Source organism: Cotesia glomerata, linkage group LG7 (assembly GCF_020080835.1).
Source record: "Cotesia glomerata isolate CgM1 linkage group LG7, MPM_Cglom_v2.3, whole genome shotgun sequence".
Classification (NCBI taxonomy): Eukaryota; Metazoa; Arthropoda; class Insecta; order Hymenoptera; family Braconidae; genus Cotesia; species Cotesia glomerata.
In genome coordinates this window covers 18645587-18717675 of record NC_058164.1, presented here as the reverse complement: position 1 = coordinate 18717675, position 72089 = coordinate 18645587, and the positions used below count along the sequence as shown (strand labels likewise).

General features: G+C 33.3%; 1 protein-coding gene across 1 annotated transcript; it reads left to right on the top strand.

Moving 5' to 3' along the window:
• Positions 1–52226: 52226 nt before the first annotated feature.
• Positions 52227–53025, top strand: LOC123269718. The gene is made up of 3 exons (XM_044735553.1): positions 52227–52256; positions 52324–52928; positions 52984–53025. The coding sequence occupies exons 2-3, from the start codon at positions 52389–52391 to the stop codon at positions 53023–53025; spliced, it is 582 nt and encodes a 193-aa protein (XP_044591488.1). The 5' UTR covers positions 52227–52256; positions 52324–52388.
• The last annotated feature ends 19064 nt before the right edge of the window (positions 53026–72089 follow it).

Sequence of the window (72089 nt, the reverse complement as noted above, 5' to 3'; positions counted from 1 at the left end):
AGCGCGCGTCGCGACTGACGCGCATACGTTTAATATTGGACATTTGAAAATTTCATAGTCACAATTTTAAATTTAAACCGAGTACACGTGACTAAATGTGAAACTTTTTTATAAATTTTTATTGTCGACTGAGCAACAGAAATTTTACTATGGAACTATAATGAAAAGTTTTAAGCACACTAAGAGTTTTTGTTCTGTCAGTTTACGAAAATTTTTTATATATGTTTATGTAACAGTTGCATGGTCAAATTTACTATGGTTCCTAGTAAATATTGATTGGTACAATATGATATTCTTAAATTTTTATGGTAATATTTTGAATTGAGTCATTAAGGTTCAGTCTTATTATGTATGCATAGTAAATTTCTACAGAAATTTCTCACCGTGTATACATCTGGACCTGATTGGGTCCCGAAGAGGCACGCCCAATTAGGAAATCCCTATAAGGGCCTAATTAGCCCCCAATCGGACAATCCTAACGTAAAAATAAAAATTTTTATTCAGTTTTTCCCGATAGGGCCCCGCGTGGGACCTAAATGGGAAATTCCAATGCAAAAATGAGTAGTTTCATTCAGTTTTTCCCAATAGGGCCCTGTGTGGGACCTAAATGGGAAATGCCAACGTAAAAAAAAAAAATACAATTTATAAATTTTCTCCAGTGGGATCTGTGTGGGATCTAAGAGGGATAACCCAACGAAAAATAATAATAAAATTGCTGTTTTCCCGAGTAGGATCGGTGTGGGACCGAAGAGGATTTTCCCAACGTAATGTAAATAAGGCATCGATGGGTTTTCCTAACTGGGCTCGTAGTAGGATCCAATTGGGATAACCTAACCTGAGAGTAGATGCATGAAGAAATAATCTTTAAATTTAGACAATCGTTTATTTATATAAAAAATCAATCACCCAAAGATCTGTGAGCTTATATTATTAGCATATATTCATTGTAAATTAATTAGAAATAAAAATAAAAATTAGCCGATAAGTATAAAAAAGAATTAGGAAAAAAAATCATCTAACATTGTTAAATAAAAACTACAAAATTGAGCTTCATCAAATTTTACATAACTTTATATTTTGAAAAATTTAATTTTACGAGATTAAAAATACATTGTAAAAAATCAGGATGAAATCGCAGTAAATCTTAATCCAAATTAAAATTTAATCCCATTACTCAGAGTTTTGGAGTAAAGTAATTAAACAATTCGCGTGTAGAGTGAATCCGAAGTTTTTTTAGCGGTGTTATTCTAGATTAATTGGGATCAATTCCAGATTAAATTCAAGTACTCCACAGAAAAAAAAAGGTTCACTTGAGCCAAGAAAATATTTTTCTTCCTAATTATTTTCTTAAGCGAAAAAAAAAATTTTAACCCACTGCTAGAGAATTTTTAATTTTATCCATTAAAATAACATTAAAAAATGATTGTTTATACGTTTTTCCTTCCAGTCACCCAGAAAAAAATTTTCTTAGGAATTTTGATTCATGGGATTTTGTTATAGGTATAATATCCTACAAAAAAGTTCATTGCGTCGAGTTTGTAACTCCAACGGGTTCAACGAAAAATTTCATTTAAGCTGAATTTTCATAAAAATAGCAGTAAATCGCGTTTATTTGCTAAACTATTGAAGATAGAAAGAAAATGTAAATAACAAATTTGTAGGGGAGTTTATGCCCTACAATTTTGTACAGACATATATTTTTCCGTAGCTCTTATAGTTTAGCTATTAAAGCTACTTAAAACTTAAAATTAACGAAAAAATCTATTTTTTTCAATAATAACTAATTTATGATGAAATCTAAGTTGAAAAATTTGTTTGTCATTGTATTTTTTGAAAATTCATAATTGCAAAAATTTTTCAAATCAGTAATTTCATAACGATTACTACTTTTTGGAGTTCAAAACATATAAAAAATTTTTATACGATTTTCACAGATAGATTATTCATGTTAGACTTTGTATTTATGTATAACTCATTCATTATCATTTTTTCTATCAACTTTTTCAGTAATACGTATTGTTTATGCTTGTGATCCATACTATAATTATGTTTAGAAAAAAACCTCTTTAGATTAGATAACGATATGTTATTTATTGAAATATTTTTTCAAACCATTTTTTAGAAAACTTAATTAATTATCAAAAAAATATTTCAATAGTTTTCAATTGTATTCTATGTCGCTGGATAAGCTGCTGCAAAAGCGCTTTTAGTGCAACTGAAAATCTTTCGCCTGTGATATTCTACAACACGTAATAAATATTGCTTCTGTTCTTCATTTTTTGTCAAGCTGTTATTATATTCTTGAATCAATGCCACTCCTCTTTCAGCATTATCATTAACCACACTCACTTCATTTAATATTTTTTTGCAGCTTATATAGTCTTCATCTGATTTCCAAACTTCTGGATCTTTATTTAAAAAACTATGAGATAACTCAAATTGATCAAATAACACTACATAATTTTTATTGACGAAGTCACTGATATTTGCTGTTAATAGGTCATTGAGATTTTCCGCGATAAATCTTCTTAGATTTTCAGAAGTGCTTTCTTTAGTTATAAAAGTATGAACCATTTTTCTCTTATCTTTATTTAATACATTGTCATCGAAAAGGGCTGAGGCAGCGAGCTCCTTCGATAAATACCATAAGTGTCTTGAAAATTTGAGGTTTGCATCATTTGAAATTTTTTTATCTACTTTTTTGTATGATATTAACGTCTGTAAAAATATTAAGTCGTTATATGGTGCTTTTATTACCAGAGAAGCATTAAATCAGACAGTGACATAAAATTGAACCACAAATAAACAGGGGTCATTCCATGTCAAATCATCGACAAATAGTTGGAATCGACACCTTTCGATTCGGACAAATTTTGGTCATTAGTTTTCTTTTATCATATAACGAAGTTCTGCCAAAGGAAAAAAAATAAAAAAATTTTTTTTCAAAAGATATGCAAATTTAAAATTCCGCAATTTTTTTAGTTTTTCAATTTTGTTTTTGTAATATCTCAAACGCTATTATAGATACAGGAATGGCCTTTCGTTTGTTTGAAAGGGGACACTGAGGGTCATTGAAAAAAAAATATTTTGGAGGAAAATTTAAAAAAATGCCAAATTTGTCAAATTTTGAATTTTTGAAAATCGTTAAAAATGACGATCGATCGAAGTTAAAATTTTGGCTCAATTTTCTTTGTATAATACATTGTACTAATCTTCAAAGATCCTGAAATTTCTAGAAAGGTATTTTTTTTTTTTAAATATGAATTTTTGAATTTCAAAAAAAAATTTTTTTTCGTTTTTTTTCAACTTCTAAACAAAGTAAAGTTATGCAGATATGTACATAGTATTGTCATTTTGAGGATTAAAAAATTAAATCCATGACCCGGAAATATTAAATAATAAATTAATTTCAACTTTTTTTTATTTTTTTGGACATGATCTTAAAGTCATCCTTAACGCATGAAATAATTTGTTATTTGTCCTTTTTTTACTTTATTCCAAGTTTTTGACACCACTTATCGTCCTATCAACATGGAAATAATTTGAAATCTGAGATTGAGAAACATTAATGTGCAGAAATTTGTATGTAAGCAAGTAATTTTTGATGTTGATAATGAGAAATAAATTAGGTGTGCAAAGATTTCATAGATACAATTGGAAGAAAACTACTGGCAAACTAACGAAACCGCACATATTGTGCATAACTTTGAAGTCTGACATACATAATCTATCTGTGAAAATCACATAAAAATTTTTTAGCTTTCCGTTAAACAAAATTGAAAATTTTTTTAAATTCGGGAAGTTATTGGTTTTACCCCATTTTGCGAAAATCGAGTTTTCATCAGATCTCGACGTTTTAAGGTTACAGGAAGCTTCCCTGACTATTCCCGCGACGGTGTCCGTGCGGCTGTATGTATTATGTGTGTGTGTTTGTGTGTGTGTGTGTGTGTGTGTGTGTGTGTGTGTGTGTGTGTGTGTGTGTGTGTGTGTGTGTGTGTGTGTGTGTGTGTGTAAACCTCTTATAACTTTTGAACGGCTCGACCGATCGGATCGAAATAGGTGGCAATCCAAAGAGTATTATTGCCATTAAATTTCGCGAAAATTTGAATCGATTCGGTTTGCTAGATTTTGAGGAATCTCAAAAATAAAATTTTCAAAAAATCGTTTTTTTTAGAATAACTCTGAACGGCTCCGCCGATCATTTCCAAAAACTAATCTGCTCGTAAAAATAGTCAGGAAAGCTTCTTAGGGCTTCAAAACGTCGAGATCTGTTGAAACCTCGATTTTTGCAAAACGGGGTAAAACCAATAACTTCCCGATTTTTCGAAAATCATTGATTTTCTTAGCGGGAAGTTGAATATCGAACGACGCATTCAAAAGTTATAGTAGTGTAATAAATACATTTTGAGCTTGAAAAGCTCAAAATGTGGAAACGGTGCTTTGCGCTTGAAAAGCTTAATTATTAAAAAAAAAAAAAAAATACATTTTAAGGCGCTTCAAATTCAAACTTAGCGGGGAATTCTAGGATTGGCTTACGCAGTCAACCGATTTCCAGATTTTTTAGTTTGGTTTTCTATATAAAGCGCGTTTGTTAGTTTTTTTAAACTATTATTTATTTTCTACTTTTTAGTTTGGTTTATTTATAAAAGCGTGTTTTTTAGTTTTTTAAACTATTATTAATCCACAGATTCGGTAGAATCTGGCGCCAAGTTCCGTTCAAATCTGCTGTAAACGGAGCGCCAGACTACCGACTGTGTTTACTGTAAGCAGAACGGTATTTTGAGGTTGCAAAATTTTATTTAATTCTACGGTACTTTTTTTTCCTAAATTGTATATTATAACAGTAATTCATACTTTATTTGACTGTTATTAATTAATTATATTCACTTATAACAATTAATCTACTTGAAATTATTAAATTTAATCAGCACAAACTATAGCAACGCAAAAATTTCGATCCTGACTTTTTTTTCGATAGGCAAAGTGATCTGCCACAGACTAAATAATTCGAGAATGCATAGTAATCCTTCATTAGATGGGAAACTACAGTTAAAAATAGATATTTCACAGCTTGCATCTACGCCCGCCAGGGTGCGCTGGAATTATTTTTACATAAACTGTAGTTTCAAGGGGATAGTTTGCTATAAAAAATGCAACCAACGCGAGATTTAATTAAGTTGGTACCAATTGTAAATTTTTATTATAATTACAAAAAATACTAAAATCCGAACAAAAACAGTTTCACTGTAAAAAAAAATCGCGCCAAGTCCACGTTCATAAGACTATTAAAAAAAAAAAATTTGTTTTTCTTTACAAAAATATATAAAATAATAAAATTAAAAATCAAGTAACCGATATGATTGTTTATGATTTTCGGAAATTAAAAATTTTGTTATAAATTTAAAAATTAAGAAAAAAATTTTGGAACGTACTTGGTGTGCGTCATTGTGTATTTCAATTTTTTTAAATTTTGCAACCGCGCACACTAAATACGTTCCAAACTTTTTTTCTTAATTTTTAAATTTCTAACAAAATTTTTTTTAATTTCCGAAAATCATAAACAATCATATCGGTTACTTGGATTTTTTAATTTTATTATTTTATATATTTTTGTAAAGAAAAAAACAAATTTTTTTTTCTTAATAGTCTTATGAACGTGGACTTGGCGCGATTTTTTTACAGTGAAACTGTTTTTGTTCGGATTTTAATTTACTGTTAGCTCCGTGATTACTATCAGTAACTGTAATTATGACTATTGCCTTGACTATTGTGCCGATCCGAATGCTCAAATCAGAAATATACGCATGTCCAAGACCACCCGCTTACCCTATCTCTCTTGCTCTCACGCGAAAGATGCGTGAAAAAATCATTTAATCCTGACGATTCTAATTAGGATAATGGAATAATCTCATCAAATTAGTGTATTGGCATCGGTCTTCGATAAGTCTACGAAGTTCAAATGAAATCTAACCGTTTAAAGTGGGTCAAAATCAAGTCCAAAGGAGTCGGTTACAAACATACAAGCATACATGTGAAGCTAATATAAAGCGTGTAAAATAAAAATAAAAAAAAGAAACCAAAAGCATAAACTATAACTTGAAAAAGAACTACCTTAAATCCATTAACTTAATCGTTATTCTGACGAAACGTCATATAGGAATCTTTGGATAGTCATTTTGAGAATATTTTTTTCTTCGTGGATGTAAATCAAAATAGCTTACTGATAAACGATTTTTAAAATGAAAAATATAATTTGATAATAATCATGACATGCCACGCGCCGTCAATCTTTTTTTTTCCTCTGAATGGTCCTACAGTAAGATTGAACTTTAAATCAAGTTACCAAAATCGTTTGTATCGAGATACCGTATATGGACAAATGACCACTGAGACTGGCTGGTGTACACTTATTCCAAATATTTGGGTCAACGATAATAACGAAGGATCCAATTTTATTGACACCTGCCACCAACTTCTCGATTTCCCTTATACATATAAAAAAATTACTGGTTTATATCTGTGATAATATTTTTATTTCGACTGATATCTAAAATGATTCCATAAAGTTAACGTATAAATAATGTAATGATCATTTTCAATTCAAACTGTTATTAGTAACATCGTGATTATATTTTTTAAGTTATTAAATATTTAATGATAAAATAATTTCGAAAAATCTTTAATTATTTCACTACGACAATATAAATTATAAAATGTATGGTATAATGTTAAAGCATTTTGGCATCATCTCTATACTGTTGATTGAAGATCAAAATTCTCGAATTTTTCAAAAATTCATAAAAAGTTTTTAAGTCACCATGATTACATTATGAGATTTTTTTCTGATTTATTCAATTTTGTATGCTTAGTGAGAAAAAAAATTGTATATAAAAACAAGATAATTTTTAGGTCTAAAATTTAACAAAATATTAGTGAAAAAAATTTTAACTTCCCGCTGAGAAAATTTAAAATTTTCAAAATTTGGGAAGTTATTGGTTTTACCCCGTTTTCCGAAAATCGAGTTTTCAACGGATGTTGACATATTGAGGTCTTAGGAAGCTTCCCCGAATATTTCCGCGATGATGTCCGTACAAATTAATTTTAATATGGACTATGACAATTATTATTTAAAACCAATAGGGGGTAGTGTGCGCTAATTAGCGCCCCCCCCCTATTTTATCCTATCTTCCTAATAGGCTAAAAATGTCAGCCTATCAGATAAAATTATAATTTGAAAATTAAAAACTTCATGAGTGACCAATGACAAGCTCACTGGGGGTCTATCGACACCCTCACGAGGCCAGACCTGAAGAAACTTATCGTTGATTAACACCTAAAAAGTGGGAATGTTCCACTCCTCACGAAAAAAATTTATAAATTGGACTATAAAATAATATGGGCATGAAATGTATCATTGTTGTATTTGTCATCTCGATAAGATCAAAACTTAAAACAGCGAATTTTCAGATTCTGTCAATTTGAAAATACCGATAAATTATAGGGATGACATACAATAATCATCATTATCATATACCAGTCATCGGATGGTAGTCAATAATCATCACATCATCATCATATACCAGTCATCGGATGTATTGGCGCTCAAATATAATGTCGTGAATTTAACGTCTAGAATATAATGTCGCGGATATATTGAACCTTATGGTAAGTTACCCTTCCTAAAAAATAGAAACCAAATTGCTCCGCTTTCCACCAACCCAGCCCACCGTTTTTGTCATCAAAAAACAATCAAGAGACTTGATACGAAAATCGACGCGTTAGCCGACTACAGTAAAGTCAGAAATAATGTACATGGTGAGATCATAAAACTAAAATCGTACCATCAAGGTAAGCAAAGCGACACTGTGGAAAGAAATCTGCAACGATCTGAACCAGGACATCTGGGGCAAAGCCTATCAGTTTTTTGTCAAAAAGCTTGCAAAGACCACACCAGAGGCAATTATAGGCATATTTGCATACAATCTGCATTAGCCAAGGTGTTTGAAAAATTGATCCTTCCTCAAATCACGTCGTTCTTCTCTAATATCTTAACTAGCAAACAATATGGGTTTGTTGGTGGGAGATCTACTACGTCTAACTTTTTTACTTTACATCAATCATTTACTGAATACCTTAAATGTTGGCCATACAGATCATGCCTGTATACAGGCTTCAGCAAATCCTTTGATCGGGTTCACAATGACATTCTTTATAGTAAACTGAATGAACATAGTATATGGGGTAATGCACTAAGCTGGCTTCTATTCTACCTAACTGGCAGACAACACCAGGTTTGAGTAGATGAACATCTATCTGCCTAATACAATGCGACATCTGGAGTACCGCAAGACTCTCATTTAGGTCCCATACTATTCAACATCATTGTCAATGATATCGGAGTCGACTTTAATTCAAATTTTCTGCTTTATGCAGATGATCTGAAAATTTTCAGAGTAATAACAAACGATTCTGACATCCAAGGACTTCAACAAGACATCGATGAGCTATCAGCATAGTGCTGTAGAAATAAACTGGACCTAAACATAAAAAAGTGTACGATTGTCGCGTTCGCGTACCAGAGTACTAACTGACTATTAACTCGATTGCGTTACAATTCAAGAAGGAGAGATTATCGGGGAACTGGGTGTCATAATAGACAATAAGCTAACGTTTACTCAACACATTGACAAAATTGCTCTTCACGCTTTAAAGGTATTGGGTTTCATTACCAGGTCTAGTAAGGATTTTACAAATCTCAACTCGTTGCTAAGACTCTATCTATCTGTTGTCTTACCGATTCTGGAATATGGTACCGTAATTTGGTCCCCGTACACTGACATTGCGATAAAACGTTTTGAAAAAATACAGAAAAAGCTCTGCAAAACCTTAGCCTATCGACATGGGCCATTTGGCCACCTTAACTCAATGGAAAATATTTGCAGCCACTTTAATATCAACAGTCTTTATGATCGTCGCAAGATAGCTGATCTAGTCTTTTACTACATATTAGTTAATGGGATAACTGACACTCCTGATTTTAGTAGCTGTTTTGAATTAGCACCCACGGGTCTACCACTAAGGCGAAACCGCTTGCTTAAGACAACAATGTCCAACAAGAATAATGTAGTCAATGGTCCACACAACCGGATCGCTAACTTGGTAAACTCGCTGCATAACGAAGTAGATTTATACGGCGGAACTATAAATACATTCATACCTGCGAACAAACAACGATTGTTACAGCTTCATTAAAGCAATTTACAACCACATACTTTGATTAATGTATCTTTTTTTTCGTATGTATATATATATATATATATATATATATATATATATATATAAAATTTATAATATTATTATATTGTTGTATATTGCCGATTGGCATTTGAACTTTAAATAAATGAATAACCATGGATTTATTTTTCAAGGGGTATAAAAAGGTAAACAAATACCAGCAAGATTTAAGATGCAACAGTTGATGATAAGATAATTTGACAAGGAAGCCTTCACATTTAGATATTAATTTAGTTTAAGGATAAAACTATGCCAATGAGATAAAAATAAATATCTCTTCGGTATTGCTTTTTTCTCATTCTCATCGTGTACGCTCCTTCGAATTCGGCGCATTCATTGTTAAAAATGTAAAGAAGTCCATTCGGCTCCCGTACATACCGGAAAGTAGCGCCACACAAACCCATTTTAAACAAACGTACCCTGATGATAGCCACCTTAATGGTACGCTTACTCTAAGTTGATGCCCTACTTATTAACCCTTCAGTACTTTGTTTACTTATAATATTTAAATAAATATTAATTTAATTTCATAAAACTCTAATCTCTCTAGTTGATTCACATAGCCGCGTGCATAAATTTTAAGTTGACAAGGCCAAAATAAACTCTACATAACCGCTAAAATACATTTTTATTTATAATTGAAGTTAATTCCAATAGATGGCGATAGTTTGTGACCGTTTCGTCATAACACTATTGGTCACAAAACCGTTTTGTGACGGTAAAAAATCTGTAAAATTACTCGTCACGTGACCAGTGTACATCTATACTTGAAGTTAAAAGTAATTTTTACCAATACAGCATTTTGTGGAAATTTATCAAACTGCATCCACCAGTAGATCATTTACCAGTCGTTCTCGGTAACTTATCGACAAACTATCTCCAAGAGACACATGCGCTTAGTTATCGGCTCACATATGAAATAAATACTAGACGGCGCTAGACCACTGGTTAAATTTCAAATAAAATCACGAAATTAAGGGAAAGTTTCAAAGAAAAAAAATGAAATCAACAACAAAATATATGACGTCACTTTTTTCTTTAGTAACAATCATTATTTGTTGGATATAAGTTATTATAAATTATTATTAATAGAAAAATAATACAAATATAATTAAAAATATAAATATTTTGCATTCACTTTTTTTAACTTCCCGCTAAGAAAATTGAAAATTGTCGAAAATCGAAAAGTTATTGGTTTTACCGCGTTTTTCGAAAATCGAGTTCTCATCAGATCTCGACGTATGTCTGTATGTATGTGTGTCTATGTGTGTGTGTACATATATATATATACACGGAGAAAAATTAATTATAGTATTTACTATACGAAAATATTAACTCCTACTATCTGAAATGGTAATTAAATTAATTAGTCACAAAGTAATAGGTGTTATCATTGACAATTGTACTAGTTACTATTAATAATGCTAACGATTACTATCGAAAATTATAATTGTAATTATTAAAAATTATAACTGCTATAATCGAAGATGGTAACTGTAACCATCTCAAATTGTAAAAATTCTGAAAGAAAAAATAATATAAATTAATTTAATTTAATTCTTTATTTGCATCCATATTTTAGTTATGAACATTTTTTTTTTTTAAATTTTAAAACCAGTAATAACACAATCGTTTAAATCTATATATGATTAAAATTTCCAAATATTAGAGCTGTTATTGATTATTTTGAATGATTGACTATAATTATCAAAATAGCAATTATCCAAGATTTGGGTTACTAAAAAAGTCTTATTATTATCAATTGTTAATATTTTTTCACAAGATAAAATAATGAAACATCATTTGATGTATTCCAATTTAATGAAACTAAATCTAAACGTTAATTAGCCTGCTGAACCGACCAAATTTGAAATAAAAAACGAAAAACCCAAAAAAATTGCAATAAATCATGAAAAATTGAAGTTATAGAGATAAAAATTTTTTGGGACTCAGATTGAGTATGATTTTCATGTATTTTGTTCCACTTAATTTGAATCTGAAGTTTTCTTGCCCCGTTAACGTTTTAAAATTAAAAAAAATCTCAATAAACCAAAAAAATCGGGAAAATCGCAGCTATAAATATGAGAAAAAATCTATAAAACATGATTAAATATTTTTCTTGTGTTTTTTCACGCATAAAATATAAATTAAGATTCTGAAAATATAAAAAATTTTAATATCTATAAAAAATGACGTATAACTAGAATAAAGAGAACGATTTTCTCGAATTTCAAACTGTTCTTCATTGAAATCAAACTCTTTTGTTCTCAAACGATCTACGCCGTAAATTTTTCTTCCATTTGTTATTCTCTTTTGTATTTCATGCGTGAAAAAATACAAGAATAGTATTTAATCGTGTTTTACAGGTTTTTTTTTTCAAATTTGTAACTGCAATTTTTCCAATTTTTTTGGTTTTTTGAGATTATTTTAATTTTTAAACGTTAACGGGGCACTGGGCTAATTAACGTTTAGATTTAGATTCAGTAAATTAAAATACAAAAGAATCATACTTGATCCGGGTCCGCAAGAATTTTTTCATCGCCGTGACTGCAGTTTTATGCAATTTTTTGGGGTTTTTTGCATTATGCTCAAAATTGGAGGGTTACCGGGTCAAACGGACTTGAAATTCGGATTCAGTGGGTCAATATTCATTTCGATAGGTAGGTGCAATCCAAAGTACATACTACTTTTTTTTGTGTGCCGGAGTTATGTATGATCATATATTTTGGATATATTCTATGTAACAACTATATTTATTAGAATATTTGTCAGACAATTAAAAATTTTAAAAATTTAGGCATTATAACGATATTAAAATATTTGATTATAAAAATATACAATGTTATAATTTTTTTTATCAACTGTTGTTTTATTAAAAAGTATAAAAATTACGATAAAATAGTGTCATTTATTGTTTTCTTGTAATTAATGAAATTTATCTCAAAGGCAATTTATTGAAAGGGTTCAGCTATCAATCTATCTTATAGAAAATTGAATTCTTTACAAAAAAGGTCCTTTGCAATTTAGGTGTCAGATCAATAGTTTAGGAGAAAAAATAAAAAAACCACGACTTTTGAGCAAAAATCGAATGTACAATTTTTTACTGGCGAGGTAACTCATAAATTGGAAATAAGCTGTCAGAGCTTTTAAAGAGGAAGGATTCCTCTACAACTTCTGCCCATGGTCAAATGAATATCATGAAATGTCGCTATGCTATAGATAATTTAAGCAAAAAAAATTATTTTAACGGGTTAATTATATGGGAAAACTTTAAATTCATCCAGCGAGTATTTAAAATTGAAATTAAGAACTATCCCTTGGTGAGAATTTTTTTTTTCTATGTTCAGAACAATATTTCGTCAATGGGTGAGAAAAAAATAGTCGTCTCAAATGAAGCACCCTAATATATATATATATATATATATATATATATATATATATATATATATATATATATATATTAGGGTGTGCCAAAATGTAACTCCCGTGGAGAACCTTTTAAAATTGGAATTTTGAGTTCCGCTTTTGACAGGGGCTGTGTTTGGGCATTTCCTAAGATATTTTGGTGTGAGACAATGTATTTGATTTTCATAGAATTTTCTAACAAAAGCTTAGTTTGGGTATTTACGGTGAAAATTCAAAATTTGGCCGGAAGTGCCCAATTAAATCTCCTGTTAAGAATCCTATAAATAATCAAATGAATTCTCTCAATCCGAAATATCTCAGGAAATGCCCAAACACAGCTGCTGTTAAAAGTGTAACTCAAAATTCCAATTTTAAAAGGTTCTCCACGGAAGTTACATTTGGGCACACCCTAGTATACATATATATATATATATATATATATATATATATATATATATATATATATATATATATATATATATATATATATATATATTAGGGTGTTTCAAAAAAGACGAATTTTTTTTTTCTTTTGGTGTCTAAAAATTGATAGTATACCTAAAAACAAAAATTTTGGCGCCCATGTGAGCTCTTAATATCAATAGTAAGATTTGCCTGTATCCATTTCTTTATTTTCCATTTAAATAACACGGGAAAAATTTTTTTTAATTTTTTAATTTTTATTACTTTGGAACGGTTCATCGTAACAACAATCTGAAAAATGATATTTATAGGAAATTTTACGCTCTACAAAAAACGTCTAAAGACCAAAGTTCCTCAGATTAACGGCTTCAAAGATATCCGCGGTCAAAGATAACACTAATAAAAAATTTATAATATTTTCCAATAAAACTACAAAAAAAATATCATATGCTATATTTTTATTATTTTTTATGTTAAATTACTTCAATTCCGTTAACCTGAGACTGTAAACTTTTTTTTTTTACTAATTAATTCAATACTTAACTCACGAAATGCACTAATATATAAATATAAACGTTAAAAATATCTTATAAATGATTTTTGGTCTCTTTTATAAAAAAATTAATTTTTTTTTTACTAAATATTAAGAAATTTAATTGAACAATTAATTCTTTATAACAAAAAACTATATTTACAACTTGTTACAACAATTTTTCAACTTGAAAATATTACAGTTTTATAAAATTACTTTTATTGCAATTAGGATATTGTTTTCTATGTTCTGTCACTACTTGCAACAAATATTGAAGCTGTTCTTCATCTTTCGTTAAGCATCGATTATACTGCTCTATCAATGCCACGCCGCGTTCTGCTACATCATTCACAACTTGAAGTTTCCCGAAATACTCCAAGTTTTCTAAGAAATTCGGATTCTGAGGCCACAAAGTAACATCCTCATCAATGAACTCATACGACAAATCAAACGATTCAAATATATTAATCGATCTCATAGACATAAATTGACTAAGATCTTTATTTAATAATGACTCTAAATTTTTCTTATCTATTATAAAGCGATTTGTTGTAGTTTCATTGGCTTTACAGTTTTAAGAGCATGAACTATTCTTTTTTGTTCCAACTGAAACATTTTTATCAAAGAGATAAAACAGACAGCTCGTTGTTTAAATACCACAAGTGATCGGCTAATTTTTGTGAGCATGTCTGTGAAAGACTATTATTAAATCTTTCATATGAAATTAATTCTTTAATCAAAGTTAAATCATTATTAGGTGCTGTTATAGCACACGGCGCAGTGAACCAAGCTTTTAAATAGAATATTATGATAAATAAACAAAGTTCTCGTAATCCATCTATTTCCGATTTAGTAAGATGAAATTCATTTCTGAATAAAAAAATGTTTTAAACTATATATTGCTTTAGCCATCCACCTTGCATGATGGACCGCTCCAGGATGCTTAAATGTAATATTTGTGGTAGTAGTACCCAAAAATATTAATGATAATTCCAGAAGTTCACGGTAATCGTCTCGACAATGATCCATCTACAAAAAGTTATAAGTCAAAATGAAATTGATTATATCGCAATTTCAAAGTTGAGAAGACTAATTATTATTAACTGATGTGAGGTAAAAGTTGTAAAATATTTTACAAACGCAATTTTAATCGTTAAAGATGATTAAAAGTATAACAGTCATGTGAAACTGATTTTCAATATTTTTAATCACGACGGCAAGTTAATTAATCAGAGTAAAATTGATAATTGAGGAGCTTATTTTCAAAAGGGTATCTTTTGATTTTTGATTAATCGAGACAAAAAACTAGTTATCTTCAATTATAAATATTTGTATTGAACTTTTTTTAATTTAGCTATAAAGTGCAATCGGTTATGAAGCTGCAATTCGATTTTCATTTATAAATGTTCATAATTCTCAAAGTAATTAGTATTTAAAAGTTCAGAAAACTGGTATTTTAAAATATGAAAAGATACCCTTTTGAAAATCAGCTCCTCAATTATACTGAACTTTATACATTTTCTTTTCCACTTTAACATCAGTTAATAATTCTTCAGCGCTGGATTAAAAATTTTACTTCTATTTGATTATTAACGAATTTCAAAATCTCATCTTTGATTGGTGTTATTACTTCCAAAACTTTTTTGTCACAAATACCAGCCGTAAAGTTTGATTGGTCAATTTCATCCCACTTCTTTTAAATCTCTGATAAATTGGAACGTTTGGGCCAGACGAAGCAGGCCAGTATACTTCAAATGCACTTCGAAGAACAATTTCAAAAATATGGTGTCGGCATGGCAAGTACAACAGTTTTCTACTAAGAGCCTTTTCTACTAATACACACGCACCATTTCTGTTGAGAGCGTTGAGAGCAAAGCAACTAAATGAAGTTAGTACCGAACAACCAGGCTTACCAACACAGAGCTTATCAGCTACAACACTCAAATTAAATGAGTATAATACTCTGTACCGACAGAGCTAAATAAAGCTCTGTTGATATTTTTCAAATAAAAAACATTTGATCAAGTTTTATAGTAGATTTAATTGATTTAACGTATTTACAGAATTTTCATATTATTTTGAATAATATGCAATGATGAGTGTTTGGTGAGTTTGTGTAATAAGGAACTTTACATTTTCCTCTTAGAAAAATTTATAAATTTTATAAAATATAAAATAAATTTGTTATAAGAAAGACCAAAAAATCATTTATGTGACATTTTTAACGTTTATATTTATATATTAGTGCATTTCGTGAGTTAAGTATTGAATTAATTAGTAAAAAAAAAAAGTTTACAGTCTCAGGTTAACGGAATTAAAGTAATTTAACATAAAAAATAATAAAAATATAGCATGTGATATTTTTTTTGTAATTTTATTGGAAAATATTTGAAATTTTTTATTAGTGTTATCTTTGACCGCGGATATCTTTGAAGCCGTTAATCTGAAGAACTTTGGTTTTCAAACGTTTTTTGTAGAGCGTAAAATTTCCTACTAATATCATTTTTCAGATTGTTGTTACGATGAACCGTTCCAAAGTAATAAAAATTAAAAAATTAAAAAAAATTTTTTCCGTGTTATTTAAATGGAAAATAAAGAAATGGATACAGGCAAATCTTACTATTGATATTAAGAGCTCACATGGGCGCCAAAATTTTTGTTTTTAGGTATACTATCAATTTTTAGACACCAAAAGAAAAAAAAAAAATTCGTCTTTTTTTGAAACACCCTAATATATATATTAGGGTGGTCGTTAAAAATTAAATTTTTTCCGACGCCCAAAAAAATCCTTCCTTTTGATAACAAACTACGGGAAAAATTTTGCTTTTTGATTTTAAAGAAAAAGAACACGTGCCTCCAGTCAATTGAAGTTCTTTTTTCGATAAAATCATAGTTTTTTTAAATATTTGTCACAGTATTTGAATTTGGACAAAAAATAATCAAAACAGGCTTGTAGGAAATTAAATTTTCTACAAAATAGTTTCTTTCGGTTTTAGATGAAGTTCATATCCATCGAGATAATCTTATTAGTAACTTTTAAACTCTATTAAGTCAGTCGTTTTAGCACTAAAAACTTTATTTTTCTGAAAACATAAACAATTTTTTCTTGCATATTCTATAAACTCACAGTAAGAAGGTCCTTTCCAATTCCTATCTCAATACCTTCCTCTCAATTATCCTGTTAGGTGAATGTGGAACGCTTTACGTAATAATTACCGTAACTCCCATTCTTTCCAGCTTCAGAGCATTATTTAATTTTAAAAATGTGGAACGTAAGATGAACGATGTGGCTTAATGTATATAGAATAAGCAAAAAAGAAATTTGGTATAGACCGGGTAACTCAAATGGTAAAGTAGCTGACATGTCTTCGGAAGGTTCTGGGTTCGAATCCCAGTCCGAGCTATCCAAATCTTTTCTTGCATATTCTATAAGCTCTTATTAAGAAGGTTCTTTCCAATTCTTTCTCAATCCTTTCCTCTCAACTATCCTGTTACGTGAATGTGGAACGCTTAACGTTATAATTACCGTAACTTCTATTCTTTCCCGCTTCACAGCATTATCTTATTTTTAAAAATAATTTTAAAAATGTGGAACGCCTCACGATTTTGCGTGGGAGAATAGCTGACATGTCTTCAGAAGATTCTGGGTTCGAGTCCCAGTCCGAGCTATCTGAATTTTTTCTCGCATATTCTATGAACTTAGGTTAAGAAGGTCTTTTCCAATTCCTGTCTCAATCCCTTCCTCCCAATTATCCTGTTACGTGAATATGGAACGCTTCACGTAATAATTATCTTAACTCCTCTTCTTTCCCGCTTTACAGCATTATTTGATCTTAATTTATAGATTTAGACCAATTTAATAGTCTAGACCTTACAGAAAGGCGCTCTACCCTCCCAAATGGAAATATGAACAAGATTAGTTGTAGATAACTTACCGATAGAGATTTCATTTTAACCCGTCAGAACTCACGTGAATTTTAGTGTCTCACTTGCACTACAGCGCCGCTCTATAAGTCGGATGTTGTTGTGTGAGCAAAATGCTTATAACGTGAGTGCTGACGGGTTAAAAATCATTAAATTGAAAATCATTTACCTATGTCAAAATATGAAGAAAATATCTAAAATCGAGAATTCTTCATATTTCCGGAAATATAAAGTTTTTAGTGCAAAAATGACTGACTTAATAGAGTTTATAAGTAAACTAATAAGATTATCTCGATGTATATGAACTTTATCTAAAACCGAAAGAAACCTTTTGTAGAAAATTTAATTTCCTACAAGCCTGTTTTGATGACTTTTTGCCCAAATTTAAAAACTGTGACAAATATTTTAAAAAACTATCATTTTATTGAAAAATGAACTTCAATTGACCGGAGGCACGTGTTCTTTTTGTTTAAAATCGAAAAGCAAAATTTTTCGCATAGTTTTTCGTCAAAAGGAAGGATTTTTTGGGCGTCGGAAAAAATTTAAATTTTAACGACCACCCTAATATATATATACACAGTAAAAAATTTTCCGTCATTGCGTCAAAAAAGTCTTGTGTTAAAAATTTTTGTGTCAAATATTTGACATATCTTTGTGTCATTTTAACATAACCAACTTGTGTCATTTATTTTTAACACAAAAAAGTGTTATTCCTCACCCTGATTAAAATTATTGATTGTGTAACAGGGAAAATCGAACTTCCCGGGGTCATTATCGACCCCGATAATTGACGCACGGTAGGTAAGGGTTTTCCCTTACTTTTCGATTTTTGACAAGAGTTTCGACTTGTCACCGGGCGTGCTAATCAAGATTCCCCACTACTGTTCCCGGAAAATGAAGCGGGGCGTAACAATAGGAAAGTTCGAGAGCCTGAGCTGAGGGTTATAAAAGAGCGAGCACGAAAAACATCGAGGCTTTTTCCCTTCTGGAAGCCAGTGGCCTTTTGCCTTTTGTGAATCAGTGACCTTGTTGAGATTAGATAAGTCAAGAGAGTGCAGTTTTGAACGCCGACGATAGAAAGCAACTACTGAGGAGTTTATTACGGTATTTGGAATTGGACAAGTCCTGACCGGAAGCTAACATAGTGGTTTGAGACGACAAGACGTCAAGCGGCGGAGCCAGCCAAGTTGGACCGGGGTATCAGTCGTCGTTGGATAAAACAATAATTGAGTCTCTAGGTATTTTCGATTAATTTAGGCCAAAATTGATTATTAATTTAATTAAGAGGCTGAAATAATTTAAATTAATTTCTCGAGCGGTCATTTTTATATTAGCAAGTTTTGTACTTTAGAGATTCATGCGCCAAGGTCATTTAGCTAGTTTTGTTATTGGATATTTATTTTAAAAGAATGAGATTAATAGTTTATTTGTGAATTTACTGTAGATAATTTAATCAGTAATTTATTATAGGCCTGCTGGCTATAATAAATTAATTTAGTTAATAATTTTCGGGATATAAAGAAAAGTAAATTTGAATAAGAAATGAAAATGCGTAATTAAGTCAGTGAAGGTCATTCTAGAATGTATGTAGTTAAGAGTTGTATTGAGACGCTTAGGATTCGAATAGTTGATGTTTAGAATTTTGTCTAGGAAGATTAAATTTAGTAAATCCTGTAATGAGTTCAGTAGAATTTATTAATTGAAAATATTAGTAGAAAATTTAGTAAGTGAACTAGTACAGAAATTTAGTGATTATGTAATGTAGTAAGATTTATTTGCAGTAAACAAGTGTTGACGTAAAATTTAGTAGATTACGATAGTATTGTAAAGTTTTGGAAAAATTAAATTTAGGCCGGTGGATAAATGTAATTGAATTGTTTAAGTTAGAAAAGTGCTAAATCAATTATTAAATAATTGATTGAATTAAGGATAATTTATTAGATAAATTCGATAAGAAAATTTGGTGAATTTGGTAAATTTAGTTAATCTGGAGATTAAATTTATTTAAGGAAAATTGGTTAAAATTTTATTTAAGAAAATTTGAGAAATGAAGTTAACGTTCGGTGGATGATTTTATATGGAATTGAATAAGATTATATGGTATTCCGTCAGGTAGACGAGGTTGTTTATGTGAAATTAGTTCAGATAATTGAATAATTAAGAAGTTTTTATTGGGTAAAACATGTTGTTTGTTATTCCGTCAGTTGGACGAGGGTTTAAGAAATTAAGAATCTAGATGCGTAATGGTCTATGATTAAATTTAGAAATGAGGAATCTAGATGCGTAATGGTCTATGATTGAATTAGGAAATTAAGGATAGATGCGTAATGGTCTATGTAGAGTTAAGAAATTAAGAAGATAGATGCGTAATGATCTATAGTTGAAAGAATTTAAGGATATTTAGTTATAAGTTTTGGCAAGTGCCTGCGTAGGTGAGAGGTCCTCACAATTAAGTAATTGATAGGTTAATTTTAAGGGTAATATTATTAAGGAATTTTGTTAAAATAAAATTGTTTATATTGAATAAATAATTAAATTGTTAATAATTGTTTCTCAGTATTAATTTTTCAGCCTTTCTCAACTTCTCACGACCCGATCTTTCCTTCTCATGCTCCCCGGTTTCTGGGACACCGAGTATAAAATCCCAGTGGCGCCCTTTTCAAAGAGGAAAGGGGTGACCAATTGGACAGGGCTAACCACCCCGTTACATTGGCGCCCAACAATTTAACAACCCTTGAGAAGTTTGGGAAGGGTTAAAAATTTGCTGAGAAAAATTTGATTTGAAGAAAAATAAGTTAGTTGAAAAATTCGTACACAGAGAATGGGAAATTAGAAAATTTTTGTCGTAAATAAGAAATAAGTAGTTGGAAAAATTTTTATAGGAAAGGATTTAGAAAATTTTAGTTGAGAATAAAATAGGATAGAAAAGACCGAATATAAGTGAGGGATTAAGAAAAGATAAATTGGTAAAAGTGAAAACTGAAAATAAAGTTAGAGATTAAAGTTCTTGAAATAAATTTTGTTTACAAGTAATGAGTCATTTAGCTAAATATTTTAAGTGGACTAAAGTAAAATAATTTAATCTCTTCATAAGTCTCTTTAAAAATTAATTTTAGTAAAATTTTAGTTTCAAGGTAGAAATTTTATCTCTACTCAAAATAATTTGGGGATTATTTTCAAATACAAAATTTTACCTAGATTTATTATAAAATCTACTTAAATTAATAAGTAGTCTTTCACAATTTTATTAATCCCTATTATTATATTTCATTAGATTGAAAAGAGACATCAGATAAGAATGACTTATTCAAACATGGCAAACACACAGTTAGATGGACGTAGAATGTCTGCAGGCCATGTGCAAGGCCGGATTAATTCCATGGCTAACCCGGGCTCGACAGACATATTTCTATCAATACCAACGTTGTCAACAGCTACAACTACGACTTCAACAGTCACAACTACGATGAGTAGCAGAGTCTCCGATAACTCAACAGTTCAGCGTTCCTCACAGGCCAACAATGAGTTACTCCAACAGAGTACTCCGGCTGGAGGCGCTTTCCAAAACAGGAACCAATACTTTGCACCACCAGGGGACCGTCGTTCAGAGGAAATTAATTTACCCCTGAGATGCAAAGAACTTTTAACCGTTTAGACCAAGCGACAGAAACAGTACGTCGAATGAGTACTGAACAGAGGACTATAAATCAAGAAAATTCTCTAGCCATTACTCGTCTGTCGCAGATATTGGAGGATGTGGTTCATTCTCAACGTGATTTGATGAACAGAATTGGCAGCCGTGACAATTCCGTATGGTCAAATTCTCCAGTTGATTTCAACATTACTGACTGTCAACTACGGGGTACAACCCTAGCCCCTCCGGGTCAAGGTTTGGCAGGGGGGGATGGAACAGCTCATCCGTCGGGTCCGAGAAATCAACCGGAGAATAACAGAGACAGGACTGAGGCTGAGCAAAATATTCCTCTATCAGAAAGGATCAATTTCCTCAATCACCGACTGAATCAGCTTCACCTTTCCCAGAATCAACAACAGACAGGTGCACGAGGTGACTCTTCGTTTCATAACCGAGATAGTTTTGGACGAAGGTCAGGCCACGACTCCCAAGGCCAATACACAGGGCCGGGGATGGCTCTACCTCCGTTCCAAAGTCCATACCAAAATTTGAACAGAGGCACCAGGTACTTTATGCACGAAAGAAGGCGCAAAGATATTTTATCAAGTCTGAAGCTTGGTAACCTGATCTTTCCACAAGATAGAATGTCTGTCGAAGAATTTCTGCATGCGGTCGAGAGCAGAGCACACCGTGAAGGCTGGACAGAAGACGAAGTCCTGGGTTCCATGGGGTACATACTCCGAGGAACACCAGCACGCTGGTTTGATAACAACTACCAGCGCTGGGGTTCTTATACTCAATTCAAGATGGAATTCCGCAAGGCTTTTGGTAGTGCAATGACAGATTACCAAATAATTCACGATATTGGTAAACTGAGGATGAAACCCGGGGAAAATTTCACGGAGTTTGTGTTAAAGGTTCAGCAAAAATATTTGACCATGATGAGTCCTCCATCCATAGAGGATCAAGTGACAAATATTAGAAACTATCTAACTGATGAACTGCGAACTCTGGTTTTCTCTAGGCCGGTATACTCATACGAAGACCTTTTGAACGCTCTGCATGAAGCCTCGAGGTGCATCGAAGAAGCTGGACAGTCTTGTCAGACTCAAGAAACAGTAAAGCCCCAGGAGAAGACAAAGGTTGGGGTGATTGGGCCTACAGTCGAAAAAGGGAGCTGCCAGGAAGAAGAGTTGGAACTATCAGGCTACAGAACTCCAACCACATCGTACGATAATAAGTATGGGGTTCAGGTGAGAACAAACCAGAACCATTATCGGCAGCCTCATAGATTTCAGACTCCAAGAATTCCCAGGCCGTGTTACAACTGTGGTGTTCCTGGACACTCCTTTGTGGGTTGCGAAAACCCTAGACAAGATGTCTGTAACAATTGTCTCAAAAGTGGTCACACTCGACAAAACTGTCCGCTGTTGACAATCGATAACCGTAGGAAAAGCTCTTTGGATAGTGTAAACTCTAGTGAGCAGTGTAATGATCCCAGAACTGAAAATGAACGGAAAACCCACTTACACCTGTCCCTAGTTCCCCGTCGGTTCAGTTCGTTCAAGGAGCAGCAATGGGGTCTAGTGAGGGTTCGATAAATGTTGAGACATCTGGCTGCTCAGAGCTAAGACAGGCTTTTAAGCTACCTTGCTCTGATTCAGGCCCATCAACATCATCTGCGGCATAGTCTATGGACACAGTTAACTTCAATCAACGCATCTCTTTGGCCAGAAGATCAACCAGCAATTATAAAACAGGGCAGTAGGCTATTTGATGATCCTAGTTGTACTATAATTAACACTGATAGTAAGACTTATACTAATTGTACTCTATTTTCTTTAGCAGGGAATCAGGAGAGCAATGAACCTGTAATTTTGATGGAAAATGAACTGGACCTAGGTTTTGAAGTTGAGAATGACAAGACCCATCTGTGGTCCCAGAACACAGGCCCTGGAGGCTGGTCCTCGAATCAAGAGGCCCCTAATAACACACTGGAAACGTCATCTAGGGCAGCTTTCATTCCTAGAATGCTCTAGAGTGAATCTTCGTCAACGAAGGTCAACTCCAAGCTAGCTGAAAGAAAGGTTTTCATCTCAGGAACAGGTCCAAGGCCTCCAATAGTTACGGCTAAGATCCCTGTGTCCTTGTGGATATTTGGAGTCACTCTGAATGGTATCTTGGACACTGGTAGTAAGAGATCATATATTAACAGCAAGATATATGATGATTTAAAAGAACTTGCTTCGGGTGAACTTAGGACGGACGAAACTAAGGAACAAGTTGCGGGGAACAATATCTAAGTGTTCTTGATAACCTCAGTCACCCAATAGTTTTGGGTATGGACTTCGCTCTCCAGTTTGAGGTCATAATAGACGGCAAGAACAAAACCTGGCACTTCAATGGAAGTCGAGAACTACATCCGTTCGAGTCGGTTTATTTTGAAGAAAGACACCCAGATTCCGGTGTAACCACGACGGAGCAAGACCAAGACTCCCAGGAATATTTCAGACGTGAGTCGAAAAAAGTTCAGGGACTTATCAATCCAGGGACTCACGAATATTATTGGAGATGAGATAATATTGAAACCCGAGGCTATTCCGGTAAGGGGTGTCAGGCCTTTTTGTTGTAAACGCCCGGGTGACAGTCTGGCAGGGGGGAGTGTAACAGGGAAAATCGAACTTCCCGGGGTCATTATCGACCCCGATAATTGACGCACGGTAGGTAAGGGTTTTCCCTTACTTTTCGATTTTTGACAAGAGTTTCGACTTGTCACCGGGCGTGCTAATCAAGATTCCCCACTACTGTTCCCGGAAAATGAAGCGGGGCGTAACAATAGGAAAGTTCGAGAGCCTGAGCTGAGGGTTATAAAAGAGCGAGCACGAAAAACATCGAGGCTTTTTCCCTTCTGGAAGCCAGTGGCCTTTTGCCTTTTGTGAATCAGTGACCTTGTTGAGATTAGATAAGTCAAGAGAGTGCAGTTTTGAACGCCGACGATAGAAAGCAACTACTGAGGAGTTTATTACGGTATTTGGAATTGGACAAGTCCTGACCGGAAGCTAACATAGTGGTTTGAGACGACAAGACGTCAAGCGGCGGAGCCAGCCAAGTTGGACCGGGGTATCAGTCGTCGTTGGATAAAACAATAATTGAGTCTCTAGGTATTTTCGATTAATTTAGGCCAAAATTGATTATTAATTTAATTAAGAGGCTGAAATAATTTAAATTAATTTCTCGAGCGGTCATTTTTATATTAGCAAGTTTTGTACTTTAGAGATTCATGCGCCAAGGTCATTTAGCTAGTTTTGTTATTGGATATTTATTTTAAAAGAATGAGATTAATAGTTTATTTGTGAATTTACTGTAGATAATTTAATCAGTAATTTATTATAGGCCTGCTGGCTATAATAAATTAATTTAGTTAATAATTTTCGGGATACAAAGAAAAGTAAATTTGAATAAGAAATGAAAATGCGTAATTAAGTCAGTGAAGGTCATTCTAGAATGCATGTAGTTAAGAGTTGTATTGAGACGCTTAGGATTCGAATAGTTGATGTTTAGAATTTTGTCTAGGAAGATTAAATTTAGTAAATCCTGTAATGAGTTCAGTAGAATTTATTAATTGAAAATATTAGTAGAAAATTTAGTAAGTGAACTAGTACAGAAATTTAGTGATTATGTAATGTAGTAAGATTTATTTGCAGTAAACAAGTGTTGACGTAAAATTTAGTAGATTACGATAGTATTGTAAAGTTTTGGAAAATTAAATTTAGGCCGGTGGATAAATGTAATTGAATTGTTTAAGTTAGAAAAGTGCTAAATCAATTATTAAATAATTGATTGAATTAAGGATAATTTATTAGATAAATTCGATAAGAAAATTTGGTGAATTTGGTCAATTTAGTTAATCTGGAGATTAAATTTATTTAAGGAAAATTGGTTAAAATTTTATTTAAGAAAATTTGAGAAATGAAGTTAACGTCCGGTGGATGATTTTATATGGAATTGAATAAGATTATATGGTATTCCGTCAGGTAGACGAGGTTGTTTATGTGAAATTAGTTCAGATAATTGAATAATTAAGAAGTTTTTATTGGGTAAAACATGTTGTTTGTTATTCCGTCAGTTGGACGAGGGTTTAAGAAATTAAGAATCTAGATGCGTAATGGTCTATGATTAAATTTAGAAATTAGGAATCTAGATGCGTAATGGTCTATGATTGAATTAGGAAATTAAGGATAGATGCGTAATGGTCTATGTAGAGTTAAGAAATTAAGAAGATAGATGCGTAATGATCTATAGTTGAAAGAATTTAAGGATATTTAGTTATAAGTTTTGGCAAGTGCCTGCGTAGGTGAGAGGTCCTCACAATTAAGTAATTGATAGGTTAATTTTAAGGGTAATATTATTAAGGAATTTTGTTAAAATAAAATTGTTTATATTGAATAAATAATTAAATTGTTAATAATTGTTTCTCAGTATTAATTTTTCAGCCTTTCTCAACTTCTCACGACCCGATCTTTCCTTCTCATGCTCCCCGGTTTCTGGGACACCGAGTATAAAATCCCAGTGGCGCCCTTTTCAAAGAGGAAAGGGGTGACCAATTGGACAGGGCTAACCACCCCGTTACAATTGAAAACAATTGAAAAAATTTTGAATTGATTTTAATTTTTTACATAAAATTGAAAAATATTGACTGAAATTGAGACATTCGAGAATTGAATTTTTTTCAATAATTAGAAGCCAAATAAGAAACTATTCAAAAAAATTCAGACTTCTTTAATTTCAATTGCTTTGAATTCCGAGCATCGAATTGAAAAATATTCAAAACAATTCAAACCAAAAAAAAATTGAATCTTTCTCAACATTTACTAGTAAAATTGAAAATTATTGAAAAATGATTAAAATTTTATGGTTCCAATTACTTTGAATACTGAGTGAATATGAATTTTCAGTTCCACGATTTTATGAATAATTCAAACAAATTAAAAAAAACTCGAAGAATTGAATTGTTTTCTATTTCTTCCAACAAGTTAATATATTTTTAATTTGTGATTTTATGAATTATTCAATCGAATTTAAAGAAATTCGATTGATTGTATTGTTTTCTATTTTTCCCAACAAATAAACGGATTATTGAATTTACGATTTTATGACTAATTCAAACAAATTTAAACAAACTCGAAAAGTTGAATTGTTTTCTATTTCTTCCTACAAATTAATATATTATTTAATTTGTGATTTTGTGAATTATTCAATCGATTTTAAAGAAATTCGATTGATTGTATTGTTTTCTAATTTTCCCAACAAATAAATGGATTATTCAATTTAAGATTTTATGAATAATCTAAACGAGTTCAAAACTTCAAATTATTTTCTATTTCTTCCAATAAATAAATAAATTTTCCAATTTACTATTGTACGAATAATTCAAACAAATTTGGACAGATTCAAAACTTCGAATTATTTTTTATTTCTTCCGACAAAGAAATAAATTTTTTAATTTACGATATTATGAAAATTTCAAGCGAATCTAAACAAATTTAAGATATTGAATTGTTTTCTATTTTCCACAATTAATAAATAAGTCATAAATTGAGGGTTCTTTGAATAATTTCAATACATTGGAAGTTCATTTTCAATTTGCTATTAAGGAATGTTTCACTGTATATAAATGTAAAATAATCAAGTAAAGTTAAGTGATAATTACTGTAAGATTTTTTGTTTAGTCTTGTATTATTTATGTAATTAAACACATAAAGAATAAATAAGAAATATAAACTAATTGACAGTAGTGCAATTCCCCGTAGTTCCTGACGACTAGCATTATTTAGATACTATAAGACTAGAAAAAATTCTTCTTCTTAAACTAATTTCAATATGATAAATTGATGGTAAGATAGAGAAAATAAAATTTCGACATTAAGTTTTATTTATTGATAGAAAAAAATTGGAAATTATTAAAAATTATAAATGAATATTAATAATTTTTTATTCAAAGAGTAATCGGATATCAAGTGTTAATTATTTGTAAAAGAAATTGAAAAACATTCGAAATTGCGAATGAAATTCAATAATTTTTCATTTAAAAGCAATCAGATATTAAATTCGATTTAGTTATAGAAAACAATTGAAAAGTATTCAAAATCACAAATAAATGTGAGTAATTTTTATTCACTGTACGACCGGATATCGAATATTAATTATCTATTAAAAATTATTCGAAGGCATAGGAAATCGCAAATGAAATTCAAAAATTTTTTTTCAAGAAGTAATCAGATTTTAAGTTTTATTTATTTATAAATAATGATTGGTAAGTTTTCAAAATTACAAGTAAATTTCAATAAATTTTTATTCATAGCATGATCGGATGTAAAGTTGCATTTATTAATAGAAAACAATTCAAAAGTATTCAAAAATACAAATAAATTTCAATTATTTTATATTTACAGTACGAATGCATATCACGTTGTATTTATTTATAAAAAAAAATTGGAAAGTTTTCAAAATCACGAATGAATGTGAATAATTTTTTATTCACTGTACGACCGAATATCAAATATTAATTATCTGTTAAAAATTATTCGAAGCCATTGGAAATTGCGAAGGAAATTCAATAATTTTTTATTTAAAAAGTAACCAGATATGAAGTCTTATTTATTCATAGAAAATAATTGATAAGTATTCAAAATTACGAGTACATTTTAATAAATTTTTATTCACAGTATGATCGGATATTAAGTTGCATTTATTCATAGAAAACAATTCAAAAGTATTCAGAAATACAAATAAATTTCAATAATTTTATATTTACAGTACAACCGGATATAAAGGCTTATTTATTCATTGATAACAATTGAGAACAATTTAAAATCATTTATTTTTCTCTATTTTTTTTTAATTCCGCATTATATCCAAATTCATGAACTATTTATCTATTCAAATCCATTGAACACAATTAAATATTTGAATTTTTCTTAATTTTTTTTTATACTTAAAAAGGTTTAAAATCTTTAAACTATTTATCTATTCGGAAAAATTCATTTTTGCCTGAGCTGAATCAATCGTGAAATACAACTTGTTGAAAATAATTGAAATCATATCCAATTCAATTTTATTCAATCAATAATTTTAATCAGGGCGCATAGAAGTAACATTTTAAATATGTTATTCCGAAATCAACACAAAGTTGTGTTGATTTTACACAACTTTGTGTTAAAAACTGCCGCCAACGTATTTACGCGGAAAATGCGACGCCATGTTAGTTGTCGCCTTATTGCATACAATACCGGTAATATTTTGTCGTGCTGTTAGTTTATTTTTATTTAGTTTAATTGTTTTTCATTTATAATAAGTGCAATTTCAATTAAATATAAATTGCTGTGGATGAAAAAACGTAGTGCAAATAATAAATGTAAGTGACATTTTGTTTCTGTTTGAAATATTTTTAATAAAAATCAGTAACCTAAAAAAATTGATTACTTTGTTGAAGATACACTACCAGTTTTTAATATAAGTAAATATTTTAAAATAATTTATAGTGATTTTTTATAAAATTCGTTTTTTTTAGATGAATTTTATAATGCCAAATGATAACACGTCAACTAATTATAATGTATCAGGAAGTGTTATGCTAATATTTGATTTTTGTCACCAAAAGATGTGGGTAAAATTGGAGAAGCCGATTACACACGAACAGCTAGTATCTAAAGGTTTTTTTCTTATTAAGAATATTTCAGTTTTTTATAAGTGTTTCATTTTTTTGATAATATAAATATCTAGATAATATATGATAATATAAATATCTTATTGTTGTAGCTCAAGAAGTCTTTCCGTCCTTGAAAAATTCTGCTTTTTACTTTTCTGATGTAAATGATGCCAGGCTTGATTTTATTTTAGTGGATTATATATTATCAAGTCCACCAGGTGTGACATTAAAAATCCAAACTGCGGATGATGTAATATGTAAGTTTTTTATAAGATAAAAATCTATAAATTTATTTATTTTGGTCAACAAACTAAATTACTTAACTATATAATAATAAACAAATATTTTTTAAATCCATAGGTGACCTTACTCAATGTAAGCCATCTCTTTTGGGTAGCTTCCACGCTGATAACTCTTCTGAAATAAGTTTTGATTCGGATTATAACCTGAGTATTATCGACAATGGTGGAAACGATAATGATTCGTTAGGCAGTCCTCCTACAAAGAAGCAGAAATTTGAAGATTCTACACCATTAAAAAAATTTGATAAAGAGGTATATTGGTTTATCGATTTTTAAAAATCTTTTATGTTTCAATGAAAAATTGTCTAAGTAATTATTCTCTTGTTATTCGTTTTGAATTCTAATTATATAATTTGTTAATATTTCAGACACTCAGAAGACTGATTTTAGCCACACCAAATGGCAGTGATCTTATAATAGAGTATGATCAGCATCAATTTTTAGCTACTAGCAATCGTAAAAAACTTGTAAGGCTGATTGTTAACTACCTTGTTGATTATAAGAATAAGATCAAAAGGACACTGTCGTCTAAAGATAAAGAAGAATGTGCAGCTGCAGTGATTGAGTTGTTTCCAAATCTTCGGAATCCACACGGAAAATTCGGATTTGTAAGTAGATCAGTGCTAATTATAACAACTCTGATTTAATATTGGAATCTTTTTATTTCATAATAATTCTATTGATAGGAACAGTTTTACGATCCCACATCAGGTACGGGTTACATAGCAACCGGACTGTCAAACAGCGGTAGGAAACCACGGGGCTCTAAGTGTGCTAAAACTGTACAAGGCAATTTATCTGTTGCTGTTCCCGATGGAACTACTGAAACGGTCGAAGAAACAGTCAATATACAGGAAGCGATCAAGTTTATGCAAAGTGCCGTTCCCAGTCAGAGAGAAGACATTATTTTGAGGATTCGTCAAACATATGATGTTAGACGATTTTTGTATATGAATGAAAACTTTTTTAAAGTATTTCCTAGGTTTTTGGATGTTCCTGAATTGGTAAGTAAATACGTATGTTTTCTCTGTTAGTGTAGTTTCAAATTATTACAATGACATTTTCTTTGTGTTAACAGATTGATGTTGAATTCAAGCTCCTTTTTAAAGAAATTACTTCTGATATTTTTATCCAAACGTACCCTAAGTATATATATGCTGCTTTAAATGTATACGATGTTGAAAAACGAGATAAAACAATATTAGGTATTTGTAACATGCTGATACAGTACTAATTCTATATTAATGCTGATTATAAATTATTTTGATTAACAATTATAAGTATAATTTTATTTTATATATTAATAATGCAACATATTTAATAGATTGGGACCAGGAGACAAATTCACTAATTTGTTTAACTCAGCTTGTGCCACCTACTGCAAAAGGTAAAAATAATCCTAATCGAGCAAAAACTAAGTCAATTATTGACAAATTATTAATTTTCAGACCAGTAAGTATTTATAACTGATTAAAATTTTACACACTTCATAAAAGTTGAATTTAATTACATTTTAATATTTTCTTTTTAAGGTCGGAACGCCACTACAAGTGAAAAGTAGTGCTAATTCTACTCAACCAAAATTGCTTGCAGTGGGACCCAATAAAAATACCATTAGTCAATACCATATAAGTATAGACAACAATTGTATTTCACTTAAGGTAAAAGACATCGTCGAAGCAATTGATTTACTGTTTAAGGCACATTATGTTTTCAACGTCAAGTTTGACCCTGATTTGAAAAACTTTTGGGTTTTTATTCAGCATAATTTTTTGGTATACCTAGTACATGTACCAATCAGATGATTGAGTTTTACAGCAATTTAGAGGCAGCTAAATCCAAAATTGAGAATTCTCTTTCAAATGAAACTTCAATTGAAGATTTGAATTGAAGCTTCTATTTTTATTTAGATAACTTATGTTAAAACTTAAATCAAAAAAGTTTATGACAATGTTGATTCGTGGATAATACAAAGTAAAGTAATTTTCTACTTTAAACAAGTGTTGAAGAGTGATCTAATAGTTTAATCTATAATATTTTTAATTAATATAATTTTAGTCACATTGAAATTACGTTCGTAATGTTAAATATTCGTTTATACCAAATATTTGTATGATTAAGTAATTATTTAATTACAAATTATTTTATTCAATTATTAGATATCGCTTTTTTATTTTTAATTCACGTTTTTTAAAAATGTATTTAAAGTGCAATTTATGTTCCTTGCAAATGGATAGCATTGATCTTTTATGTAAACATTTACAAATGGACCATTTATTAATTCAAGGACCAAAATTGGTGCTTACTTGTTGTGCTAATTGTTCCAATACTTATGTAACTTATAATAATTTTAGAAAACACCTTGAAGTGTGCATGAAAAATAATACAGCTTCTCTATCCGTTGACAATGATACACAAGCAAAATCGTCTTGTTATCATGATGTTGATAGCTTTGATACTAATTTGAACAATAACGAAATGGAAAATCACATAGACAAGTACATACAAAATTTGTACGTCTTTGGTTTACCCGATTCTACTATCGATAAAATAATAAAAATGAATACAGATTTGATGTATCCTTTGCTTGATAATCTAATAAGATGCAATGATCTTAATGAAAGAGTTAATTTTGTAAATCAATTTAAGTTACCATTGAATAATAAATTAACTAAACATATGCGAAATAAAACTTTCCAAAAAACTATGATACAACCTATCAAAAAAAGCTCACGGCATCCGTATCGATAAGAAGTATGATAAGGTATTACAATGTTATAAACAAACTTCTGTAACTAGTTCTTTCACTTATGTACCATTATTCGAAACCCTTACGTTTCTGTTAAACTTCGAATCTATTAGCAATTATTTTGTTAATCCTCGCGAACCGAATAGCGAAGTATATACACATTTTATTGACGGAGAAGTTTATGAAAAAAGTCAATTTTTTAAAGAAAATAAGTGTGTGATTCAATTACAATTGTATTTTGATGAATTCGAAGTCTGTAATCCATTAGGAACCAAAACCGGTATTCATAAGATCGGTGGATTTTATTTTACCATTTTAAATTTGCCATCTCATTTGAATTCTAATTTAAATCATATACATTTATTAGCTTTGTGTTATAATTACGACATCAAACAGTTTGGCATTGATCCCGTATTAAAAGTAATTGTTGAAGATATAAAAATTTTAGAATCAAAAGGAATTTTTATAAAATCTCTAAATTCGATTGTTAAAGGTACGTTAGTTTCTTTATCTTGCGATAATTTAGGATGCGCTACATTACTTGGTATGAATGAATCTTTTTCTTCGAATTATTATTGCAGAATTTGTACTATTTTAAAAAGCGATGCTCAAAAGACGTGCGAAGCTAGTGATAAGATTTTACGTACTTCTGAAAGTTTTGAATATTTATCGAAAAGATTAAACTACGCTAACAATGAAACTTTAAATTTTTTTGGAATAAAAAAATTTACTCCTCTATGTGATCTTAAATACTTTAAAATTTGCGAAAATTACAGTATAGATGTTATGCACGATTTCTTGGAGGGTATTTGTCAACGAGATATGAAGTTGTTCTTTACTTTTCTTATTGAAAAGCGTTTAATCACTCATGACGAATTAAATGAACAAATCCAAGCTTTCGATTATGGTTTGCATAACAGACCCAATATTCCTAGTGGTGTCAAACTTAGCAAAACTTCAAATAGTATTGGTCAACATGCTGCACAGACCCTTTGCCTGATTACTGTTTTACCTTTAATTCTAAAAAATACAGTTTCAAAAATTGCGGATAGTGATTATGTAAAATGGAATATGATACTTTTACTTATGAAAATGCTCAAAATTGTCCTAGCACCAAAAATTACCACTCAAATGTTACACGATCTAGAACATAGCACGACAATGCATCACAATATTTTGATAAATAATTACTCGGCACTTTTAACTCCAAAAGATCATATTGTGATGCACTATCCAATGATCATCAAAAAAATGGGTCCACCTAAAATTCAATGGACCATGCGATATGAAAGTAAAAACGGTTTTCTGAAAAGTTATGCTGATAAACTAAAAAACTTTATTGACATTGGATTTACATTAGCGAACCGTCATCAGAAATCAATGGTATCTTTTTGGAACAGTGATAATGATTTATTAGAATGTAAGTCGTATCTTTTAGATACTCAAGATAAAAGTATTAGTGAGCTCGAAAATAAGCAAATTATTTTAGATTATTTTTCATTATCTGAAAAAAAAATTATTACTGTTGGGAAACGTATGAAATTCAAGGGTTCAGAACTTATAAAGAATAAATATATCTGTACAGGTTTTTCAAATAATTTACCAGCTTTTGGTAAGACTTTACTTTTTCTTTCAATCCATGACCAATTATTTTCAATTTGTGAATCATGGAAAACAATGGAAATATCGGCATCATGTTTGGGATATGTAGTAATTAAAAGTTCAAATATTTTTGTTATAAAATTATCGGATTTGCCTTTTATCAAAAGCTGGGAAATATATGAAACCTATGACAAGCAATTAGTCATTCCAACAGAACATTTTATAATTTAATTATTGCTATTTATAATAAAATGATTAAAAAATTACTGTTACTTTCATGTGTACTTCAACGAATTATTACCTAATTCCTCTTTTTGTAACGAAATAGCACATATTTGACAGTTGAGGTTATGTCTTTTATCATTTTTACTGGGAAATCAACTGACATTTTTTTGTGTAAACGTTTAACATTTGAATATGTCAAAATTCTTGCATCGTATTATTCCATATTTTAACATAAATTTGTGTAACTTGTAACATAAAACTATGTCATTTTTTTAACAAAAAACGTTTGTGTTGAAATGACATAAAAATTTGTGTCAAATTGTTCTTTTACACAAAATTTGTGTTGAAAATTACACAAAATTTTTTACTGTGTAATTCGATATCAGAATCGAATAGTTGATGAAATTTGATTTGATAGAATGATGATTAAATATTTAGCAATGAATTTAATATAATTTATTACAAATATTGCGTGTTAACTATGGAATGACTAAAGCCGCGTGGCTGATGCAATCCTTTGTTAAAATGGCGCGTAATAACCGCGTGGCGTCACTTATTAATTTTGATTTATTTAATTCACTGAACAGTTACTAATGATTTTTAATGATTTGAGAATTTAATTGGTAATTGAAGTTAATGAAATTAATAATATTTAATGAATATTTTAAGTGTTAAAGTAAATGCGTATTATACGTGATAAATCAGAAAACGATTGACACAGAGTAGTCGTACTAGTACAAGCGTCCAAGCACAACTCCTTACCGCCGGCCACGTGAGCCGGCTTCTCTCCCGCTAACCAAAGTGCGCATGAGCGACAGCCATGGTGTGACACGAATTTTCACGAGTTGGAGCGATCAAGCCCGAAGGCGCAACTCCTCTTATAAATTTTTATTAAATGTCTTTTCTATCGGTTAAACAGGAACGTATTAACTGCGTTGTACAATTCAACCGACGCTTGACTAGTCCGTGAGAAGAAAATGGAAATTTCTCGAAGAATTTATTATTCGGTTTTTATTTTATTAATTTATTAAATAAAATATATGCAACTAAAACCGATTTTTCAGGCGTTCAAAAATTATTAATAATTAATCGAGTAAAATAAATTTTTTTTTAATAAATTCTCACGACAATTTACACCACAAGGTCTTTGAGCAGTCCTCGGGTAAAAATCCCCTTGAGGGACGCTCAACACCAACTAACAAACGTTAAACAATTACAATCAAATAATTATTGAATTATTACGAATTAAATAGTTAATGAACAATTAATCAGAGGAGAAGTAAACCGAGTATAAACCCCGCGGTCCACTCCTAGCCCACAGAGTAATTATTGATACCTTGTTGAATATACGACAATCTAACTCACTACTTGAGATTGAAGTCCTAGATGTTGTTGGCTTCTTACGTCTGGTAACTACTCCGGGGATCGGTCCCTCTTGAATTTTGTGGCACTCCGTCTGGCGGTTATACTACTTCTCCCTGACATAATGCATGGCTCACCTATAATAACCCCAAACTACCCCCTCCTACTCTCTCTGTAGGCCCGAAGATAGAGACGCGGCAGTGCTGCGTCGAATAGTTATCGATCTCTGGCGACTTATAGATTCAGGGTAATTTTATCCTGTTACAGCATCTTAAGCAAATCTTGAGCATGTCATGCTTCAACATTTGCTGTTAGTTTTTGATTCACAAATATTTTAGAAATGAACAAATTACTAAGAATTACGGATCTTGAGCAAATCTTGAACAAGTCATGGGTAAGTGTCTGTTATGAGTTTCTGATTCAAAAAATGCGTCAGAAAGTTTTTCAATGCACCTTGTATTAGACTTGTCTCATATTCTTGCACAAGATGTTTTGAGCTAGTTAGATATAAATCTTGAACCAATTGTTTCTACACGAACTTGAGCAAGACCAATAAGTAGAAAAAGATACTAGCAACTAGGGGTTTTGCTCACGACACTGGCACCTCAATTTTGCTCAAGCACATGTTACCTGAAATGTAGTTGCGTGTATTGTGTATTAAAACTTTTATTATTTTATATTGTAAACTATCCAATTACTAAATGTTAATTTATTCGTTACATATTTATTGATAATTAAATTTATTGTAATCGTTTGTATTATTTATTAACATAGACATTCCGAGGTTATGTTTTGTGTGTGAGAAAAATTTTGAGTTTTAGTGCTGTGAAGACTCTTAAAAAAAAAGGTATCCAAACATTGATTAAAAAGAGTGAAAATTACGGTGATGATAAGTGGAAATTGCTCGAGAAAACGACTGAAATTCGTATTCACGATCGTTGTTATCTAGATTATTCGACTAAAGCCTTTAGAATTCCAGAAGCTACAGATTCTCCACTCTCTGGACGGTCTTCACGGGCTAGTTCCACTGATAGTTTCGACTTTAAGTCACTGTGTCTGATTTTTCAAAAAAGTTATTCTAAAGAATGTGGAAAAAAAATATATAATTGCTGCCGAATCACTAAAAAATAAGTTGTTGGAAGTCGCTAAGGAACGTAATGATGACCTTGCGGCAAATTTAATCTATATTATTATAAGAAATTCCTATTTATATAGTCACTCATCACGATATCTCGGGAACCATCAGACCTAGAAACTTGAAATTTGGTAGGAATATTACTTTTGCCATGTAGAGGTCGGTTAAGAACGGATTTTAAGAAATTTCTCCCCCAAAGAGGTTTGCGGAGGCGTTAATAATAAAAAATTCCCGTTTTTAAAATATACAGTAGCTATGTAGCTTCTATTGACTCCAAATTTAATAGAATCTTCTGTAAGAGATGTAGGAATAGTTTATGAACGAATTTTACGATAGATCACCTCAAAAGGGGTTGTGGGGGTGGGCATTAACAATGAACATTTTTATTTTTTAAACTATAGCTCCTACAGACTCAAAATTTAATAGGAATTTTCTATAAGTGATGCAAAAATCGTTTATGAACAAATTTTACGATATTTCATCCCACAGGGGATTGCGGGGGTGGGTATTAACAATGAAAATTTTTAAGTTTCACACTGTAATTCCTACAGACTCCAAATTTGGTAGTAATTTTCTATAAGTGTTCAAAGAGTTCATTTATAATTTTCAACGTTAGATCCTTCTGCGTCCGAATTTGAGCAAATTAAGGCGAATTTGTGTGAATTAGGTTTTAAAACTCTCAAAGAGTTCATTTATAATTCAAATAGTTCGAATATTCGATTCGAATTCAAGGCGAATAATTCGTAAATTCGAATATTTGCACACTCCTACTTTTTTTTCTAAGCCTAATATTTTCGCCGTAATCCCTTGCGACCTTGAGTCCACCGTGTATCCACGGTGTATACACGGTGTACATGGATACACTGTGTAAGCACCATGGATACACGGTGTATGCACCATGAAATCGTGAAATTTTTACATGGTGTAGCCACGATGGATACACAGTGTATCAACAGTGTATCCACAATGTATCCACAGTGTACACACGATGTGTACGCGATGGCTTATCCTGGGGGGATACACGCTGTATATACTATGTACGCAACGTGTATTCATGATCTGGACACCGTGGATCAACAATGTACGCACAGTACATCCACGGTGTATCCACAGTGTACACATGGTGTGTACACGGTATTTACAGGGTGGCTATTTTGGGGGGGACACACGGTGTATCCACAGTCTTTACACAGTATATCCATGGTAACTACCTATTATTAAATTATATCGCGTTACAGATGCCATAAGGGCGTATGATAAAAATTCTATTTTTTTTTCTATGTTCAAAAAAAATTTTTAGTTTAAAGAAAAAATTGTTTTTGCATTTCTGCACGTTTCATACAATAATACGTTCATTCCGGAAAAAAACTTTTTTTTGGGAACTGACCTATTTTTTATGAAACGTGTAAAAATGCAATAAAAAAAATTTTTTCAAACTAAAAATTTTTTTGGACGGGAAAAAAAACAGAATTTTTATTATACACTTTTATGGCATCCAAAGGGGAAAAAATTACAAAAAAGAAATTACTCCGAATATCTGATCGGCCGCTTGTTATTGTTGTTATTTGCCTCACATTATTATTATTCCCCCATTTCGCTCCGACAACGGTTTGAGGGGAATGGCGCTCGCGCACTTCCACGGATCCGGACATCGAATCCCCGTAGAGCTCATATTTTTTTAAACTTGTTAACTGTATATTTGCATTAAAAAAAATTTTTTTAAAATTTTTTTTGTTCGTATCGATTCTTTGTTGCCGGAAAAACATTTTTATGCAAAAAAAAATAATTTTTTTCTAATATTAACTATTTTTTAATGCAAAAATTAAAAAAACTGAAAATTATTCATGTAAATTCAAAAAAATTTTTTCGAGCTTAACTGATTTTCTCGTTTATAGAAGACAATAAAATCTTTAATTTAAAAAAAAAAAAAAAGTAAATCGATCGATTTTTCGCGGAGTTACAGCTATTTGTTTATAAGCGCTCGAGCGGAACCACGTTTTTTTTCATTAAAAAATTAATATCTCGTAAACTATTGGTCGTAGAGACATCGGGTTTGGCTCATTTTGTTCCTTATTCAATTTTCTAAATTTTATACACAGCATGTCTCGACTACTTTTGCGTAGTTTCCGAGATATTTTAATTTAAAGCTCAACGCTATTTTTTAAACAAAAAAAAAGCAACACTTCTCACATACACACAAATATTCAGAATATTTTTCTGAGTAATTAAAAAAAAAAAAATCCAAAATCGGATCATTTTGTCGAAAAGTGTCAAACAAACCATTTTTTTTTTCCAGGCCGACTGGACTAGTATAAAAAATTTTTTTTTGCGAACCGAAGTATTTTTGTATGAAACGTGCATCAATGCAAAAAAAAAAATTTTTTTTTCTAAACTAAATATTTTTTTTGGACTCAGAAAAAAAATTGAATTTTCAAAAAAAAATTTTAATTTTGAAAAAATAATTAATTAAGTAAATAATTAATTAAATTTTAAAATTCTTAGGGTCCGGGTTCAAATCCAACTGAAATCCCATTTATTTATTTATTTTTTTTTTGTTTTAATCGCTGCAATAATAATAATTATATCTACAGACATTCGAAATTGAAATTTAGTTTCCCATTCTAAATTATTTATCTTATACTTCTATTTTCTATTGTAAGATTCGGTAATTGTTTATTTTCACGGGGTGTGAAATCAACACGATTAGATTATTTTCTACTTAATAGATATTTTTAACTTCTTGCTAAGAAAATTGAAAATTTTCAAAAATCGGGAAGTTATTGTTTTAACCCTGTTTTTCGAAAATCGAGTTTTCATCAGATCTCGACGTTTTGAGGTCCAAGGAAGCTTCCCTGACTATTCCCGCGATGGTTTATTTTTCAAATTTTTTTTTTCAAAATTTTTTTCAAATGTGATTTTTTTTTAATAACTTTCAAATGGCTTGACCGATCAATTCCAAAAACTAATCAGCTCGTAACATTAAAAACCACGTCGATCACCACCAATCTGGTCAAAATTGGTTGATTCGTTCGTGAGTTATCGTTGACGAAAGAAATCGAAAAAAAGTTCTTACTTTTTACAAGTTCTTTTTTCGAATTACTCTGAAATTTCCGGTCTGATCAATTTGTGTTTGAAAATATACCTTAAAATTTGAAAAACTGCGTGGAATGCCGCTAACCACGTGAAAATCGGTTCATTCATTCAAAAGTTATTGCGGTTTGAAAATTCAAAAAATAGTGTTTTATTAAACTTCTATCAGACTTTTGACACAAAAATTATATTTTTGAGCTCGAAGAGCTCAAAAACGTAATAAGTGCAATTTTGAGCGCTTAATTACGAAAGTAGCGGGAAGTTTCAGGGATGGCCTTCAGGGTCAACCGTTTTCCTAATTTTTTTTTAGAATAAATCTAAAATAGAAAAATTTTTTAAAACTTTTTTCAAAAATGTTAATTTTAGGGATAAGAAAAATTATGAAACATGTCAATTTTTTAACTAAAAACAAAAAATGAGAAATGTCAAATTTTGGGTTAAAAAAAAGTTTTAGCAAAATATCTAAAAATAAATCTTTTTGAAAAATTTTTTTTTCTACTTGTAAAATATTCTTTTTTATTAGAGTAAATCTAAAATAGAAAAATTTTTTTAAATTTTATGAAAAATTTAAATTTTAGAATAAAAAGAAATATGAAAAACGTCAATTGTTAGATTTAAAAAAAAACTTTCAAAAATTATCAAACAATTAATATTTTCGAAAAATTTTTTTTTTTATTTATTTATTCATTTTTATCCATAGAATACGAAACAAATCACCAAAAATTAGTAGACCAAGTGGATTAATTTTATTGACGATTTTCTATCAGAGCAATATTTAAGTTAACATTTCAATTGCGACAACTAGTTTACTTTTAAAAACGTGAAACTAAACAATTACCTGTGATTCCTATATATTGTAAAACTTTTTGCAGTGAAAATGTGTGAACTAAGCTGAATTTAGAAAAGAATAATTTTTTTTTCAAAATTTAAATTTTTGAAAAAAAAATCCCTTTTTCTGAAGTAGTTATTATTATTATTATTATTATTATTATTATTATTATTATTATTATTATTATTATTATTTATTTTTAATTTTTAAACGTCAACTTTTCATGAAAATTTGTTTTTTATTAATTTGAATTTTCGCGCCTAAGAACTGCAAGATGGCAAGAGAAATAATGATAATCAACAAGATGACAAATATAGTAATAATATTTATAATGATAATATTATACTCCTGGAAATTTTTAGAGTCAAAACAGACCTGCGTACGCCTGGTTTAACCGTACTTATATTCTCTGATACCGTCTTGTACGGTCAAAACAGACTTGATTTTCAGCGGTATGTTAGACTTCAAAGAGTTGGGACATTTTTACGGTCAAAACGGGACTCGAATTTTAACTCGGGATTGTTAATAATTAATTAATAATTTTCGATTTGTTCACTTATATATTTTAACATTTAACTCTATTTTATTCTATAGTCTTATTAATTAACTATTCAATTCGAGTCATTATTTGTCTATTTTTGTAATGACAAAAATTTCCCAGTCTGGACTTAGATGCCACAATACGTTTATTAAGAATATCTTTGAAAATTTTCGGATAATACATTCTAATGTTTCTTGCTATTTAGTTACAAGTACGTTTGCGTATAACAAAACTCCCATTTACCTGTTTGTTAAGGTTTTAAGGTCTTAAATGCATTGAGGTCTCAGACAGAGTACTTAAGTAAGGGACATGGATCCTAATTATCCTATTACCTGGTCTATAAGCGAACGAAAAATCATGACGGTTTTCAATAAAATAAAAAAGAAATTATTAATAAAAATTATTTAAAGAAAAAAAAAATATTTTACATAATAACCCACTTTACGCGGACAGATAGATAGATAGATAAAAAATTTATTTGGCTCTGGAACCTAAGCTCCCTCAAAGCCATCAATATTTAAATTACATTGGTTTACATAGGTTACAAAATTACTTAACTAATTAAAGGTTTACAATTAGATTTAATTTCAAATGTTATAAAATCCAAATAGATTATTTAATACAAACAAATAATTTAATTTAAAGTCATAATGATTCTACAAGAAAAAATATTTAAATAAGATCCAAAATAAAGATTGCAATTGTTAATTGTCATGTTTAAAAAAGTGATTGAAGCAAGCATTTTTAAATTCAACCAAATTATCTACAGCCACAGTCTCAGCTGGCAGTGCATTCCAGATACGTATGCCATGAATTAAGAATGAATTATCATACATGACATAATTAGCCTGCGGTATACGAAGATAGTCTTATCGGACATCACCTCTACGCAGTGCTACAGGCAAAAAGTCTAGTTTTGAGCCGAATAGCTGCCGATAATTTAGTCGAATTTCCTTATAAAACAGACAAGCAATGAAATAATCTCTTCTCGCTGCAAGCTTTAGCCAACCTAACTTTTTGAAATATGGAGTAACATGTTCATATTTTGGTACTTTATAGATAAATCTAACACATGAATTCAATTTACGCTGCATCTTTAATAATAATTTGTTTGACATATTCGTATACGCCGCACAACAATAATCAAAGAGAGGAATTATTAAAGTAGATATTAGCTTAATACGTAAACTTTCACTAAATATTTCATTGTTTATTTTTAGTTGTGCTAGAATACTCATAGCGCGATTGCACAAATTTGTTACTTGATTCTCCCATGAGAGAGTACTATCTATAGTCGGTATTTTACAGTGCTACTATAAGGAATAGCACACCCCTCCACAAAGATTGTGTCGGCTAGTCTGCAATCATCACTACTAATTTTTGCTCTACTTCCACAAATAATTGCTTTCGTCTTCGAACGATTCATTTTTAGATGATTAGTTCTGCACCAATCTGTGATTTTTCATTTAATTATTGTCATTGATATATTTAACAATTTGGTCATGAGCACACCGTTCCAAGGCTTTTGACAAGTTTGGCAACAGCGATATAGGCCTATAATCTTCACAGTTTACTGGATAAGCCTTTTTTGGAATAGGAATCACATGTAATAGCTTCCAATTCTCCGGAAAGACTCCTGTAGTTAATGACACGTTGAAGAGGTCTGTAATTGCTTGCTGAAAAAAAAAGGCAGCACACATTTATATGACTTGATAGAAAAGCCATCCGAGCCACATGAATTTGACGTCAATCTCATAATTGATTTTCTAACAGTTACTGTGTTCAATTCTGTGAAAGTGAATTCATCGCCATTATTATCAACCAACAATATGTCTGACGTGTCAACATCTGAATCGATGACGTTACCCGACGCACGTGCAAAGAATTCATTTAATACATTCAAGTCAACTTTTATAATACATAGTTTGTGATTTCTTCTGTTTAACAATGCCTAATCTTCTGAGATCATTCCAAAGTTCCCTCGAGTTTTTTGCATTAATTAATTGATTGTCAAAGTATTTTTTCTTTGCTTCAGTAATACGTTTTTTAACCAATCGCCTGACGTTAGAGTACTCTTTATAAGCATAACCCGTCCTTCTATAGATGCGATAAAGCTTATTTCTCCGACATTGGAGACTTCTAATATCATCAGTGAACCATGGAGCTGGTAGTCGACGCGGAACAACCAATTTTTCAGGCGCAATAGCATTTATAATACGTTCAAGGTGTGCATGTAAACAAGTGTTCATTTCATCAACTGAGCCCAGCTCCTTCAGAGCTTCATAATAAATATCTTCACACAATTCTCGCAGCTTATCATCATCAATAGCATTCCAATTTCTGAATGTAAAGCTGTTCAGCTGTTGTAATTTAACTTTGTAATTATAAGTTACAGAAATTATGTCATGATCAGAAATAAATGGCTCTGAAGATTGTTCTGACGCCAACACCTTGGACAGATCATCCACAATGCAAACATCAATCCAAGAATCCGAGTTTTGTAAGTGATGAGTAGGAGCATACTCAACAATATGCAAGTCTAAACAATCACAAAAATTCCGCAGTTGATCACCATAAAAATTCTTTTTACTTAAGTCTGAATTTAAATCTCCAACAATAATAATGTTATTAAATGGCACCATTATGTTTTCCATCTCCTCCTATAAATCATCTAAATGTCCTATGTTGGGTGGTTTATAGTTTGCTGAAGATGCAACATATTTAGCTTTAAAATTATTTCGTACATAAAGAGCTACCCCACCTCCACTACAAAGATGGCGATCATGGCGATAAAGAGTGTGATGTGGGAGAGACACCATGTTATCAGGTATTAACCAATTCAACCACGTTTCCGAAACAGCAATTATGTCATAATTATGATCTCTAAAATATTCTTTAAAAATTTCAAAATGACACTCATTTCTGAGCGATTGAGCGTTTACATGACAAACTTTTAAATTACTTAATCGAGTTGAAGGACTCTGTGATGAGACGATGGACATTGAAGATGGTGAGGAATCAGTGATTTGTTATTGAATTAAATCCTGCAGTGGGCCTATTCCTACTGTAAGTCTCAACTTAACAGGTGGTTCATCATCTGCATACCTGACATTTACTGAAGTATTCGAAATCCAAATGTTTTTAGGATGAATTGTCGGGTACTTTTTACGGACCTCGAGCCGGAGCTTATACAGGGATGACGGATGCCTACGATGAAGATATATAGTAGCATCCGCATCCTGGACCTGAACGCCAGGCATCAAAGTACTAACTTTTACTTTGTTTTTTTTAATACTTTTAATGCATTCATCAACATGCTTCAAGCTATTGAACTTGACGCAAACACTGCGATGGCTCCTGTTACTCTTCCTACCCAAACGTTCCGCGCTGACAATCTGATTTTCAGTAACTGGTACTTTCAAAGCCTGCATTAATTGTACAACGACGTCGGGAAGCTTTTCTCCATCTAATTCAGGAAGACCAGTAATCGTTAACTCATCCGCAAGTGAACGTGATTCCATTTGGAGCATTCTAGCCTCCAAATCACCATCAGAAATATTTTTCGCAATAGCTCTAGCTTCTTCCAAAAGATTATTACCACCATCAGGTTGAGCTTCCTCAATTTTAGAAACCCTAGCCTCCAAATCCTTGACATTTTTCTGCAACATATCATAATTAGAAATCAGTTTGTCAACCTTGTCATTGACTGACTTCATAGTTTCATCAAACTTGTCCAACTTTTTTCCGAATTTAGCCACGTTCTTATCTACTCCATCTATTTTGTTTAACTTCTCAGAAATTTCCTTTAATATCGGTGATACATCAGTGACACAAGCCGGACAGCAATCACTAACCTTAGCGGCCACATGTGCCTTAGATGGTAAATACGGAAGCCGGGTTGGCTCACAGTGGACTTGTGGTGGACGCGTGCGTGTGTGTGTGGGGTAAATGCAGGCATTTACTTTTCCGGCCCGAGGTAAGTAATAAAAAATGTTTATTGTGTCTTTCTCTCACAATTGAGAAATTCAAAACGGAAATTCAGTTCATTGGCGTCCCTCTATGAGAGATTATAAAGTCAAAACTTTAATTTACAATAAAAACAGTACAAGTTGTGATTTAATTTATTAAAAACCGTTAGGGGTTTTTAATAAATAAAATCACGACTTGTATTTTTAACTTCCCGCTAAGAAAATCGAAGATTTTCAAAAATCGGGAAGTTATTGTTTTCACCCCGTTTTTCAAAAATCGAGTTTTCATCAGATCTCGACGTTTTGAGGTCCTAGGAAGCTTCCCTGACTATTCCCGCGATAGTGTCTGTATGTATGTGTGTGTGTGTGTGTGTGTGTGTGTGTTTTTTTTTTTTTTTTTTTTTTTTTATAAAGAGGTACGAAAAAAGATCTTCAAAAGACACCGGTATCGTTAACTCTGCCGCCCATCTTCCGGCAGATATCGATAGTCGGTAGTGTGGAGATTTTTACCCACTAAAAAAAACATTCCTCTTCCCCTCTCCCCTAGATGGTACGGGGAGGACTGGATTGGAACCGCGTTAGCATTACTTCAATCCAGTCGTGCTGCGTCTCACGACGCCTACTCCTGGCTACTGGTCCCTTTCTGCGATTTTGTCTTTCAGGAGGTGCTGTGCATAAACTGCAACAGCTGACCAGTTTTCCTCTTGTTTGATCATATAGGTCACCAGGCTTGAGGGGGAGAGCCTGGTGCCTATGATCTCTTCAGTGTTTCTTCTGTAGTCCTTCCATCGAGCACACTCGAAGAATGTGTGTTCGGAGTCGTCGATTTTATCCGGGCAGTATTTGCACGTTGGTGTGCTGTGCAAACCCATCTTGAAAAGATAGGCATTGAACTGCCCATGTCCCGTCAATAGCTGGGTCAGGAAAAAGTCCGTATCCCCGTGCTTTCGAGAGAGCCAGACGTTGATGTTTGGGATCAGGCGCGCCGTCCATCTGCCCGTCTCTCCCGATGTCCATCGGTCCTGCCACTCTTGCTGCGTTTCCGCCTTTATCCTCGTTCTTGCGTCCTTCATGTTATCATCACTGTCTTTAGCGTCATAGAGTTTTGCTCTTTCGAACGCTAATAGGTCGATGGGCGCGGCTCCTGCAATGACCAATACAGCCGCTTCGGAAACTGTGCGGTAGGCGCAGGCAACCCTGAGAGCGCCTCGCCGCTGTACTGCTGCGATCTTTCGCCGGTAGGTCTTCTGCTTTAATATGTCTGCCCATATCTCCGCTCCATAAAAGCAGTACCGAGTGGACTGCTTCTAGAAGAACTCTTCTCTTTTTGTTCTTGGTCCCATGGTGTTGGTCATAATTCGTGCTAGGCTAGACACAGTCTTGCTGGCTTTCTTGCATGCACTGTCGAGGTGTTCACGGAAAGATAGTTTCTCGTCTATCATTACCCCTAGATACCGCAGGGCCCTTGTTGACGTCAGCGTTGTTCCTCCCATGTCCATAGCGAATGGTTTTGGAAACCATTTTTGACGGGTCAAAACGACCATCTCGGTTTTCTGTTTGGCGAGTTTCAGGTGATGCTTATCGAGCCAAGTCTCGACGGTGTCGATGGTTTCCCGAACTAGCAGTTCGGCCTCTTCCACGCTGTCCGCCACTATAGTGGCTGCAACGTCGTCTGCAAAGCCTGTTAGCTCTACTTGCTCTGGCAACGGGATTTCAAGAAGCTCGTCGTAGTCTGCGTTCCATAGATCAGGCCCCATTATTGAGCCTTGCGGCACGCCAGCCGTTATGGCGTATTCTTGTGGGCCTTCAGTAGTTTCCACTATTAGCTTTCTATCGTCAAGGTAGTTGTCGACTAGTGCCAGATTTTCTGGCTCCGCGTCAAACTTGTGCTCCAGAGCGTCTAAAATGTCTCCCCAATTTGCGCTGTTAAATGCGTTTTTGACATCTAGCGTGAGGAGAAGACATACTTTACGAGCTTTGAGGCTACCAGACCATGCTTGTGTTGCTGTCTTTATGACTTTCTTGATCGCTCCGACTGTCGAATGACCTTTCCGGAAGCCATGCTGGTTGGTGGCAAAACCTCCAGCACGGTCGATGTCGTCGCGAAGTCTCCCTTGTATGAGCTTCTCGAGCAGTTTTCCAGCAATGTCTAGCATACAGAGTGGTCTAAACGACGAAGGTGTTATGGGGGTTCCCTTACCTTTGTCTAAGAGAACCAATCTCTGCCGTTTCCAGACCGCGGAAAAGGTGCCAGTTGCCAAGCATGCGTTGTAGGTGTTCAGGAGTAAGTCTGGGTATTCCAGGGCTATAATCTTGATCACCGATGCCGGGATGCCATCAGGTCCAGGTGCCTTTCCTGTTTTGAGTGACTTGGCCGCGTCTTGTAGTTCCTTAGTTGTGAAGGGCGTTACTTCGTTGTTTTAGTGTAGTGTTTCTTCTCCCGCGGCGGGTGTTTGGGGAAAAAGCTCCGCTACGATGCTATCCATTAAGGCTGGAGACTTCGGCGCCTCTGGTGAAGCCTTTCCAAGTCGTTTGGCGACAATTTGGTAGGCTTTACCCCAGATGTCTTGGTCGAGATCGTTGCAGATCTCTTTCCACAACTTTGCTTTACTTGCTTTGATGGCTCGATTTAGCATCTTTTTGGCCTGCTTGTACTCTTTTGAATACAAGTCCTGGCTTGGGGAGCGTTTGGCGGCTCTCGTTGCGCGGCGACGTAGTTGATGGCACATTTTGCGAAGTTCCGCTATGTCTGTTGACCACCAGTACGCCGGCCTGCGAAAACTCCGGTTTTTCAACCGCGGCATAGAGGCGTCACATGCGGCGGAAATCTCCTTCATCGTATTTAGTACTGTCCTTTCTGTCTCGCTGCAAGTATCCGGAGTCGGGTTGTTCTGAAGGGTAGACCAGCTCCGTGCAAGTGAAGCTCGCAGTGCCTCTGGATCAAGCTTCCTGACATTCCACTTTCGCTTAGAAAGGTCGTGTTGTGGTACCGGAGCAGATGCCAATCCAACGTTAAATGTCACGAACTGGTGATCACTGCCACTGTATTTTTCGGATACTGTCCAGTTTTCAATCATGTTGGCAATTTTTGGAGTCGCCAACGAAATGTCGAGGATGGACTCTTGGTACCCCGGTCTTCTGAAAGTCGTGGTGCTCCCAGTATTTAGCACTATGAGGTCGAGTCTAGCCACGACGTCAGCGACCTCGTTGCCTCTGGTGCCGGAGAAATCAGCGCCCCATTCAGCCGATTTAGCATTGAAGTCACCAGCTACGATAACTTCGCCGTCGAACTTAGTGACCGCATCTTCTATATTTGCGAGTTTCTGTCGGAACACACTAATCCCTTCGTTAGGTGAGAGATAGACGCTCATGAAGTAGGTTGTGGGGGTTTGAATCCAGACAAAACCTGCTCCACCTCCGCTGTTGTTGACGGTAACGTTCTTTGTGTTCACAATCCAAATTGCTGCCGTGCCCGTTTCGTCTGCGAACCATGTTTTACCTTCGATGTTTAGATATTGCTCGCAGATAAAGCAGACGTCAATTTTATCTTCGAAAACACGCTGGCGCAGCGGGTTTTGCGCCAAGGCGCACCTATTCAGGTTGCCTTGTAGTAGACGTGTCATTTCTGACCTTTCATGGCTTCTGCAAGTGCTTTTGCGGAATGCCTTACACGCTCCAGTGCCAGAAATATGGCATAGACTATCCTGGGCATCTTTGTCCGAAGCACAAAGGAAGCATTTTAACTTCTCCGTGCAGTTTACGGCCTTGTGGTTCTCTCCGCCACATTTGTAGCAGCACCTGCTTCTGTCTGGTCCCGCACACTGACGTGTTTGGTGTCCATAACCAAGACATTTAAAACAACGTGTTACTTTTACTACTGGGCGTATACGACAGTTCACCAAACCGATCCGTATACGGGCCTTGTCAAGGGCCTTAATCGCATTGGGCTCGTCTAGTTCGCAGAAGGCTGCCCGATTACCTCGTGGTGTGGGTTTTGTCAAATTTACCCGTTTGACCTCCAGGTTGTCAGTGAATTCACGTTTGAGTGCTTCACGGACTTCGCTCTCGGTAGAGATTTCATCTAAGTCGAGGATCTCGATCGTTGTTGTTGGTGTTAGCGTCTTGACTGTGCCGATGTTTGCAGTGGCTGCCCTTACTGCATCGGTGAATGCCTTGCTGTCTTCGGACTTTCGAGCCATTTCAAGGAGAACGCCTCCGTGTTTCGTCTTTTTAATAGACCTTATGTCTACGCCCGTCTCGACAGGGCTTACCTTGGCCTTGATTTCCTTCAGGAGATCGGCGTATGTTCGCCCTTCAGCTGGTTGGACTAGGACAGCTTTAGTTCTTGTCTTCTTCCTCCTTGGTTTCTTGGAGCCACCGCTGTTTGGCTGGTCTTGGGCTGTAGCAGTTTGAGTCACTGGCTCCTGTTCTTTCTTTTTCTTGTTTTGCCGAGTCACTTTGGTCCAGGTATCATCCCGGGCTGTCTTTTTCTGTGCTGGCTTGTCAATATCTGAGGAAGGGCTGGGCGTGGACAGCGGCCTCTTCTTGTTGCCATCTCCCTTGCTGTGGTAATTTCTTAGGAGTGGTCAGAGGTGGCTGTGATTTTTGTTCAGACTCGGAGATGTTTGAGTCGTTGACGCCGACTTCGTTGGTGATTTGTTGGCCAGCCTATATGCCGTACTAATAGACGAAACCAATTTTCTGATCTCATGGTGGAGATTCTTTTTGTCTTTTATGAAGTCGGCTAACTCATCAATCTTGTTGCCGAGCCTCTCCATTGGTGACTGTTGGCCGGTGACGGTCGGTAGAGAGTTCATTCTTCCTCGGTGGGTTTGATTAGTGGCAGGAGCAAAAGGTCCTCCACTTTTTGAAGGAATGTTGCTCAGCTGTCCGTTCTCTGCCATCTGGGCTGATTTCGTACTCCCTGTAACCTTGCTAGCATTGCTAGACAGCAGAGCCATGGGGTCTACTCCACTGTTCAAACGGTCGCTTGATAACGACAAGTTTAGGCCCGTTTGCACGCCTTCTCTCGCCGGCACTGAGGTATCCATCCTCTGTACTGTAAACGATGTTTGAAAATCTTCTGACATTTCCATATCATCTTTTGCTAGGTTTTGGTCCACCCCGAGTATTCTGTTTCCTCGGTACCCGACGCATCTGACGTGCAGATATGCCGGGCATTCCCCTATCCGCCACCTGAGGAGGCGCCCGATGCGGGACCCAGCAAGCCCGACACGGGGTGCGTGTGTGTGTGTGTGTGTGTGTGTGTGTGTGTGTGTGTGTGTGTGTGTGTGTGTGTGTGTGTGTGTGTGTGTGTATGTAAACCTCTCATAACTTTTGAACGGCTTGACCGATTTGATCGCGGTTGTGCCATTTGAAAGGGTTTGATTAAAGTTAGATTTAGAATACAAGTTGGACCGATTCGGACCGATAGATTTTGAGAAATCTTAAAAAACCTGCGAAAAAAAATTTTCCAAATGTGTTTTTTTTTTAATAACTTTCAAACGACTTGACCGATCAATTCCAAAAAATAATCAGCTCTTAACATCGGAAAACAATGTCGATCGCCACCAAGCTGGTCAAAATCGGTTGATTTGTTCGTGAGTTATCATTGACAAGAGAAATCGAAAAAAAGTGTTTTTGTCGAATTACACCGAAATTTCCGGTCTGATCAATTTAGATTTGAAAATATATTATAGAATTTGAAAAACTGCATCGATTGCCGCTAACCGCGTAAAAATCGGTACATTCATTCAAAAGTTATTGCCGTTTAAAATTCAAAAAATAGTGTTTTATTAAACTTCTATCAGACTTTTGAGCTCAGAGAGCTCAAAACTACACGAAAATTATATTTTTGAGCTCGAAGAGCTCAAAAACGTAATAAGTACAATTTTGAGCGCTTAATTACGAAAGTAGCGGGAAGTTGCAGGGATGGCCTTCAGGGTCAACTGTTTTTCTAATTTTTTTTATTGTAAATAAAAATTTTGATTATTTCTTATTTCTAACCTCTGATGGAGGAACACCGATGAATTTTCGTTTTGAATTTTTTAATTGTGAGAGAAAGACAATATATTTATAAATATTTTTCGTTACTTTTACCTCGGGCCGGAAAAGTAAATGCCTGCATTCACGCGTGGCCGTGTGAACATGTGCACATGTTCACAAGTGGCCGTGTGGAGCACCACTCCACCACAAGTCCACTGTGAGCCAACCCGGCTTCCGTAGATAAACAACATCGCACCTTCACACATGTGTTATGAAAGTAGTGTTTACAATAAGCAGTTGGTTGGACAGCTGATGCGGCGTCACTGATGACCTTTAGGCACAATCCACACGACATAGACATTGTCACAAGAATTGTGAGATGGAAGCACCATATATATACCAAACGCAAGATGGCAGCACACTTAAGGGCGGGGTAAGGGTTTTCGAAAAATCGATTTTTTTTTGTTTTATCTTATTGTTTAACATTTCAAGAATATGTCCTCAAAATTTTAATCCGATCTAAGCAATATTCTTGAAGTTATTGTTTAATTAGTCTCGGGGCCTTTAACGCTCTAACTCTAACAGCTACGGGCGGTTGGGATTGCAGTGCAGCTGTCGAGCAGGTATACAGGTTATTCATTGCTATTGTCCTGATCCCATATCCAGTTTTAGTAAGATTTCATTTAGTAAAGCCAGGTAACTAAAACCATATAGATATATTTTATATTTGTATGTTTACTATACACTACATTATTTTAAAAAAAGAAACGAGCTTCAGTTAGTGGTTAGACGTTCGACCGTGCACTTGTAATTTTATTTTTTCAAAAAATTTCCTGAGCAAAAATGCCGAAAGTAAGTAAAATTTCGCGAGAAGACCGTCAAAGTGGAAGGACCTATTTGTGTCGATCAAAAAAAAGATCAAACCCGAATAAAAAAATAAAAGATGAGGCTACCACCAAAAGTGCTTCGGCGAAGAAAATAAAACTAAATACGAGTGCTAGTGTACCGGAAGATGTTGAAAATCATTTTAGAATCATAGATTTTTTGCTTGTGTTTTCAACCATCGCAAGTTTAGTAAAATGTGCTCAGTGTGATGGTTCAATCGAGTTCAAGAGCTGTAAAAAAGAAGGACTTGGCTTCCAAATCCAAGTCAAATGTACAAATTGGGATCCACGCTTTATACCGTCGAATGAGAAAACTGGTCATCGCTATGAAATCAACACTCGTTTTGCCTTTGTAATGCGTACATTAGGTTTGGGTTTAGCAGGCTGCAATAAATTTTGCGGGCTCATGGACATAGCAAGTAGTTTTCTATCAAAACAATCTTATTTGGATCTCATGAAATCTATTTGCTGCAGCATCGAAACGACTGCTGAGAAATTTCTTGTCTCCGCCGCAGACGAAGAAAAACAGCTAACACGTGCAAATTCGGAGTCAGACACTTTGACCGTTTCTGGTGACGGCACGTGGCAGAAGCAAGGCTTTAGCTCTTCCTTTGGCATCACTTCCTCGATTGGATATTGGTCTGGAAAAGTTATCGATATTTTCGTAAGTAGTTCGCACTGCCAGGCTTGCAAATTATGGAGAAATCAATTAAATACTTATGAATTTCAAGATTGGTACGAAGAACATGTTGGAAAAGATGAATGCCAAGCAAATCACACCGGACCATCAGGTAACATGGAAGTAAATGCTGTCATCGAACTGTTTCGCCGATCAGAAGAAAAATACGGAGCGAAAATCAGCAACTATATTGGAGACGGAGATAGTAAAACTTACGGCAATTTAGTAAAAGCTAAACCTTATGGTGAAAATTTTATTATACATAAAAAAGAATGTGTAGGTCACGTGCAAAAAAGAATGGGTAAACGTCTACGTGATCTAGTAAATAAAATTGTTGAACAAAAAGTTGTAAAAACCGGAAAAAATGCTGGTAAAACAAGACAAAGTAAATTACTCGGTGGCAAAGAAAAGCTCACTGGAAAAGTCATTGATAATTTGAGTCGATACTACGGAGCAGCAATCAGACATAATTGTGATTCTTTAGAAGGAATGAAAAATGCAGTCTGGGCAACGTTCTACCACCAGCAGTCAATAGACGATTACCCTCAACACCATAAGTGTATGAGCGGTGAGAACTCGTGGTGTTCGTATCAAAAAGCTTTGGCCACAACAGGAGTGGAAAATTTCAATCATTACTATACTCCACTTCCACAAGATGTCATAGAAGCGATCAAACCGATTTATAAAGATTTGAGTAAAGACGAACTTCTAGAAAGGTGTCTTGGAGGTTTTACTCAAAATGCACATTCAATGAAAGTGCTGGTGCTCTTCTAACTTTTCTGTCTGACATGGACGTCAGTGTCGGCCCAAGCGCTCACGAGTATGCATCATCTACGGACAGCAATCGCATTAATAGGGCCGAGTTCCAAGCTGTGCAGCAGAGCAAAGAAGCCAGAATAAAACGAAGACTTGAAAAAAAACAGGCTGAAGACATCGACAATGCTGAAGGATGTGTGCTGTATAGAGCTGGAATTGATGATTCTGTGTAAGTTTAAAAAAAAATTTTTTTTCTTCACTTTTTTGCTTCATAAACTTTAAACGCGTTTTTCTCAAAACTACTTTTTCAAAGTCCGTGTTCACTGCCATTTGAAAACTACTCGACCGATTCATTTCAAACTTTGTACACATTTTCTTCATATAAAATACCTCCCCCCTACGTTTAGTAAAAATTTTTTTTTTAACATTAAGGGTGTTTCCCACCCACAAAATGGCGGAAATTTTAGTCAAAAATAACGGTTCACACTTTAGATGACCGCCAAAAATTTTTAAATTAAAAAAAAAATAATCAGAGAACGTTGGGGGGAAGATTTGTTTATAATTTAACTAAATTTTTATGGTTTTTCATTTTCAGATAATTTCCGGCCGAGTTACAGTGAACACCGCAAATTGTTTTTTTTTCAAGACGTCCTGGGGGAAGCTCTGTCACGGGCTAATGGTTTAATATTTTTGCATGAAAAATTTACAGAACATAGTCAAAACTATGCTCAATAATGTATAGAAGGTTTGAATAAAATTGCTCAATCGATATTTGAGATAAAAAATCACAAAAAAAGTGTTTTTTTTTTACGCTGAAACCCTTACCCCTCCCTTAAATTTTCTAATAGGTTAGCCAAAATAAAACTAACCTAAATCAGAAATTGCAACTGTTTTCTTTAAATACAAAATCCGTTGAGTGAGAAATACAAGCGATTATCATTTCAAAAAGAAGCCAGTATTCGAAAATATAGTTTAAATAAATCTTCTATATCAGTAAACCACAATATCATTTACAAATAACACACCAAATGCACCAATGCAAAAACACGTCCGCACTATACAGCGCACACGATATATAATTTCACGCAGATAATTTAATCCCTGAATAAAAAAAAGTAGATTTTCAATGAACCAATTAAAAAAATTTTTTCACCGTTGGTAAAGCTACACTATCTCCAGGTGACATAGGCTATATTACATCTAGGATATAATTAATTTAAAAATTTTTGTTAAATACCCGTGCGAAGCCGGGGTGACCTGCTAGTCTCTATTATTAATACAACACCAACTTTAGTCGATATTCAGGCTCGATGTCATTCTCGTTGTTTTAACAACTTTGTGTACATTCCACGAGCATCTACTTCAACTGAAATCCTGGATCCACGCGTACAAAATACTTTACAGTTAACTTTTAATTAATATATAATTACATTGAAAATCATGACGAGTGTCAACTCTCCATGAAAGAATTGCAAGAAATCGGTAACAATGAGATATTAGATAAAACAATTTTAAAATACTTCAAACTCAAATATAACGAAGACATCACGATAATAATACGTCCCTGAAAAGATACCACTATCTGCTATTCTGGTACTAGATAATTTCCAGTAGATGAGTTCTAGTATTTACAGACAGAGGAGAAAAAGGAAGATGAAAAAATAAGGATCATTAAAACTGCTACAGAAATAATACGGAGGAAAATTAAAAGTATAAGTTATGATAACAAAACTTATCCTACTTCAGCAAGTTTTTTTGAAAATGGGGAAGAAGATATTCCGAATTACTTAAATAGTTTTTTGAATGAGGTTATGTTAGAAAAATTTACTAAGAAGAAAGATAAATTGAATCTTGGAATGGATAGTTCGACGAATATTGAGTTGTCTGCAGACGAAAATCTTGTACTTGAGAAGGTATGTAAAAATTACAATGCTCGGCTTTACGTTCTGTTTTGTTTTATAATAATTATTTTTATTTATTTTTTTTCTAGATCGAAATAAAACCAATGAGTTTGCATCGTATGATGATCAGCAGAAGAAAATGGAGCTAAAAAAAAATTATTTAGCCCATTCAATTATCTGCGCGCTCCGTCCCAAGTCATTCATCTCAACTCTCTATCATGCTACTGGTCTTTACGTGAATCGCAAAAGTGTTTCTAAGCTTATTGTGAATCTTCTTTCAAATTTAGGGGTTTGTGCTTCGTACTATGATGTTGCTTTGCATGAAATATCGGCTATAAAAGCAAAAGTAACAACTATCACACCACCAGTTCTTAAACCTGGCTATTTAGAAATTATAAAGAGCATTTACGATACTTATAGTGATGACAGTGATGATGAAGTAAATGAGGACGATGATGCGGGAGATCCACACCTCACGAAGTTCCTGAAGAACTGCCAAGCCAGTCGTCAACATCAGACGAGCAGCCAGCGACAGAACGACGGAGAAAAAAATAATTTTTAAAACGAAATTAAGACAAACTTAAATTTTAAACTTGCATGCATTAAAATCAACTTATTTTTTACTAATAATAAATACCTCTAAAAAAATCTTAGTTATGCACTCCTTCGAAATTCTTTACTTCAAAATTCCTCTTAAATTTTTAGTTTTAAGTTTTAAAATTGTAATTATACTTTAAACTGCGTGGGAATCTCGCTATTCTGTTCTATGCAAAATTTTCAAAATCTAAACAATAGAATATAGAATCATAAACATAAACGATAAACACAAGTATTTTCATTCTTTTTTACGCAAGTCTGAATAAAAAATTATAAAAAGTTCATTCAATTCCGTAAATGCCTTCCAGGCTGCACTACTGGCAAAAATTTTGAGTTTTTGCATTGAAAAACGTTAAGTAATAAATTGAAAATTCCAAAATTAAAAGAAAACTGCAAGAACAACATAAATTATCGACGTTAGGTAAGAAAATAAGGACAATAAAATCCAGAAAATGTACCCTTAACCGTGTAATAATTTAAATAAATAAAAAAAAATGATAAACAAATGAAATTAAAAATATAAAAAAATTATTATTAAGTAGTCCAATAATCACTCTATAAAATTGTGTTGAATCATAAAAGCCGTGTAACTTCAATAGTTTAAAAGAAAGTTTGGAAAATCCAAAAGGGCACGACTCATACTGAATAATGCTCATTTAATTATGAAACATCAATAGAACAAAGAATGTGAAAAAAATATATATAAAACAGTTAAAATAGCACGATAATGCGCAATCACCTCTAGTGGGATAAATGTACACAATATATATATAGATATACAGTCTAGTTTTTGTTTTATTTTATTAATTGTACATAAACGACACTAAATTACCTAGCCTTTCGCATTCGGTGACCTACAATTCTTTCAAAGAATTTTAAAAAGAAAAATTTAACTCAAATAATTCATTTTTTCGCAAGATACAGTGTTTCTGGAGTTTCACACATGATGGACAGAAAAATTTTTGGGCCTCTATTTTGATGTTTTTTTCCGTTTCACTTTTTTCGGTTTTCTTTCATCAACGATAGTTCACGAACGAATCAACCGATTTTGACCGGGCTTGCGCCGATCGACGTGGTTTTTTAATCTTAAGAGCTAAATAGATTTTGGAATTGATCGGTAAAGCCATTTAAAAGTTATTCCAAAAAAACCACATTTACAAAAATTTTTTTTCGTAGTTTTTTTGCGATTTCTCAAAATCGATATTTGTGAATATACACGGAAAAAAATTAACTGTTGCTGCAACAGGTGGCAGTCATCTTGCAGCAACAGGAAAAAATCCTGACACAGCAACAGGATTTTCCTGTAGCTGCAACAGGGGGCAGCCATGTTGCAGCAACAGGATTACTACTGTTATTGCGACTTAATAGTAAAATATAGTTGGGTCAGTCCATGTCAAATTGACCTACAGTTGGAATTGACCCCTTTTGATTTGGATAAATTTTGATCAGAAATTTTCTTTTATCATATAACGAACTTCTGCCAGACGAAAAAAAATTAAAAAATTTTATTCAAAAGATATGCAAATTCAAAATTTCGCTATTTTTTCAGTTTTTTAATTTTGTTTTTGGAATATCTCGAACGTTATTATAGATACGGGAATGGCCTTTCTTTTGTTTGAAAGGGGACACTTGGGGCTATTGAAAAAAAAAATATTTTGGAAAAAAATTTTGGAAAATGCCAAATTTGTCAAATTTTAAATTTTTAAAAATCGTCAAAAATCTCGATTGACATTAAAATTTTGGCTCAATTTTTTTTGTATAGTACCTTGTACTGATCTTAAAAGACCCTGAAATTTTTAGAACTGTGTGTTTTTTTTTAAATATGAATTTTTGAATTTCAAAAAACAATTTTTTCTTGTTTTTTGCAATTTTTAAATAAGGTAAAGTTATGCAGATACATAATATTGTAATTAATAGTATATAATAGTAAATAATAGTATTGTAATTTTGAGCATTAAAAAATTAAATGCACGACGTGGAAATATTAAATAATAAATTAATTTCAATTTTTTTTTTATTTTTTTTGGAGTAATCTTAAAGTCAGGCTTAACACATGATATAATTTCTTATTTTTTTTAACGCATGGTATATTTTGTCCGTTTCTTCACTTCAATAACAGTTTTTAACGTCAAATAACTCAAACAGATATAAATTTCCAATAAAAATCAGAAATCATGTGATGAGAATATCAATTTTGTGTTGTTTTTTCGAATACTTGTTTACTTACAAATTTCTGCACATTAATGTTGCTCAATCTCAAATTTCAAATCATTTCCATCTTAAAAAGACGATAAATGGCGTCGGAAAATTTGAATGAAGTAAAAAAACGACGAATAACAATTATTCAAAAATTTTGAAATTCAAAAATTCATATTTAAAAAAAAACACAGTTCTAAAAATTTCAGGGTCTTTTAAGATCAGTACAAGGTACTATACAAAAAAAAAATTGAGCCAAAATTTTAATGTCAATCGAGATTTTTGACGATTTTCAAAAATTCAAAATTTGCCAAATTTGGCATTTTTCAAAATTTTTTTCCAAAATGGGCTTGTTTGGCCGAAGTAAGTACTTACTAAATGTAGTAAGTCACTCACTATACTTACAAAATTTTCGGCCGGGACATAAAATAAGTGCTAACGCAGAAAGCATGGCTTAATATAAGACGCCATTTTGCTTATTGTTGATGTAAACAAAACGGACCGAAGCAGATCTGTCATTGTTCAGATACACAAGCACTCAATATAATAATTTTAGACGTAAAAATTAATTGACAGTGAAAAACTGGTGTGTATAATTACGTATCATAGAATTTTCTGAAATGAGTGATAATTCTTTTAATCGTGTGTTCCTATGAGTATTATGGTACAATTTATAATATCGAAGGTGATCAAGCTTTCCATGGATCATTGAAAAAAGGTAAGTTAAAAAAATTAAAACTTGTCAATCGTTGTCGTAATTTCAGTAATACACTAAAAAAAATAAAGCATTTTGAACTGAGATCGTAAATTCTTGTCTTTGAAAAATCAAACGAATTTTTATTTAATTTAGCTAAAACTATACATCTGTTTAGCAAGTACAATAAGCGTAGATTGATGATCTTTCATCAAGAAATTAGAAATAAAATAATTCATTTCAGCCTATTCTTGAGCTAAAAATTTTGTACCTTGACAATATTATAATGTTTGTATAAACTAATTAACTTTCATTGATTTATAGATTTAAATTACGCTTCAAAAGTCTTACAGTGATTGTTAAACAACAGCGCTAAAGAAAATGTTGAAAATGTAGAACACAGTCCAATAGTAATTTGCAGGATGATGAACTTACGTCATTCAGATCGACAATTCAACGGATAGTAAAAATCTGATAGATCAAAATGTTGATAAAGGTAAACATTAACATAATAAATATTTTTTATATACAATCATACATAGAATGAATAAAGTTACAGAGCAGTAAATTTTTTTTTGCAATTTATACAGAAATACTAGATACTGAAAACTGGGAAGATTCTGCAGTGAAATTTTTATTAAATGAATATTTCATTCGAAAAGATAGATTCAGAAATCCTAAAATAAAAAAAAACTCTGTGGTGCAAAATCGCCATGGAATTTAGCAAAATTAATAGAAGAGTAACCTATAATGATGTCAGTAAAAAATTTTCAAATTTAAAAACATTTTACTCAAAAATTAAAAAAAATAATTCCCAAAACAACAACAGGAACTGGACGTAAATCATGGCAATTGTTACCTCAGATGGAGGATATCTTTCATAACGATTTATCAATTAATTTTTTTTCAAATGTGATGACAAGTATGTCTTACGTAAATGAAGAACCAATGAACTTATCAACTGAATCAACAAGGTTTGATGAAATAAAGTGACCATAGCAATTAATAATTCTATTTTTGATCCCTGACAGACAAACTGGGTAAAAAATACTTACCTTAAAAATTTAACTTGAATGTAATTTTAAAGTTTCTGTTCAGCTTGAATAATGTTTTTTTCCCATTTAAATTACTTCAAAATGATGTGTATTTTACACATGATTGTTCGAGCTTCCATGTAAAAGTAATAAATTTTTCTATTTTTATTGGATAGATGCATTTAAATAACCTTATTACTTTTTATTCGTATTGCTTTTAGAAGAATATGATTTAGACAATAGCCAGTCAGGGATTAAAATGAAGTATTAAAATGAATACATAATATTTTTTTTTTTTTTTTTTCAGTCTAACTAATAATCAAGATAATACTAGTGCAAATGTGCAATTGTCACCAAAATTTTTGAAGTCAGCTAGAGACAAAAGCATCTATTATCACCGCTAGAAGCAAGTTGATTTAGATAACACAAAGATAGAAATGATGAAGAAATTAGTTGATAAACTAGATGAAAATAAAAACATACAAAACAAACAGATAGAAATCTGGAACTAAAAAGTCAGCGAATTGACCGCTGTTTTCAAAGAGCGCAATGAGATTCTTAAAAATATATCAAACAAGCTTGCTAATTGATGAAACATAAACACATGTTGACATCTATTTTCCACATCGATGATCGCTATTTATTGATAAGTTAAGGAGTTATTGATATTCTAAGACTGTAAAGTAGGCAGTAACACAGCTGTACTCCAGATTATTAAACTCTGCGACATCCCGACTAGAAATTTCAGTGAGGCAGTGATTTGGCGCAAGTAAGGCATGCCGAATTCCAAACTTGCAGTAAGTGAGGCATCCAAACCAGGCCGAAGTTTGGGATGTAACGCAGTTGCGAGGCTCAGCCTAACTTGGCTTCCTGATTAGGTTGCAGTTTGGAAACCAAATTCGCAACGAAGAATCCCAATCTAATTCTTTCTTGATTTTTAGCTTTTTTATTATCAAGCGAAAATTAATAATAACAAATGCTTATTTTTTTATCTTCTTTTACTATTTTAAGTATAAATATTAAATTTAGGACTAAATTTTTTAAATATTTCATGAATAAAAAAAAAAAAAAACAAATTCTTTGTTGCTTTTATTTAATATTATTTTTATTATTTAATTTTATTTTTTCTGTAATTTTTTTTTGTTTTTTGGAGCGTTTTTTAATGTGAAGAGTTTTTTTTTGATTGGTAGATTTGATAAGTCCAGGGGGAAGGAGATGATGGAGGAGTTAGATACACTAATCACACATAACACTTAACTTTACTTCACACTCGCCTTAATAGTAATTATAATTAGTAATTATTAATTATTAAAAATCGTACATGTCGAACGCGAGACTCGAACACGGTACCCGACGCACGAGGGCCCTATACCATACCGCGACGCTACGCCGATGATGAGCGACCTCTTACTTCAAGATACTTATAAGCACAACCAATGTTCGGCTTGCCTAATTTAAAACAAATAAGATTCGAATTGGGCTAGCCTAAGTTCGGAAAGCCAAGTTCGCTCCAAACTAGCAAAACTCAGGTTATCGTTACTTGAAACCAGTTCGGCGTTCCCATGATATATCAGACTTAAGGAATCCATTAAACTTTCCTAGTTACGTTCAAATATGGCAAACCAAACATTTCGTTCTGCCTACCTTGGTTTTTATGAGGTATAATCTAGGCAACCCTGTTAGGCAAGCCAAACTTGCCCCGAATGGGTTCTTCGGCATATGCCTCACTGAAATTTCAAGTCGGGTACATGAGACACCATGTTTATATGTACAATACACAAATACTCTCATAAATACACACTTTTATATGTATAGAACTAAAAGGCTTAACCTTGGAAAGACTCAAAGCCAAATATCTTCTCCCACTCCGTTTTAGAGTACTTTGGCAAGAAACGCCGAAGTTCGTCAAACGTTTGGAATGCCTAACTAGCAGGAAATTATAAAATCCAAAGGTCTACGGAAGTTCGGTTTGCCAAACTTAAAAGTAATTGGGGCCATCTATGGTAAGACGAAGTTTGGCGAATGTTTGGAATGCCTAACTTGCAGGAAATTATAAAATCCGAAGGTCTACGGAAGTTCGGTTTGCCAAACTTGAAAGTAATTAGGGCCATCTATGGTAAGACGAAGTTTGGCGAATGTTTGGAATACCTAACTTGCAGGAAATTATAAAATCCAAAGGCTTACGAAAGTTCGGTTTACCAAACTTAAAGGTAATTAGGGACATTTATGGCAAGCTAAACTTCGGCAAATCTTTGGTTACCGTTACTTCCAGCTAGTCAGGCATTCCAAAGGTTCGCCGAAGTTCGGCTTGCCATAGATGTCCCAAATTACATGCAAATTTGGCATGCCAATCTTCGTTTTGCCTAACGTGGATTTAAGAAGGCGCAAATTAGGCTTGCCTAAGTTAGGTAAGCCAAACTTGCCCCTCACTAATTCTTCGGCATTCCTCACTACAATTTCTAGTCGGGATTCTGTACTCCACTAAAATAATTGAATAACTTAAAAAAAAAAAAACTACTTAATTCTTTCACTACTCGATACTAACTTTATTCAACGTTAAGTTCACTTAATACCAAGTGTATTCTGTGATATCTCGTCAATAGTATATTAGAAGGAATGGCGAGCTTTTAAAAATCTCCATTCAATTTTTTTTTTATTTAATAATATTTTATTCGGCAAAGACAAAACTGTACTCAAAATTTCTCAGCTCTGCGCAATCTGTACTCCAATAAAATAATTTAATGAATTAAAAAAAAAAATTCTACTCTATATAGATATTAGATATATTAATTACATATAATTGAGTAAAGTTGACATCGAATAATGTTTGTAAAACATAGTTTTACTCTCTAAGAATGAAATTATAAAGTAAAGTTTTTTTTTTTTTTTTTTGATTTAAGTACCTGAATTCAAAGTAAACATATTACTAAATAAAAAAAATTAGGATATAAATATAATTAACTATAATTTTTTATATCTACCCAGTGCAGTTTTGATTTTGATTATTTTCTTTATATATTTTATAATATAACAAATTTATAGATAATTCAAATAAGAAAAAAACTGCTTATTCAAGTAGAAAAAATTAGTAACGTTAAATATCTACTGGTATTGATAGTTAAGTATATTTGATTGCAATTAATATAAGCAATTAATACGTGCAAAAAAATATTTATAGTGTTCTAACTCGTGACAAGCTTTACGTATATTATTTTAAAAAAAAGATCTTTGAGTATGACAAGTTCTAAAAGAAATATATATTTCAATTAGTTCATCGATTGTTTACTTAAATCATCGTTAAGATTTATATTACTTATTCTTAACCCTTTCACGGTCGATTCGGACTGAGTCGTACTTTTTCTCCCGGAGTGGGGATAGCCAGTCGCGTGAGCGGACTAACTCCCGCCACCAGATTTTCGTGCCCGCCGCGTGCTCACTCAGGACCGTATTTATTGTTTTTATAGCTTTACCGTGTAAATTATTAATGAGGTTATTGTTTTCATTTAAACTCTCGAAGCAAGAAGAAAAATTCTTAAATCGAGAAATTTTTCTTGAACCAAGAATTATATCTTGACTCAAGAAATTCTTTTTCTTCAAAATAGTGTTCTTGGTTTAAGATTCTTGCTCTTGAGTCAAGTTAAATTTTTTATCACTGTACAAAGTTTTATTACATAAAAAAATTAAAGAATATTCATAACAAATAAATTATAATTTCTGTACCAACAAAGTTGATAAGTAAAAAAAAAAAACATTTGTTTAACATTTTCTTGTCAGAGAGTTATTTTTTAAGAACCTTTACTATACGCCCCTGCGCTCCGCTCACTGGATTGCGTGCAGTCCCCTTGCCCCGCGAGTAGGAAAAGAGTGGGAGAAACGCCCAGAACCGTGAAAGGGTTAATATAAGAGAAATAGCTATCATTGTTTATACTAAATCTACAGTTTAAATGTTATGTTGATTAAAAAAAAATTTGAAATAAATTTATAAAACCATTTTTTATCCATTATTATTTCTATCGATATTATCCACTGGGTCGTTTAATATTTCTTCCAATAAAATATTTCTCATAAAATTATCCATTTGCAACTATTTACAGGAATTAAAATTTATTGCTAAATTTAGTTCTGTCAATTATATTCAGTCTATGAGGTTATGTGCGGGATATAACGTAAACCGGTGTTTTGTGTTATGTTAAGTCAGTAAGTCTGTCCTTGCCGAAAAGCGCTACAGTCAGCTTGTAAGATTTTAATTTTTTTATGCTAACTGGCTTACTAAGTTTAGTAAGTACTTACTTCGGCCAAACACGCCCATTACTTTCTTTTTCAATAGCCCCAAGTGTCCCCTTTCAAACAAACGAAAGGCCATTCCCGTATCTATAATCCGAACAAAAACAGTTTCACTGTAAAAAAGTCGCGCCAAGTCCACGTTCATAAGACTATTAGGAAAAAAAAATTTTTTTTTTTCTTTAAAAAAAGATACAAAATAAAAAAATTAAAAAATCCAAGTAACCGATATGATTGTTTATGAATTTCGAAAATTAAAAAAAATTTTATTGTAAATTTAAAAATTAAAAAAAAATTTTAGAACGTATTTAGTGTGCGTGGTTGCAAAATATTTTACTTTTAATGAAATTCGTAAAATCTATTTACTAGGACTTTAAAAAAATTGAAATTGACAATGACGCACACCAAGTACGTTCTAAAATTTTTTTTTTAATTTTTAAATTTACAATAAAATTTTTTTTAATTTCCGAAAATCAAAAACAATCATATCGGTTACTTGGATTTTTTAATTTTTTTATTTTGTATCTTTTTTTTAAAGAAAAAAAAAATTTTTTTTTCCTAATAGTCTTATGAACGTGGACTTGGCGCGACTTTTTTACAGTGAAACTGTTTTTGTTCGGATTTTAGTATTTTTTGTAATTATAATGAAAATTTACAATCGGTACCAACTTAAATCTCGTGTTGACTGCATTTTTTACTGCAAACTATCCCCTTGAAGCTACAGTTTATGTAGTGTGGGAGGTTTTTACACTACCACTACATAAATAAATAATACAAAGGTATACTTTGGCAGGTTAATATAATTTATTAAATATTTGAATAATTTAACGAGATCTAACAAATATACTTAGATTACTTAGATAATTGCTTAGCTAGTTGGTATTATATGCATCTACAGCTGTAGCGTGCGATTCAGTATATCTCTTGGCCACCATCCGTCTTGGCGCTGTTGTTGCTGAGGTAGTTTTTCTGCTGGTCGTAGGTGCCGTCGAGGCACGTTTAGTTGCAACTTCCGTCGCTGTGGCGTGACCGAGCTTGTCGTGCCGCCACAACCACTCCCCCCCGAGTGAGTTTCCGCGGGAAGTTTGAAAGTGACTTTTCGTGTGTAAGTCTTTTGTGGTCTGTCCATGGTTGATCCCCAGTGATGTGATTGCGACTGCGACTGCGACTGCGATTGTGTCGGTGCAGGAGTTGATGCTTCGTCGGTGACTGGATGAGAGTCGTCATTTTTGGCAATGTATGCCGGCTTCAATCGCTCGATTGATATGTTTTTTTCCTCGCCGTCAATGTCAAGAGTGTATACTCGATCAGAGATTCTGTTGAGGACTTTGTACGGTCCGATGTATGGAGCTTCCAGTGGTGCTTTGACTTTATCGCATCTGACAAAGACGTGAGAATATGTGTCCAGGTTTTTTAAGATGAATATGCGTGCCTTGTTGTGGTGGGCTATCGTTGTTGGACGAAGACCACGCATGTACTCGCGTTGTTTTTCCACGAAAATTTGAGGCTCGGATGGCATTTCAGCGGAAGTGAAGAATTCGCCAGGTACTCGGAGGCATGTTCCGTATAGAAGGTCGGCAGGAGTGGCCTGGATATCTTCTTTGAAGCTGGTTCGTAGTCCAAGTAGAGCTGTTGACAAAATTTCGGTCCAGGGTTTTGGAGAGCACATGAGTGCGGCTTTTAAAGTCCGGTGCATTCGTTCGACGATTTCGTTTGATTGCGGATGGTACGGTGTTGTCCGGGTTTTCTGGGCTCCGACAAGTTGTGCAAGTGCTGTGAAGAGGGCCGATTCAAATTGGGTTCCCTGATCAGTAGTAATTTGCGTGGGAGTACCATAGTGAGCAATCCAATGATCGAAGAGCGCGGTGACGACGGTTTCAGCTGTCATATCCTTGATGGGAATGGCGACTGGCCATCGGGTGAAGCGGTCAATGATGGTGAGACAGTATTGGTATTCACCAACTTTTGGTAAGAAGATTATGTCTAGGTGGATGTGGTTGAATCTGTTATCTGGAGCTTCGAGATGGTTTGGTTTGATTTTTGTATGACGGTGTACTTTGGCTCGCTGACATGCTAAGCATTCGCGGGACCATTTAATTGCGTCTTTCCTTATTCCCGGCCATGTGTATTTAGCTCGTAGATTGTTAGACGTGGTTTTTCGTCCAGGATGCGACGGATTATGCACTGAGTCGAATGCAGCTTTTCGGAGAGTCTGAGGAATGTAAGGCTTAACAATTCCAGATGAAATTTCGCAATAGACATCGGAGTTTTCAATTGATAATTTTTGTAATTTTAACGACGTTGAATTTTGGAGCAAGTTCACCAGTTCTTCATCGTTGTCTTGCTCTTGGTGAATTGTTGCAGGTGTGAGTACTGATGGCATGTTGATGGTGTTGACTCGTGATAGAGCGTCTGCAACGATGTTGTCTTCGCCTTTCACATAGACTATGTCTGTTGAAAGTTGTGCGATATAGTCAAGTTGTCGTAGTTGACGTTCCGATGCTTTGTCCAATTTCTGTTTAAATGCGTATGTTAATGGCTTGTGATCAGTTTTTATGATGAAGTTGCGACATTCCAGAAGATGACGAAAGAATTTTGTAGCTGCGAAAATTCCTAGTAGTTCTCGGTCGTAAGTACTGTATCTTTTCTCGGTCTCGGAGAGTTTCCTGGAGAAAAATCCTATAGGCTTCCATATATCACCTTCGAGTTGTTCAAGTTTGGCTCCAATGGCTGTGGATGAAGCGTCGGTGGTGAGAGCCAGTGGTTCAGTAGACGACGGAAATGTGAGTAGCGTGGTTTTTGCTAGTTCTCGTTTGCAGGCGTGGAATGCATCGTTGGCCTCTGGTGTCCAATCGATTTTGGTTTTGTCATTTTTTATGGACTTCTTCAGGTAGGCGTTGAGAGGTAGCATGATTTGCGCTGCGTGAGGAATGTTTCGTCGATAGTAATTGATCATGCCTAGGAACCTGCGGAGTTCGCAAACAGTTTCTGGCTTATTGAAGCCCAGGATAGCGTCAACACATTCTTGAGTGGGCGCATAGCCGTGCTCGTTGATCGTGAATCCCAGGAAATTTATTTCTGATTGATCGAAAAGACATTTCTTGAGGTTGATGATGAGGTTGTGTTTTTTGAGGAGTTCAAAGACGGTGCGGACATGCTCAAAGTGTTCTTCCTCGTTGTCCGAGAAGATCAAGATGTCGTCTATATAGACGAACACGAAGTCGAGGTCCCTGAAGAGGTCGTCCATGTATCTCTGGTAAGCTTGCCCGGCGTTTCTGAGACCATAAGGCATACCTAGGTACTCGTATAAGCCCCACGGTGTGATTATGGCAGTTTTAGCGATGTCGTCCGGGTGGATTGGCAGCTGCAGGTAGGCCTTTTCCATGTCAAGTTTGGTGAATCTTTTTTTGTTTTTTAAACGTGGAAAAAGATCCTGTATTAGCGGTGGTGGATAATTGTCATGCTCAGTGGTCTCATTTAATTTTCTGTAATCGCCGCACATCCTCCATGAGTTGTCTTTTTTACGAGTCATGTGGATTGGACTCGCGTATTTGCTTTTCGATGGTCGCAGGATGCCGGAATCGAGAAGTTCTCGTATTTGTTGTTTTGCGGATGCAGCTTTTTCCCCACCGAGCTTGCGTGCGCGTGCTGTTGCAGGTGCACCACGTGTTATGATTCTGTGCGCAAATTCCGTCGACGTAATACGAGGCTTGCTTATGGGCTTCGTGATGACGACGTATTGTTTCAACAGTTCGGCATATTTAGGCGGTAGATCTGCGCTGATCGTTGAGATGGTGTGAAATTGCGTAGTACTGGTATGACCTTTTGATGCTAGCTGCGTCGTTGGGTCGATCAGCTGTTGATTTTTCAGGTCTATCAGTAAGTTGTAATGCGTGAGAAAGTCGGCACCGATGATTGCAGTGTCGACATCGGCTACGATGAATGACCAAGAGAAATCTCGGCGTAGGTTGAGCTCCAGGTTGATAGTTGTTGTGCCATATGTGCTTATTTGTGAGGAATTTGCCGCGTATAATGTCAATTGTTCTGCCTTTCGATTTTTGCGAAAGGTTTTTGCTGGCAGTATTGATACCACCGACCCGGAATCAATTAGGAATTTCTGGTGGGTGATATTGTCGATGATGTGCAGGCGGAGCTCTTTTGGACACGGAGGATCGCTGTCACTCACTGCTCCTAGTGTTGACAGCGGCTCTAGTTTTCCTGGTTTTGCTTTGCAAGGAAGTCTGAAGTCAACGTGCATGGTAAAATGCATTTTCGTGCCTCAGTTCCGAACTTGTTGTGGAAGAAGCATATGCCATTGCGTGTTGGAGTTGGAGATCTTACGCGGCGTTGTTGATACTTCTGAGGATGACCAGTTGCTTGCTGAAATTGCGACTGTTGTTGTTTCAATTGTTGTTGACTGATAAATTGATTATTTATCAGTTGTTGTGTCTGTTCCTGTTTTGCTTTTAGGTTGATAATTTCCTGCATACAAGTGGCTAGAGTTTGTTGTAGTTCGGTGATCTTCAGCTCGAGGTTGTTCTGGCTCTGTTGTGTTGCTGGACGTACCGAAGTTGCCATGACCTGCGTACTAGGTATCAGCTCTACGAAGCGGTCAGCGAATTCCGCGATGGTGTCCAGTGGGAGCTTGCTGGTCGTGATCAAGTGCGGTCTAACCTCTGGAGGTAGCCGTTCTAGCCATAGCTGCTGCAAAATGCTGTCATAAATTGCACCGTCTGCTTGCTCGCGCATTATGCGCAGTAGTTGAGACGGGGTTCGACCCGCGAGGGTGGTTTCCCGCAATAATTTGTGTACTTGTTTTTGCCTGGAATCAGTAAGACGCGAGATAATTGCATTTTTAAGTGTTTTGTACTTATCTGTTGTCGGTTCCTGGCGAACGACGTCTGCGAGTTGTTCGATGATGTCTGGGTCCAGCGCTCGTATGACGGTGAGGTACCTGGTGGTATCATCGTCAGTGTTTGTCGTGGTGAACTCGGCGCCGACCAGGATGAACCATAAATCCGGTCTGGTTTTGTTGAATGGCGGCAACTTTGGTTTTACGACCGCTGGTGGGTTTTGGCGGGAAAGTCCAGCCAGTAATTGTTCAAGAATAAGTGACGTATTTTGATTACCTGGAGTGTGTTGTTGTATTTTAGGTATTGTGCCCGTTTTGGTGTTGTTGTTGTTGTGCAAGGGATCCATTGACAAAAGGTCCTTGAGAATTTCTTGGGAAACCGCGCCGTCCAATACTAGCGAATCTTTTCTTTTGTAGATTGGATTACCTTGGGAATCATAACCGAGTATGATGTTGTTGTCATCGGTTGTTTTTTTCTCAGGAGTGCGCTCGGTACCCATTTTGTCGATTATTTGTCACAGTGTCTTGATAACTGCGTCGTTGTTGATATGATGCCGGTATTTTTCACTTCGCGTTTTTTGGCGGGATGCCGTGTATAACCCTTTTGTACTATCACGTCGGGGTCACCAATTGTGGGAGGTTTTTACACTACCACTACATAAATAAATAATACAAAGGTATACTTTGGCAGGTTAATATAATTTATTAAATATTTGAATAATTTAACGAGATCTAACAAATATACTTAGATTACTTAGATAATTGCTTAGCTAGTTGGTATTATATGCATCTACAGCTGTAGCGTGCGATTCAGTATATCTCTTGGCCACCATCCGTCTTGGCGCTGTTGTTGCTGAGGTAGTTTTTCTGCTGGTCGTAGGTGCCGTCGAGGCACGTTTAGTTGCAACTCCCGTCGCTGTGGCGTGACCGAGCTTGTCGTGCCGCCACAGTAGATGTAATTCCAGTGCACCCTGGCGGCCGTAAATGTAAGCTGTGAATTACTTTTTTTAACTGTAGTTACTTATCTATAGGAGGATTACTACACATTTTTATTTTATCTAGTCTGTGGCGCTGACCTTTCTCCATAAAAAAAAAGTCAGGATCGAAATTTGTGAGCGAGCTATAGTATGTGCTGATAAAATTTAATAATTTCAAGTAAATAAATTGTTATAAGTGAATATAATTAATTAATACGGTGAAGTAAATTATGAATTACTGTTATGATAAACAAATTGAATAAAAAAAGTACCGTAGAATTAAATAAAATTTCGCAGCCTCAAAAAACCGTTCTGCTTACAGTAAACACAGTCGGTAGTCTGGCGCTCCGTTTACAACGGATTTGAACGGAACTTGGCGCCAGATTCTACCGAATCTGTGGATAACGTTCGAGATATTCCAAAAACAAAATTAAAAAACTGAAAAAATAGCGAAATTTTGAATTTGCATATCTTTTGAATAAAATTTTTTAATTTTTTTTCGTCTGGCAGAAGTTCGTTATATGATAAAAAAAAATTTCTGATCAAAATTTATCCAAATCAAAAGGGGTCAATTCCAACTGTAGGTCAATTTGACATGGAATGACCCAACTATATTTTACTATTAAGTCGCAATAACAGTAGTAATCCTGTTGCTGCAACATGGCTGCCTCCTGCTGCAGCTACAGGAAAATCCTGTTGCTGTAACAGGAATTTTTCCTGTTGCTGCAACAGGATTTTTTCCTGTAGCTGCAACATGACTGCCTCCTGTTGCAGCAACAGTTAATTTTTTTCCGTGTAGCTATACAAATACATGGAGTGATCATGTACTACTACATGAGCAACAGCTACTGGGACTCTTACCTTACTTACTACTGAGCAAGATCACGTCAACTGGACCCCCTATTTTCCACTTGATTATGAAAATTAAATTCATGTATTTTTTTTATAAGTATATACCAAGATAAAATGATCCCCGAAACGATTTTTAAAAATTTCGATTTTAACAATAATTTTTTTTACAATGAAAATTTTAGGTACTTTTAATTAAAAAATGGATTGTAAATCAACCGTTAAAATCAAATTAATCGGACTTGAAGGATTTGTTTTTAAAATGTTTGTATTTTAATAAAATATTAATAACTAAAAATTATTTGTTTATTATCATATTGTTAATTAACTTTTAAGTTAACAAATGAAAATTTCACTGACTTCTCGGTGAAAAAATGAAGTTTTTTTTATCGGTTACATGCGTTATTTATTAAAGTTTAAGATTTCAGAAAAAAATTTCACTGCTCGCGATTTGTTTAAACAATATAAATTTATTTATCACAGCGCGCCGAGCGCCAGGCGCTGTTAGAATACCGCGCCGTCGAACGTCAGACTATGTTACAGCTTCGATTAATTATAATTAAAAATAACAATTAAAAATATAATTATCAAACAAATTTTATTATTATTATGATCAATACTATGACTAATAAAATAAGTAAATTCTCTATTATTAAAGAAAAATAGAAAAAACGAACTAGTATTAAATATTAAATTTTGTAGACATTTGTTAACTTTATTTTATTTTTTTTTTTTAAACTTGGTTAATAAAAACTTTTTTATCTTCGGAAACATTATTATATTTTTATTAATAATATAGTAATATATTACTATATTATTACTAGCGGACCAGACAGACGTTTTCTTGTACACACGTCTTAAATTAAAAAATTTCAAGTTTATTTGAATGAGCTGTTACAGTTTGGACCGTTTTGATTAAAATTATTATTAAAACGTTATTATAATGACATATTTCAATTAGCACCTGATTGATTTTAACACAATTACACAAAATTTTTTTGAATTTCGATTATAATTTTTTTTCACAAATGAATATTCGATACTGTCTGTCAGATCCAATGTAAAACATTCCAAGATCAAGAACAATTTATAAATAAAAATTTAATTAAATAAACATTTTTCCGTGGACTGAATTGTGAATCTAAACCATTTTCGAATCCACTTAAAGACACACAAAAAGTTTCATTAAAATTGGTCCAGCCGTTTAGAAAAAGTTCGGTGACAAACACACGCACAGAGAAAATATATATATAAAGATTAATAATATAATAATGTGTCGGAAGATAAAAAAGTTTTTATTAACCAAGTTTAAAAAAAAAAAAAAAAAATAAAGTTAACAAATGTCTACAAAATTTAATATTTATTACTAGTTCGTTTTTTCTATTTTTTTTTTAATAATAGAGAATTTACTTATTTTATTAGTCATAATATTGATCATAATAATAATAAAACTTGTTTGATAGTTATATTTTTAATTATAATTAATCGAAGCTGTAACATAGTCTGACGTTCGACGGCGCGGTATTCTGACAGCGCCTGGCGCTCGGCGTGCTGTGATAAATAAATTTATGTTGTTTAAACAAATCGCGAGCAGTGAAATTTTTTTCTAAAATCTTAAACTTTAATAAATAACGCATGTAACCGATAAAAAAAAACTTCATTTTTTCACCGAGAAGTCAGT

Coding starts and splice junctions, on each gene's coding strand:
- LOC123269718 (XM_044735553.1), top strand. CDS start 52,389: ATGGAAGTAAATGCTGTCATCGAACTGTTTCGCCGATCAGAAGAAAAA. Junction 52,929..52,983: donor ATACTCCACTTCCACAAGAT/GTCATAGAAGCG, acceptor ACGAACTTCTAG/AAAGGTGTCTTGGAGGTTTT.